The sequence below is a fragment of the Ursus arctos genome, unplaced genomic scaffold (assembly GCF_023065955.2).
Source record: "Ursus arctos isolate Adak ecotype North America unplaced genomic scaffold, UrsArc2.0 scaffold_9, whole genome shotgun sequence".
NCBI classification, from domain to species: Eukaryota; Metazoa; Chordata; class Mammalia; order Carnivora; family Ursidae; genus Ursus; species Ursus arctos.
In genome coordinates, this window is record NW_026623111.1 from 20092836 (window position 1) to 20164619 (window position 71784).

The following is a 71784-nucleotide window of genomic DNA, read 5'->3' on the forward strand; positions in this document are numbered from 1 at the left end:
ATTATCCTCCCAGCATTGTATCTTTGCTGAATCAGAGAACATTTTCCTTCCGCAATCCCTATTTATGTTGTATCACAATGGAAAATTATTGCTTGTTTTGGGAAGCTCTGTATTCCCTTATCTTACTGGTCACAAGAGATTGGGAACCTGATCTTCTCCGCTCCTAATGCCAAAGGGAAAGCTGTGACCAAGATGTGGCATGGGCGAGGACAGTGCGGCGACTATGTGGTATCATTTCACATGGAAAAACCCAGGCTTTGGAAATCACTGGTTGTATTTTACGTGAGGCAAGGGTCAAGACCACAGTCCAACGGGAGGGATGGGTTTCTTTTGCAGGCAATAAGCCAATTGGTCACTGGATAAATGGGTCAAGGGATCAGTGGATCAATGGGGTTTCTCTTACAGGCAATCGATACTCCCAGTTATTTTGGGTCAGAAAAAGGACAGGGTCTTAGTCTAGGCAGTGGGAAATTCTCCTCTCCCCTCGGGGGACAAAGGGCAGTTGGAGCTGTGTGACAGTGGGAGGAGATGACCGGGAAGTGCCATTCTGGGGGAGGTTCACGGTCACTGGCACCACTTCGGGAATAGGGGTGGTCATGGTCCCATGTCACCTGGAGTTCTGCCAGGGAAGTGGGGATACTGAGCTCAAGCAGTAGTTATAAAACCCCCTCTGTTTTGTGCTTCTGTCGCCCTAAAACTCAATAAAACCTTGAGGGAAGGATTTAGTAGTAGAAAGAATTTAGCAGAGATTTGTCCTCTCTTAGACTAGGGGTCTCAGCAATAAACACCAACAAAAAAGCTGAGGGGAGGGAACCAGAGAGTCCTTCCCGGAGGAGGCGTGCTGGGAAGGATGGTCAATCGGCTCATATTACTGAGCCAAATGTGTGTGGTTGTCTTGGCAGGTTGCCATGGACCTCACAATCCCTCTCATGGTTCTCAGAAGTGACGCTTCTCAGTGCCTCACAAGGATAATTTCAGGGTCCAGAAATTTTGACTCCCAACCCCCTCAGGTCCACTGTGGACTAGGTCCCCTTCCCCTCGTCAGGCAGGGCCATCTCCCTGGCTTGGCTTTCCCTGTGGCCACGCTGCATTCTCCCTCCTCACACCCTGACACACGCTCAGAAATGACAGGGTTCTTGTGGGTTCAGCCTGCCAGGCGCAAGGTTTGCCAAAGCCATCCTGGAGCCAAGCGGGTGGCCTCCAAGTGAGCAATGGGGGTTATTCCAGGCTGGAAGGTGAGGGCAGCCTCCCAGCTATTTCCTCCAACCTCAGAAGCGAGTCAGTGGCTGGCAGTTCACATGAGGTCCCTCTGACATCTCTAGTCAGGAATGCAGCTTGCTGGGGATTCTGAAGCAAAGAGGTCATTGACAAGAGAAGTCATTAGCAGGCAGGACGATCAGCAGGTACCCGGGGACCTCCATCTGCCTTAGCAAGTGATGGATCCGCCCTTGACCAGGTCTCCCTGAGCACCCAGGGCTCCTGTGAGGGTGTCCATCGGTCTTCTGGGACTCTTTGACCACCTGAGGCCTGGCAATGCAAGACTGTGGCAGCCCAGTCTTGTCTTTAAATCCACAAATCCTTGAATCTCACAAATGAGCGAGAGGAAAGGTGGCTGGAGGCAGATTCGTATTGCATTTTTGTTGACTCTGCCAACATTTACAGATTGCCAACATTCTTTGGTAAAGGGGTCCAAGGATGGAATAGGAAAGCGTTCAGGAGCTCTACTCGTGAACTCGAAGTACACTTGTTCCTGATGCAAGCTCCCCAGTCATGACCTTGGGTTCTGCTCCATACACATTACTATGTTCTCTAACATACATTATGTTCTGCTGTGGCCAGGCTGACCACTTCTGCTGGCTGCTATCCCCCAAACCAGGGCTGTTTTGGCTCAGTATGCAAGGGGCACTCTGCGTTCTAGAGCATGGACTGGCCGGAAATATATTCATCCCCCTGGGACTAGAGAGTACTAGAACAGTGCTTCTTAAACTTCAGTGTGCCTGAGAATTATCTGGGGCTCTCATTAAGATTCAGATTCTGATTCAGAAAGTTTGAGTGGATGTCAAGATTCTGCATTTTCAGGAAGCCCCCAAGTGATGCCGATGGAATTGGTTCCATGACTGTGCGTGGAGAAGGAAAGTGCCAGAAGGCTCAGCAGCTATTGCTATGGGGTCAGGACTTAGAATTTCCAGGAACAGAGGTCCAAATAGCACCCTCATTACAGTGCAATCTGACTCCCTGCTGGGGTCATTTAGCCCCCACTAGCAAGCCCCAACCTGCCTGAAGCATTGGTACCCAATCTCTTGAGAGATACACAAGGCCAGTGCTTGGATGGGGTCTTTGGGGTCATTATTTCTCCTCTACTCATCCTGCTTTCAGTGTAAGATTCTCCCCCTGCATCCCCCCAGCTTGCAGGGCTGACTCATCTCTGCTTCACCCACCTCCTGGAGTGGCTGTCCATTCCTGATGAACAGAGATCTCCTCTTGACTTCAAGACTCAGTGCAGTGTCACCTTTTCTGGGACCCAGCCAATAAGAGTAACTCTGCCTCTTCTAGGCTGCTGCTATGACCTGGAACATGTGAGCATGGCATTTGTCACCTTGTGATTGTGATTATGCACTTTTGTAACTGTCACTCCCGCAGTCCTTGAGGGCAGGAAGAATAATGCAGTGTCTGGCCATGCTGCGTATTTATTTGTTCAATAAGTTGTGCTGATCTTCCTGGTCCCTCTTCCTCAAGAGGCCCCTCTTTCACTTCCTTGGAGACATTTCTAGGTTAAAAAGCTCCAATTTCTCCAACCTCCGTGGGACCTGCTTAGGGGAGTTGAAGACACTGATTTTCAGGCTTAGCCATGCATTCGAATTAAGAGGGAGTTTTAAGAATATTCACTCTCACCCTCAGAGATTCTGACTTATTTGGTCCAACACAGGCATCAGGATTTTTAAAAACTCCTCGATGATTCTCATGTGCAGACAAGATTGAAAACCACGAGGAATCAGGAATTTTAGACTAACACCCAGCCTTTCAGCCTCTTGTCAGCACTGCGATGAGGCCTGTTCCAATTGTGGATCCCCAGAGCTGGTGAGTGGCACTCACCCTGGGCTTGAAACTAAGCTCTTTTGGAGGAAAGGAGGCCATAGGACTACACGGGTAAGGGACTAGAGGCTGGCGTAAAACCAAACCCAAGCGATTTTCTCCATCTCTCTGAGCCTTGGTTTCCTAACCAACAAAATGCGATAAAGGTTTATTCGTCAGTTTCTACTGGGTAATAAACCACTCCAAAATTTAGTGGCTGAAAGAACAAACATTTCATCTTTCTTGCAATTCTGGGTGATGGCTGGGCAGTTCTTCTGGTCTGAACTGGCTTTGGTGGGGCTGGATGGCTTAGGATGGCCTCCCCCAGGGGTCTGGCAGTTGGCTTGATGTCAGCTAGAGGAAGAGAGGGGGCCTGGCTGGTGTCCGCCTCTCCCATCAACCAGCAAGTTAGCCTAGGCTGGTTTGCATGGTGACCGTCATGGGGTTCTGGGAACTACAAGGGACTGGGCCAGGATGCTCTTTGCATGGGTCTGTTTGCTAATGTCCCATTGTTCAAAGTTAGTCGAGGCCAGTCCAGAGTCAGTGTGGGGGACAGATTACCAAAGGACATGTCTCTGCTTTCTATAACTAGGTATAATTCAAAACTAAACTAAAAATAAAAGCCCCATTGATATTCCATCTCCAGGGACTAGGCGACCTGCTTGGGCTTCTCCTTTGTACTCATGCGGCCGCTGATAACGATGCTGACGGTCACAATGTACACCGAGCTCCAGGGGCTGAGTCACCGACAGCAGTTTATCTGATTCTCAGGCCATCATTTTTGTTGCAGATGTTTCCCTGGAAGTTAGGTCATTAATTCATCTGAGTGAAGATTTTAAAACAAGTGAAAATGGCCCCTTCCCTCCAGGAGCTCTGTCATCCACTGGGACAGCACGAGGTCAATCCGAACTTCGGAGTTATGTCTACACGTGTTTATTCTGCGTCCACCTGCACATAGAAATCCTTCCCCTTCAGGGCCCCCGATCAGACACATGTGTGTGAGCGATGGAGGTGCGACTGGAAGCTTGGTAGGGGAAACCAAGGCGCACATGGTACCCGTCGCAGTCAACAGCGTCAAGAACCCGTCTGGATGTTTCTGTTCTTCACACGTTGTCCTCTGGTGCTCACCTCCAGAAACATCTTATTCCCCCACTTCCTGGGAGCAGTGCCCAGCCCCACCAGCTCCCCTTCTCTTCCCAGATTCTCTTCCACAAGTGCCTCTCTTTTCTCTTTGTCATGCAAGCAACACAGCTCTCTCTTGGCTCCCCTGCATCTAAATAGCTCTTTTTCTATTTTCAAAATGAGACCCACTCAGTAAACAAGTCAGGGTAGGACCGTCTTGTGCTACTTGATCATGTACCTCTAGATCTCGTCCCTTACCTCATCCCAAGGACTTACCGAATTATTTATTCCGGCGTTCTCTCAAAAAGACTCTTGAGTAAAAATAATCTCCAACTTCTTACAGCTATTTTTAATATTGAGCATTTTGAATTTTGTGAAAGGGCAGCAGAAAGGAGTGATACTTTCCAATGGAAGCATGAAGGAAGGCTTCCTGGAGGGAGTGGCATTTGAACCAAGCCCCGGTGGAACTCCTTTGAGAAGGATAGCTATTAATTTCAAAACTAACGGCTTAAAAATGTGTTCACCTTTCTAATCAGTTAGCTCAGTTCCTCAAGGCTGCTGTTCCATCCCTGCACACATGCCATCCCCCACCCGATCTGATAGTCATGCCACTCTTTTTTTTTTTTTTGAGAGAGAGAGAGAAGGAGGGAGAGCACAAGTGGGAGTGGGGAGGGGCAGAGGGAGAGAGAGAATCTCAAACAGGTTCCACACTCAGTGCAGAGCCTGACGTGTGGCTTGATCTCACGACCCTGAGATCATGAGCTAAACCAAAATCCAGAGTCAGATGCTTAATCGACTGAGCGACCCAGGCAGGCACTCCCTGACACTCACTCTTAACTGGAAAATTGGAATAAAGGAGTTAACATGAGTTCTTTTTCTGGTTAGTTATTAGGAGAGACAAGAAGCCAAGTTCCCACCTATTCATGGCATATAGAACAAGAAAAAAAAATTGGCCCTACAGTTTCAATTGTTCCCCAGATGTTGTTGGTGTATCATTGGTTTTTGTTTGGCAAGTATTTGTTGTTATTGTTTTTTACATGCTTTGGATCTAGACTAATCCTGGCACTTAGATGTCCCCCTAGCCTCACAGAACAGGATGCCTGGAATTGATCATCAAAATAAGCCAAAGAGTGCAAAGAAATTCCTCGGTAATTACTACCTGATTTTGTTCTTTGTGTCAAATATGAGTTAGTGAGAGAATTCATTCATCTCTTACCACACTACAAGGGACAGAGGCAATCTTTCTCACAGGATTCAGGGCTAAAGTGGGTTGTCTTCTGAACTTCCCTGCAGCATTTAACCGAAACTAAATTTGCCTGGAGAAAAAAAATCTTCCTTTTGAGAGATCAGTCCCAGAAATTTAAAAAAAAAAAAAAAAGTGTGTAGTAGTCTACTTGGAAGATGCAAAGATTTTAATTTCAGGTGGCATTTTGAGAGGTGTGTGTGCACGCACTTGTGATGCAAGATACGACAACCCAACTAACAGAGGCTTAAGTGAAACAAGGATTTTAGTTGTTCATATAACAGAAAAGTCCAGGGTGGTCAGTCTTCAGTCATGGCTGGATCCAGGTGCTCAGATGATGTCATATGAGTTCTTATTCCTCTCTAATACTCAGCTCTGCTCTTCTTGTCATACAAGCTCTCTCCATCAGGAGCTTCAGACTTAATTCTGTTAGCTTGACAACGTTGGAGAAATAAGACAAGGGGTGTCCACTGCAGTGGAATGCCTACTTAATGGTGAAATAAGTAGAAGAGGGATAAAGAAAGATAGGTGGTAGGGTTTTAGCTGAGAGCAATGGGTAGACCTAGATCAAGTGAATTTGGGTTGGCAGGCCTGATTTTCAAACCAGTTGCATTGACTATTGGTAACAATAATAATATCTCAAGACCCATAACATTCCTTTCTTAATTTCATCTGAGTATGCAGTAATTGCTGATGTTCACAAATGCCTGTGTCAACCAGGGCTGCTGGTCAACCACGGGCAGCCTGGTAAGCAGGCAGCTGTCCATCAAGACTGGAAGAAAGAAGTTTGAAAGCCAAGAGAGAAGTCAGGAACTTGGCCCGTGTGGTGCACGGGGACGGGAGGAGGGAAGGGGAGAAACCTCGGCAATTTGTTTTTAATATTTTGCTTGTTCTGGATACCATGAAAGCTGCGTACATTGGCTTCTGACTAATGAAAACAGAGGGGAAGCCAGGCTGGAAACCTGGCCGTGTTTCCGTGCACAATTAGGTTTGTTTGTTTAGGTCTCTTTTTATTTGTTTTCAGATGACTCAGATAGGAGTACTGCAGGCATTTCAAAGCGAAGTGTTCTTATGTGTATTTTCGGTCTAGGGCTTCACCAAGTGCAGAAAGCCTTGGCTCCCTGAGGTTATTTTCCTATCCAAGGGTTTTTCAAACTTTCAAGTGGAGCTGGAAGAATGCCGTTGTAAGCCAGGCTATTTTTCTTAGCAGACCCCAGTTTGGGGTTGCATGGGGGACAGCGATCACAAACATATAAACACAAAAGTCCCCAAACAAGGCACAAGGGCACCCATTGTGCTGACCTCTGGCACTATCTCCCCTTGATGGCTTTACCATCTGTGCACTCCAGTCCTCTCTGGAAACCTCTTCATGAGTCGGCCTCCTTCTCTCCAGACAACCAAGTCCAGAGATGGATTCTCTTTTCCATTTTCTCTGTATCTGTCTACAAACTGTTGAACTCTGAAGACTCTCCTCTTGCATTGTCATGGTTTCGAGTCTAAAGCCTCCTGTGAAATGCAGAGATTTACAATCTGGGAACCTGCCAAGCCCCTGGCTGAGTGCCTTTGCCTAAGGGGAGTGACTCCCATGGGGACTGTTTGCTCCTGGTCAGTTGACCCCAAGTCCAGGAAAGGCCTTGGCAGGGGCCCTGGGAGGGGCTGGCCAGTAATCTCCTTCCTAGACGAGGAAGACGCAAATCAGGTAATGGTGAGGCTTAAGTCCAGTAGCCCTGCCTCTGAAGGATGAGGCAGAGAACAGGGACACTCGAAGTGGTCCTGTTTTAAAATACTAAGACTTTATGTAGGCGGCAGGAGCAGGTTTCCTGAGTTCCCTGGAATCTGGGTCCCAGCCTGAGACTCCCACAGTCTCCCCTGCTCTGCTGCTCAGGTTATATGAAAGACATTGGCCAACATGCTGGCCGGAGAATTACTTTCATACTTGAGTCACTCCAATGAAACTTCTGTTAACCAAGATTTTGTTTTTCAATGCTCCTCTCCCTCTGAATGGAGCTATGAACTGCCCCACTTTTAAGACTTTCCTCTTCCAGCATTTCAAGTTGGAAACTTCCTGAAGCTCAGAGCAGAAAGATTCATTCTATCGAAATGTACACATTTCAGGAATTTCTTTTCCAAACCACTGTCTTCCAGAGCTATGCCCTGGGTCCAACAACACTCCACCCAGTCTGCTGCCCCTGCTATGGCTGCACTGCTAGACTGTGACAGGTGGCAATGCTGTGTCCTCGCCGACCCCGAGACAAGCACAGGATGAAAGCAGTTTCATCAGGACATGAACCCAGGAAGCGCATGAGGCAGAGGTGGAGTGACTCTGGGCATCTGGAGCTCAGTCCTGCTCAGGACCCTCGGAGAGACTGTGTGGGACATGCCTCAGACTGCCCCACAGGTAAGGAAGCTGTTGCTGGTTAGTAGAGTTTCCTCCTGGTGTGGAAACTCCCTGACGCTCCCAAACTCACGCCTGCAGCCAGAGAACGTCCTCAGCCTGAGAGAGACGTGGAGCCCTAGGTCAGTGCGGAACTCTCTGGAGGCCACTTCCGGGGTACGTTGAGGGGATCTGGAAGGGGCACCAACGTGGTGTCAACAGCATTTACTGTACCCTAAGATGACAAAAGGAAGGGCACAGTCATCCAAAAGAGACTGCATTGTTTTCACTCCACTGAGTTGACTCAGGGAAGCGGACCAGCATTAACACAGATTAGCAGCAGTTGAGATGACAAGAGCTGAAAAGAAAAGGTTTTGTTTCCATTCTCAGTTTACCTATGTATTTAGTGAATATTAACAGACTGCCTACTTGCTTCAGGTTCGGTGCTAACGGCTGGGGTATTGCAAGGAGGGAACCAGGCTCTGTCTCTGGATGGAGACAAGGGAAGAGTTCAAGGCAAGGGACTGTGACAGCATGGTCTTAGCAGGAGGGGCGCCTCATCTCGGCTGACAGCGTGTAGTGTCTCTTCCTTAAGAAGGAAGGGGAAGCGTGTTCCAGTGAAAAGGAACAGAATATGGGAATGCCTAGGGGCACCGGTGCAGATGTACAGACTCAGGGCTGTTTTCTAGTAGGTGGTGAGAGGGAGTGGCACCCGATTAAGTCAGATGCCAACAAACACCAGGTCACAAAGGACCTTGTCAGCCACAACACAGTGTTTATATACCAGAGCAGCGAGGAACGGCTTCTTTTCTTATTATTATTACTATTATTTAATTAACACTTACTTATTTATTTCATTGTTTCTTGAATCCCACCTCTTCCTTCTGGATTTCATTTTCTTCTTCCCGAAAAATATCTTTCGGTAGCTTCTCACTGATGTTTGTGAGTGACGAACTTTCTCAGTCAAGGACAGACCCACTTTTCGTGGGGCCTGAAGCTTATGCAACTTTGGTTCCTTTTGGGGAAAAAAACAATGCAAACTATGAATACAAAATTAAGACTGAAAGTAAACGTTGACTACAAGAAAAGAAATGTCAACAAATTTTAGCAAGTTGACAAGTAAAAACAAACATTACCTATAAAATCCAGAAAAATAATATTAAAAAAAATAATTCACTGTAATTTTTTCCAACTTCTCCTAATGTTGATGGCATTGGCATGACCGTGGGGATTTGACAAGAAGGAAAAAGACTTGGCCTACATTTAGTATGGGTTTCATGGGATATATTAGACGGTTTGCAGTCATTTCCATGTATAGTTCAGTTATTGCTGGGTGTACAAATTCTGGAATGGCTTCCAGCAATACTCCTACCCTCCACATGCTGCCTTGCCTGGCACACAGCAAAAAATCCTACAATGCTCAATACCAAAAATATGTGGATGGTAGAGAAACAAGGTTTAAGATGTATAGAGCCATCTACAATTTTCTAGTCCACAGGAAATTCTTCTGATATCAGAAATGTAAAATTATAAGTGGAGGATTCACTCTTACTCAAAGGCTAGTCAAAATGGGAGTTTTCTTTCATCAACAATACATTTGAGAATGCAGTGCATATAATTACGAACACACTAAGTATTTACAGCTCGTTTGTGAGAGAAGTCTCATAGAGGTCTTTCCAAGGTTGACAATAATCTTAAACATTTATGTACCATTACCAAAAAAAGAGTGATAAAGTGGAAAGAAAAAATTGTAATGATCAGTAACAGAAAATAGCTTTGATTAACCATGGCAGAGAAAAAAAAAAACCTCCGTTATCGTTGTCTTCAGTCTACAGAAAATGATTTTACAAAATCATCACATGAAGAGGTGATTAAAGAATATGTGGCTAAAAATGGAATAAGTCTAAATGCAATATGGTATCCTGGATTGGATCCTGGAGAAGAGAAAAGACGTAAGTGGAAAACTGGTGAAATCGGTGGATAAATTGGTGGATAGAATCCCATGATGGTTGATAATTGCACAAGTTCAAGGATGCTCGGATGCCACTGAAATGGGTGTTTGAATACTTGGATTTCCAAAGGCAAAAGCGAAAGCCAGAGCTGAAAAGCAGATATTGGCCAAATATGGAGGCCAAACTTTAACTTTGTTGCATCCCTTGAGAAAGTCCAGCCCCCTACCATTAAGGCCCATTCAAGGTCTAACAACCACTCCCAGGGCTGCGTGGCCTCATCTCCTGTGCTAAGTACTCTCATTGTCAGTGTCGTCTTCATTTTTGACACAAAGGGGCATTTGTCCTTCTTTCTTGCAAAGTCAGTTATGTACTTAAATTTCTAAGCACTTATACTGTGAGAGTTTCCAAGTTTATTAGCTCATCAAGTTGTTGGGCTGCTTTTCAGCAGGAGAGTGGGATGGTGAACTTGATGATTTAGGAAGGAATTCTGGCTTCAGCGTGGAGAATGGATTTAAGGTGTGGGGTAAAATAAAGACAGAACAAAGACAGATCCGACGGAATTCAATTGCAGAGATGACCCAGGGCAACCTGAATGAGAGGAATCATAGTGGAGAGGGAGAGAAGTGGAGGGACTGAGACATTTCAGAGGTAAGAAAGCAGAATCTGGTAATGGAGTAGCTTTGGTGGCAGAAGGAGAGGGAGGGGTCTAAGATGTGCCCAGTGTGGGGTGGGGACAGCTGGGTGGAGAGTGCTGCCATTTCTTGTAGGAGGAAACAGAAGAGCGGAAGGAGAAGCAGCCCCATGAGGGAAGATGAGGAGTTCAGTGTCGGACATGCTGAGTGTTAGATACCTGTGTGGCACCCAAGTGGACGTAACCAAGTCTCAGTGTGGCATACACGTTGGGAGAGAGATCTGATCCACCTGAACTTGTGGATTTGGGACTCGCGGTGAACACTAACTCCATGCAAATTACCTGGTTCAGAGCAAGACTGTGTGAGGGTGAGCTGTACTAATGACCAGTGTAGAAGAGGGCACAGGAGCCAATCACATAAACCGAGGCAAAGTGCATCTCCGCTGAGCTGATGAAGAGAAATATCTGAGGTATGGAAGCCTGTAGCGGGGGCACTGGACACAGTCAGGAGAGTCAGGGAGGGCTTCCCTGAGGAAGTGGCGCTTGAACAGAAATCTGAAGAATAATTAGAAGGAATCAGGCAACAAGGGGAAGGAAGAACATTCCAGGCTGAAGAACAGCATGCGCAAAGCTCTGTGGAGAAGGGATTGTGGGCACATGTAAGAAGCTAAGCTGTTATTATGGCTGAAGAAGACCAGGGGAGTCTGTGCCTTAGGAAAGACATGTCATCTCTCTGAGAGAACAGACTCAACAATTTGCAAGGTCCTCCTTTTAAGTCTCAAATTCTAGAGTTCTGTGATCCTTGTAACTTCTCGTTTTGGTAAAAAAAATTCTACAGAAAAGTTGCAATAGAAAAATGAACTCCCATAAATCTTCACTAAGACTCACCAATTCTTAAAACTGTGCCATATTTTCTTTATCATCTATCTCCCTACTTACCTATTAACCAATACTCTCTCTATACACATATAATATCTGTATCTAAATATAATACATATTGTTATTATTATTGCAGAACAATTTAAGAGTAAGTTACTGCCATCATGAACTTCACCCTTAAATATTTCAGCATGTATCTCCTAAGAATAAGAACATTCTCTTGTGTGACTATGTCCAGTGATGGAATTCGGGATGGGGTCTGTGATCCAGAATTCTATGATCTCTTTAAATATGGACGGGATTCAATAGCAACTTATACTGAACCCCTTCTGCGTGCCAGGTGCCATTCTCTGCATGGAGTATTCAAACTGATATGAGAGACAAGTCGATAAACAGATATTTACATGGAGATTTGGAAAGGGCAATGGCAGACATAGAGCAGGAGTATCAGGGGGATGCAGAGGAAGGAAATCTGGGCAGAGACTAGCTGTCTATCCCATCTATACCCTTCCTCTTCTTTTTCCCTAAGAGGACCTCTGTGCCATTAGGGTTTCCAATGTAGCCAACTCAAAAACTACATTCTCCAATTTATCTGTAGAGAGACCAAAGGTATATAATAGAAGTCACTGGATGCAACTTCTGGAAGAGCTTATTAAGGCAGCGAAGCTAGCTGGAAGGCACACACTTTGGCCCTTGACCTTTCCTTTTTCCTGCTGTTAGGATGTCATTGTAATTGCTAGAGCTGCAGCAGCCATATTGCAGCCATGAGGAGACATTAAAGATGGAAGCCAGTGTTAAGAATCGTGGAGCAAAAAGACAAAAGGATCTTGGATCACTGGCAATAAAAACGAGCCACCATGCCAACTCTGAGTTGTATACTCCAAAATCTTTGAGAGGGAGGAATTAATGATCTCATTTAAGTCACCATTAATTAGTGTTTTTGTTACATGTAGTTGAAGCTAGTCCCAACTGATAAATCACTTGATTCTGCCTTGGGGATCTAGGGGAAACTGCACACGTAATATGAAAAATAAGTAAAAAAACAGCATGGGTAAAAAGGTAGGAGGAGGCTCCAGAGCGTAAAATTTAGCTTAAGAGCAGCAGAGGCCACTGAAAGGATTTGAGGAGTGTGCCAGGACTAAATTTTAGTTTTAGGACGCAACAGAGAGGACGTCGTCTTGTTGATAGCTACACTGTGGGGAGGGGAAGACCAAAGTCAGCAAAACTAGTAGGAGAGATGATGTGACAACCTATGTGAGGAATGACCCCATCCTGGAATAACACTGCACAACAAAAGTAAATGCAAGGGCTCTACTGTCAGCAAGACCTCGGGCCCATTTGGGCTTTGCCACTTATTACCTAGATGACCCTGAGCAAATGACTTCTCAACGCCTCAGTCCCTTCTTATTTCCACCAGACCATTAAGAGAATTAAATGAAGCCATGCATGCACAATGCTTAGAGCTTAGAGCAGTCCCTGGTACATAATAGGCACCCACTAAATTGTTGTTGAGCCCATGGCAGTGAGAAAAGGATTCTAGGCAGTAAGGTAGAATAAGACAAAATTGACAGAATGCACAACAGGTTGGATGGTAGGAGGGGTGAGTAAGAGACAGAAAGGAGTTAAAACTGTCTCCTAGATTTCTGTGGAAGAACCACTTCTGGGAGCATAGAGTTTTGGACCTGCAGGGTTGGTGGTACCTCTCCCCATCTGTATGGAGACAACCAGGGCTCACCTGCATGGAGAGATAGGGAGCCGGGTTAAGGATCTGAGCTGAAGACAGACTGGTGAGCAGCTGGAGCCCTAGGGGGCTGTGCGGGTGGGTGCGGGAGTTGGGGGAAGGAGGCCATGGGCAAGGGTGGTGGTGAGGGGATCACAGCTCTCAGGTGAGTGTGTAGAATGAAAAGATGAGAAAGCCAAGCAGGAGCCCAGCCGCTGGTGCTGGTGGACAAAAAGTAGCCAGCAAGGAAACTGAGGTCTGAGAATTGGGCATTGGGTTGTGGGGAAGGAGGTCACTGGAGACCCCGGGATGAACTGAAGGTCATCAGGGACATCGGAAGTCATGGTGCCCATAGGGCCTGAGGCAGAGTGTGCTCAGTGGAGACCTGAAGGAGAAAGGGATCGGGGAGGTTTGTGTGAAGGAGAGGAGGGAGTCATGCAGTCGTGGGAGCTAATGAGAAGAAACTGGAAGGAAAGTAAGATGCTAGAAAGAGATTTGGGAAGAGAAGTGGGGGCTCCGTGTCCAGGAGAGGATCCAGAATTGGGCCAGGGCCTTTGCCACGTACCCACAGCGGGGAAAGCGGCCCACAGTGGAGCTGGGAAGCCAGAGTGCCGGGTGGGGCTAGGCTGAAAAGCAGTGGGGGCCATCTCCAGTCTGTGTGTCCGTGGACCGAGGACGGCCGGAGACCGAGCACAATAATGACTCATTTCTTGGGCACTCACCCCTGTGCCAGGACGGAGCCGGGCCTTTGCAAGTCCCTCTGTGCGGTCCTACTTCACCAGTGAGCACCTGAGGCCCAGGGAGCTTAGGGACCAGCAGGAACCGGTAGGGCCGGGGGCCTTAACCCCCGTCTGAGCCCACGGAGGCCCCCTCGATCTCCACGCTCCACGGCCGGCCGGGCAAGACGGCCAAACCGCTGGGAAGACGCGCGGATGCGGCCCAGCGACGGAGGAGGGCCGCGAGCGGACTCAAGGCGGCTGCAGACCGGACACCTGCGAGGGGGATCGGCCCCGAGGCGCCCGCCTCCCCGACCCCACTGCGCCCGAAGCCGCTCCCAGAGCCAGAGGGGCCTGCGGAGCGTGCCCAGGAGGGGGCAGCAGCGCCTCGCGGAAAGCCGCCGCCTCGGCTCCTGGGCCTGGGGCTCAAAGGAGGGCCCGGCTGCTTCCCTGAAAGGTGGTCTCGTCCCTGCCCAGCCCCGAGCGCCCCTCCTGGGCGTCACAGCCTTGGGAACAGCCTCCCCAACCCTGTGCCTCAATCTCAGTAAATGAGAGCCATGGTGGTTCTCCTTCTCCCTGTCCCCCTCTTTCTCCCGCCCTCCTCTGTTCCTAGACTCTCAGACTGGAGATGGCCCCCACTATTTTTCAGCCCAGCCCCCCAGCCATTCTGTCTCCGCAACACCACTTTTGGCCATTTTCTCCACTCTGGGCACGTGGCAAAGGCCCTGGCCTGGGTCTAGGTCCTCTCCTGGACACCAAGCCCTTAGTTCTCTTCCTATGTCTCTTTTTAGCATCTGTCTTTCCTTCCAGTTGCTTCTCATTAGTTCCCGCTACTGAGAAACTCTCTCCTCTCCCCACCCCTGGCCAGCGCACTGCAGGCTGGCTCCCACCTTGCAGAGCAGAGACCCTTCTTCTTGCTCAGCTGCTCTCCACAAGGCCTCCCCACACCGCAAGGACGGGAGTGGGGTGGCCTTCAGCTTCTGCGCCCTGTGGCAGCAGCCCCAGGGAGCCTTCTTCACAGGCTCCCTGGCGCCCCTCCCCAGGGCCCTAGGAGTCCAGGGCAGGCCTGGAGCTGGTGTCCCCAGAGCTCAGCGTGGCCGGCTGCTCGAACGGAACTCACCACATATCGGATGTGAAGGGAAAATGGAGTATCATTATTTTGCTTAGAACTAATCTGGTCTTTCTCCTCTGAACCCCACCCAGTAGTTAGTGGGATGGGGAAGAAAAGCTAAATGTCCAATCCAGTTAAATTTTAACTGATGTTTTAAACCCTGCAGATAATACTCAGTCTTTAGGAAAAAATACTCAGTGTCTCCGATAGTTACCCCCTCTGTCCCCCACCCTAGGGGCGTGGGATTATGGAGTGAGGAAGCTCCCTCCTCTCACCGCACCAGAGGCAGTCAATTCTTTGGTCCCACCAAGGCCCGTGGATGTGTGCTGTGCACTGGTCTTTGGGGAGAGCTCCTTTTTTTTTTTTTTTTTTTTGGCCGGGTCATACTTGGCCTGCTGGACTCCAGGACTGAAAAAGTGGCTTGTTCCTCCAGCCCAGGCAATGCTCCTGGTGACAGTTTGGTGCCTCGGCCTCAGCGGGGCAGGAGCCCTAAGCTCTTTCCATTGGTTTTTCAGTCTGTTAGCTGGGAGGTCCGCTCCTTAGACTGGGAGTCCCTAGGTGGCTGGGAGGTCACCTTGTATCATGACAGCAGGCCATTTGGTGGGCCCATTGTCTCCCACCGTAGCATCTGCACCCCATGGGACTGAGGGTGTGCCCAGGGAAGCTGAACTCCAGGCCTCCCCCAGGCAGACCACATGGAACTCCTTTTCTGGGGCTGTGCCCTGGGTTCTAATGGGGTGGCTTGTGAAGGGGCTTCCACCCAGAGTCCTGAGGGTAATACCACGAGCACCCTCCCCTCTGCAGGCCCAGAGATGGGAACAGCAGGGCAATTCCTCTGATTGCTTGGCTATTCACACTGTCCACTTCCTCCTCTTTTTAAAAGATTGTCAGGTACAGAAAAAGGGTGGGCTTTTCCTTTACTTCTATTTCCTCCTTTGTGACTCTTGTTAAGCCCTTAAGGACTGGCTTTGGTCTCTTACTGTGCCAACGGAAGGACTCTGAGCTCTAGGCTTACTCTTGATACACTGAGGGAGGAAGAAGAATTTGGAAAATCCCTTCTCAAGATAAGGGTCTGGCTCCTAAAGGCTAGAACTTTCTGCATAATCCTGTTTTGAATGACCCAAACTAAACATTACCTTGTTCTCTCTCTCTCTCTCTCTCCTCCCTGTCTCTCTCTCTTTCTCGGAATTCCTTCCGAAATCAACACGACTCTGCACACACAGATTTCCTGCACACACACCCCCATCCCCTGCACAGTCGTGCCTCCTCCATGGCTATCTAGGGTAGACCCGGAGAGTGGGAAACAGATGCGAGAAGCCTATGAGTTTTAAAGCAAGATCCCCCTCCTTCTCTCTTGCAGCCTGAAGAACTCTGTTCTAATCAGGTCCAAAGTACTGAGCTTTTCTTTTTCTCTTATTGTTTGTAAATCCCCAGGTCTCTGTCCCTTTAGCCCCCTTCCGTAGATGGGCTTATTGGCATCATTCTCTACTGAGATGCCAGGTGAAGATGTTTTTGTTTCCTACCTGCTCTCATCACCCCAAAGCATGCCCCAGTCCCCCCTGCAGCCCCTCCTCCATCCTGCACCTTCGGGCAGGGTCCACACCGTGGGCAGGTTTGCATGGAACCAACCATTCCTCTGAGACCCAGGACGCGCCTTCATACCTCTATGCCGACACACGCGCTGTTCCCTGGCCTGGGCTTTCCCGTCATCCAACCTCTTTGTAAGGCTCATCTCAGTTTATCATCTGTGAGAGGCTTTCCTGCCTCTGCTCAGTCAATGTGAGTCCTCTCTCTTCTGAGGGCCTGAGCGGCTTTGAATTCCTCACGTCCTACCCTGGATTTATAACTATGCTCGTATTTCTCTCCCAATGACACTGAAGTCTCTCGGAAGGCGGGCACTGTGTATCACTTGGCTACAGTTTCTTCCATGAGGCTATGAGTGAAACTGACTAGGAGGCTTTGATATTAGTGGGTAAGTGGAATATGATTATCAACAGGAGTAGCCCCAGACCACATTTGAAAGTCGGCTCAAAGCACATCAGCTCACACAAATGACTTTGTGTCTTCGGCCTCAGTTTCTTTATTTGTTAAACAATGGAGTGGGTTTCCATGATGTCTTAGATCATCTCCACCTCTGACAGTCTGTAATTCTACCCATATTGTCTTGTGACAGGTGTGTGCTTGTGCAGACATGTGTGTATGTGTGTGTGTGTGTGTGAGAGAGAGAGAGAGAGAGAGAGAGGTGGGCAGGGATCACTAACTGGGGAGACCAGGTGGAGTGGAGGAATGGCAAAGGCTTTAAATGAGGACAAACCTGGGTCTAAATCCAGGTTCAGGCTCTCACCTGTTGGGTGACCTTGGTCAGGCTACGTTCTCTGAGTTAAATGGAAAATGAGTATATTTACTGAGTGCCTTCTGAGTGCGCGCACTGCGTTGGTAGGTGGGGCTATGGAGTAAATTCGGCATGTCCTCTCTGTGTAGGAGGCCAGAGTCTGTTAAAAGGGGACAAATCTGCAGACGAATAAGTGTAATCAGGCGTAGAATTTCTCCACAAGAGAATGTCCAGGACACAGTGGGACCACAAAGGAAGGAGAGGGAGATCAACAGATTCCAAGGATGATTTAGCTGGGAGTGGGCCAAGGAAAGGTTCCCTAATGACATGAGAGCAGAAAAGAGCGCTCCTGGAACTTTCGGGGAGAGGGAGAGAAGCAAGCGGTGCCTGGTCCATGACTGCCATCATGAACCTTCTTTGACCCAGACTGGCGAGGCCTAGGAATCTTGGATCCTGAAGGCATTTCCCAAGAGGTGGTCACCGCTGACATTTAGACCACTGGCCTGGGCCCCGAACCTGTTGGTCTTCCTCCAAGTCCTAGTCCCTTTCCTTGTGGCCAATGAGTCATCGCCAGTCCCTGAGGTGGCCTCGGGGGCTTCTGTTTCTCCTCAGTGACCTCTGCCCACCTTATCTTCTTCCAGGGAAAAGCAGTGCTTGAGAAAACGTGACAAGTTCCATAAGAAGTGACCCCTCCTCCATCCCTCCCCCCACCCCCCGGACTGGATCCAGGGGAGATGCTGTCTGCACGGAATCCATGAGGGTTTCTATCAAGGGATAGTCTGAAAAACAGCACAAGCCAGAGGAAGCTGTTCAAACGCCATCCATTTTGACACTTGGCAGAATTAGCAAAGCACCTCTTCCCTTGGAGAGTGGGAACGTTTCCAGAATCAGTCTGCCGGCAGAAAGGGAGGTCGAGCAAACAGGCATATTGTTTTCTCATAGCTGTCTCTCTTGTTAATGTTTGGTCGGCCAGCCGTGCATTTTTGCAGTGTTACATAGGCTTACGTTCAGCTTTCATCAGAGAACAATTAGGACGAGTGTGGGGAGAGGCCAAAGGGTCAGGGACAGCAGATGGGCCTCCACTTAAGCAGGTTAGAAGTTCATTGCTCCAGAGGAAGAAGATCCAGCTCTGGCTGGGGGCCTGAGGGGTTCGGTAGAAAGAGGCAGAATGGAAAGAAGGTGAGGGCCTCTCCTTTCTGAAATATCCCTTTGGGACACGTCTCTGTGTCTTAGGCAGTTGATTTAGTTTTCCATGAAGAAGCGTCGGCAGCCCTGGCAGCGTCAAGCAGCCAGAATACTAAAATAGCGGCATCGCTGCGTTTTCCAGCTGAGGGATTACTCCTTGGTGAGCCAGAGAGCTTTGGAACATCATTTGGAAGCAAAACCACATTTTTTTCCAAAAAAAATTTTTTTTAAGAAAACTTTGCATGCAGTGAAGTTAAGGCTTAACTCTTGAGGGGAAGCAATACACGGATGGCCATTGGTGGAGGGTGAGTTTGCCTTTGGTGAGCTGAGGTACCCATGAGGGCCAGAGGGTTCTGGAAGCGTTGCTTAACAGGAAGAAAGTGCTTGTATGTCGGTAAGAAAGAACCAAAGGTAGAATGGGGATTGCATGAGTTAGTCCTTGCTGCACGACATACCACCCCAACCTACAAACAACGCTGTTTTATGTACTCATGGTTCTGGGGGTCAGCAGTTTGGTCTGGGCTCAGTTGGGTGATTCTTCCGCTCATCTCACGTGGGGGCATCTGGCTGCAGTCATTTGGCAGCTCAAAATGGCGTTGGTAGTCTAAGATGGCCTTACTCACTTTTCTAGCAATCGATACTGGCTGTTAGCCGGGCCATGCATCTCCAGAGACCAGCCTCAGCTTCGTCACATGGTGGCTGGGTTCCAAAAGCAGCAAAGGAGAGGAAAAGCTCAATGCACAATCATTTTCCCAGTCTCTGCTTATGTTACATTTGCTGTCCCATTAACAAAAGTTAAGTTGCATGGCCAAGCTCCGAGTCAGTGTGGGAGGGGATGACACCAGGGTGTGGATGGAGGGAGGGAGGCCTGGCTCCGCTGGGAGCCATTACTGTAACTGTCTACCCACAATAAGGAAGTAAATCTGAAATGGAATCGAATGCCCTAACCTCAGTGTGATGCAGACCGTGCAAGTCAGTCCGCATGAGCTCAAGCTGAGGGAAGAAAGACCAGAGAATCATCTCATCGGGTTTTTGGAACAAGCCTGCTATTTCCTGGGGATGTTGGGGTAAGAGAGACTCTTGGATTAGTAAGACTTGAATAACTCAACTGAGTGTCCTTTTTAGCATCTCATAAAATTTTATAACATCCTCTTCCTCCATATATATATCTGAAATCTCCAAATAGATAGGACTTGAGATTCTTTTCCCTATGGGGAAGATGGTGGTGTAGCCATAGAGTCTAAAGAGGAAAATAGGCACTGTGTCATTTCCACAATAGAGGGAACTGGTTATACTGGTGATAGAGGAGGGGAGAATCAAACAGGGATAATGAGGCAACCCAGGGATGAGCAACCTCGGGGAGTCACTGCTACCTCAAAGCTGAAGAGGCAAAAGACAAGGCCAGGTTATGGAGCCCAGGGAGCAGGGTGACCTGGTACAAGCCAGAGCTATGATGGGCTTGTCCCGTGGAGCTGGAGGCACAGAGAAGATAGAGTCATTGCTAGAGATGCTACCCAGACACTGCCTTCTTCCTTCCACTCAACTGCTCCCCCCGCCTCCTGCTAATGCTTGGCCAGAAACCCACTGCTACAGGGGATCTTAGTTCGTTTGGTCTGCTATAAGAAAATACCATAGACCGAGGGGCTTAAACCACAAACGTTTACTTCTCACAGTTCTGGAGGCTGGGAAGTCCAAGCTCAAGGCGCAGCAGATTCAGTGTTTGGTGAGAGCCCCTGTCCTGGCTCACAGATGGTTGTCTTCTCACGGTGTCCTCATGTAGTGGAAGAGGTGAGAGAGCTCTCTGGGGTCTCTTTTACAAGGGCACTAGTCCCGTTCATGAGGGCCCTGTCCTCATAGGCTAATCACTTCCTAAAGGCCCACCTCCAGATATTATCACCTTGAAAGTTAGAATCCCAACATATACATTTGAGGGGGACACAAGCATTCAGTCCATAGTAAGGGGCTTCAGAAACACGGTTGACAAGGACAGCCCCCTGGAACACAGAGCAGAGCAGGAGAAAGACAAGGAATGTATCCAGAGTAAAGAGGCCCAGGACCAGCTCATGGAGTACATTCACACAGATAGCCGGCATCTTACCCTTATTAGTAAAGCAAGACTCCTGTTCCCGTCAACGTCCCATGGGAAATTTCTTCCATCCCTGGGGTATCTCAGGTGTGCTTAAGAAAAACTGCCCAGCCCTCCTCAGTGATGTCCAAAAGCCTTTGAGAAGGAGTAGACTCCTCCCTGAGAATGCTACCCTGCCTCTGCTGCTGCCATCTGCCACCCTGAGTCTCCAAACCCTCGGGTGTAGTGTGGTGTTGTACACTCCTGAGGCCTCCATGTGACGGCACCGCGCTAGCCCTCTCAGAAGTGGGATTTGTCCTGTGCACTCTGTGGTTCTCCTTATCACACAGCCCTTCATAAAAGTAACTCATTTGGTGTCTTCCTGCAGCCCCTCTTCCAACCCACATCTCTGACACCAGGTCAGGAAGCCACGTCTAAGTCTAACTCCCCCTTCGCCTGTCGGGAAACATCTGACCAAACAGTCCCCTCATTCTCCTTTGGCTCAGACACCTTTCAGCAAGCTCGCTGCTGGGTTCAAGCTGGGACCACACGCTCCCCACACACGTGCACCTGCAGGCACAAGCACGTGCTCATACCATTGCCACCACAATGCTGGAGGACTGCGGAGAATAATAGAATGACCCTTGATGAAGTACCTCCAGTGCGGCACATACTTTATGTTTAATTCCTTTATTTCTGATGACAATGACATTATTCTCATTTACAGGTTACTGAATGTACAGAGGTTTTGTTTCTGACACAGCAGGTAAGCGGTAAGGTCAAGATGTTAAGACAGGCCCATCTAACACCAAAATCCATGTCCTCCCCATACCATGTTGCCTCTCAATATGTATGAACGGCATTTTATTCTTGTCTTGACACGATTTCTTATTTTCCTAAGAAGATAACTTTTTTTTAAAAAAAGATTTTATTTATTTATTCAACAGAGATAGAGACAGCCAACGAGAGAGGGAACACAGGCAGGGGGAGTGGGAGAGGAAGAAGCAGGCTCATAGCGGAAGAGCCTCATGTGGGGCTCGATCCCAGAATGCCGGGATCATGCCCTGAGCCGAAGGCAGACGCTTAACCGCTGTGCCACCCAGGCGCCCCTCCTAAGAAGATAACTTGAACAAGTGGTTTTCCTCAAGGTTTCTAGTGCCTTTTCTAGTACTTTTGAGTACCAAAGAGTGTCATCTCCTGTTGAGTGGTCCCAAGACTGAGTTTAGGCAGTGCCTAAAAGTCATCATGACCAGTGTGCTGTTTCATGCTCCCATCTTGTTTTCCAGGGACTGCTATTGTTGTAAGATGGGAGTACTGACGAATGGCCCCCGGAGATGATAGAGGCTGGGGACCTAGAGGTGATGAGCAGTATAGTTGAGAACACAGACTTCGGCACTGGGCATTGCCTTGGGAAAGGAATTTTCCATGTGCACACAAAGCTGCGCTGTAGCTGCAAGTGTGGGTGATGCCAACCGCAGACTCACAGCCAAGGCAGGCCGACCCTGTAGAGTCTTAGCAGCAGTATGGATCTGGACAGTAGAGAGAAGCCAAGGAGGCAGGGAGACCAGTCATTGTAATGGTCCCTGTGAGAGGTGATGGGCAGTGACCTACCAGATCTGGGTCAATGTCCTGTGCCTGGAGGGCAGGTGTGAGCAGCACAGCTGCTGGAAATAAGAAATGCTTTTTTTCAGGGAATGAATGTGGTCCTGGATCTCCCACTCTAACCTCCTTCACACCTGACTGGGCTATCCCCTTTGCTCTCTGATAACCAGAGTGATCCTGAGCATTGGGACCTCCAGCTGCATTGTTCACCACTTGATCCCAGGTATCTGAACATGGCAGGTGCTCACTGAATGAACAAATCAAACAGATCAACTGAAAAATCCATTGTAAATTTCATCCACACAATGTCTTTATTCCCATTATCATGTTAGTATGGTGCGGGGTTGCAAACAGCAATTCAATTCATTTAAAAACATTTTTATAATACCAACAAAGCAATGTTACAGAACGATTAGAAATTGAAGGAGAAAAAATATTACCCATAATTGCTACTTTCAAAGCAACTATTACCATGCTGCATGTTGCCCTCACATCTTGCTCAAATGCTTCTATTTTACCCATTTGCATTTATATGTCCATTCCATTTTGTTTCTTCTTTTTTAACCACAGAACATTATACCTTCAGTGTTTCTGTGTTGCTGCTTAATCTACATAATTATTTTGTATCACGCCATTGCATAGTGTTAAGGTCAGGCCTTCACAGATTCTGTTCCTGCATCATCAGTGTCCCTCCTCCATGGGCTGTCTTACCAGTGTGTAGACGTGCAGGAGTTTCTTCCATCTTCTCAACAAAACTCTCTCTGTTCATACATCTCCTTCTGACCTCCACCCCTTGTCTCTCTTTCCTTTCACAGCAGAACTTTCCTCAAGTGTTGTCTATCTCCTAATCTTTTCTTTTCTTTCTTTCTTTTTTTTTTTTTTAAGTAGGCTCTATACCCAAGGTGAGGCTTGAACTCATGACCTCCCTCAAGATCAGGAGTTGCACTCTATTGGCTGAGCCAGCCGGGCACCCTTCCCATTCTTCTTGAACAATTTCCATTCAGGCTTTTGTCCCCATCACTCCACAAATTGCTCTTATCAAGTTGACAGTGACGATACTAAATCCAAAGGTCAGTTTTCAGAACCCACCTTGCTTGACCTGTCAACAGCATCCATCCCCATTCATCGTCATTCCCTCCTCCATCATGAATCCCTTTCTTCTCTTTAATTCGAAGAGAATTTGTCTTATATCCCTGACTGCTCCTTCTCGGTCTCCTCAAACTCCAGATGTTGGCATGCTCCTGAGTTGAATGCACAGAGCTTGTTTTCCCTCTGTCTGTACTCACTCCCTTCCATGCTCCTGAGATCTCTGTGCCCTGAGGACTCTTAGTTTTGCATCCACAACCTAGAACTTTCCTCTGAGCTGCAGACTTTTATCACCAACTGCCCATTTGTCATCACTGCTTGGATCACTAATAGCTTCACAAACTTCATGTGTCCAAAAATGAAACTCCTGACCCTCCTCTCTGACTTTCTTCTCCCGTGGTTTTCCACTTCTCAGTAAATGGAAAATTTGTTTTTCCAGTCGGTCAGACCAAAGATCTTGGCATAATCTTTGATTCTTCTCTTTCTTTTTCACCTTACGTCTGTCAACAAATCCATTGGCACTACTTAAAACTATATGTAAAATCCAATCGCTTCTGGTCCCCTCCACTGGTCAAACCCACCATTTATCATGTCTGAATTCCTTTAAGAACATCCCAACTTTATCTAGCTTGCTCCCTACAGTTTATTCTCAATGCAGTAGCCAGGTTGAGTTTCTGCTAACATAATTCATAGCATGTCATCCCTCTGCTCCAAATGTTCCAATAGCTTACTGTCTTAGTCCGTTTGGGCTGCTGTAACAAATATTAGTGACTGTGTGGCTTACAAACCCCAGAACTGTATTCCTCAAAGTTCTGAAAGCTGGGAGTTGAATATCAGGGGCTTGGCATAGTCAGAGGAGGACCCTCTTCTGGGTCACAAGCTTCTTGTTGTATCCTCATATGGTAGAAGAGGCGAGGGAGTCTCTGTGGAGACTCTATGGGTCTCCTTCCCCAGGACCCTAATCCCAGTCATGAGGTCTCTGCCCCCGTGGGCTAATCACCTCCCAAAGGCTCCACCTCCTAATATCATCACATTGGGCATCAGGATTTCAACATGTGATTCTGGGTGGGGTGGGACACAAACATTCAGACCATAGCACATACCATCACACACAGAATGAAAGGGAAGTCCTCGCCATAGCTTGCAAGACCTCCCTCATCTGACGCCCCACCTGGACCTTGTCCCCTGCTATCATCCCACCATTGCACGTCAACTGGTCTCCTTAGTGTCACTCCAAGGCCACGCTTCTACCACAGGATCTTTGTGCTTGTTGATTTCTGTATCTGGAACGTCCTTTCCAGAGATCTCTGACCTTCCCACTCTTTCTGGTATTTGTTCAAAAATGAGGCCCTCCCTGACTGCCCTAGTGAACGAGAACTGCGGCCCAGTCCTTCTTCTTTCTCTCGCTTGCCCATGTTTCTCCATATGATCTCCCGTGTCATTTACTTCTTCATCTTTTGTTGGGGGCCTCTCCCCACTAGACTGTAAGACCCCTGAAGGCAGATTTTAATTTTTTTGTGGTCCACGGCTATCTCCTCAATACCTAGAACCGAGTGTGACCCATAGTATTTGTTGAATGAATCGATCTGGGATTCAGCATCTGACAGTCAAACGTCTCGGTCGTGTGACATGAGAAAGTGGAGCGTGATGGCCAAGAGAGGGGCCGCCTCGGTGCCTGGACTGCGTGTTCGGTCACGTGGCAATCCAGCTGTTTGCAGCTGTCCACATGACACCACCGTGAGCGGCTTGAGGGGGAGGGCCGTGTTTCATCGTTCCTGCATTCTTGTGTCCAGCTTTATCAAGACATAACTGACACAGTTATAATGTTCAAAGTGCACATTGTGATGAGCTGATGGACACATGCCACTCCTCCCACGTACCGCCCAGCACAGGGCCTACAGCAGAGGAGTTGCTCAGTCAGTATTCTGTTAAGTTTGTTAAAAAGCCAGAAAAGAGCTCCTAACAGGAGTCTAGAAGTACCCATGACCCGCTTTATCTCTTTCCCAGTTTCGCCTTGGGAGCCAGCTGTATACTAAATTTATTCACTTATTTACTTAAGCAGTCAACAAATGCAGCTTTGCAAAATCACGTGATTGTTATTATTATAAACAGTGTTTTCCCAAAAGAAAGTGCAAAGCCCATTCCTCTAATGCTTCCCCTAGGGGGTTTTGTTCCAAACAGACACTTCAGTGCCCCCATGCAATCAGCGCAAATCCCAAATGCGCTCCGTCTGGCCAAGCGCAGGGCATTTTTAGCTCCCCCTTCCCTGCTCCAGAATGTTGGAGAGCATTTCCCTGCAGAGAGCCCTCCGCCACCCCTTCAGCGCAGTGACGGCTGCTCACCACACAGCAGATGTGTGGTCACACGCAATTAAGTGGGTGCAGGCCGTTAGTGGACAGACGGCATGAAGTATGCACAACTGAGCCAGCAAGCAAACAGTGGAAACCAGAGTGGGAAGATGGCTGTGCCCGCCCAGCCACTCGCAGAAGGCTGGACTCGCTTTCTGCCTTCATTTCCTGCCACTTCCCCGAAGCGGCGCCAACCGTCCTGCTGGTGCCACAATCCCTGCTTTATATCGGAGACGCCAAGAGATGGACTGAGAAGCGCAACCCCCGGGGAGGAGGGACGCTGCCCTTCGTGGTCACTGACGCCCTGCCACCTTTTCGGCTGCCGACACCTGCCTGTGGCCACTTTATGGGAAGGTCCGCAGTCGATCTTCAGGCCGATGCCTCCTATTGAGATTGAAAGCAGTCGATGCCATTAATTTAAGTCTCTGTCGAGAGAAAGAAATGTTTTCAGAGGAAAATGAACCTGCCATCTTTATACCAGCGCATTCTTCATCCCAGAGAGGCCTCTTCCAACCATGTTTTTGGTCTATGTCCATTCAGGCTTTTTTTTTTTTTTTCTGCATTATCATATTTTGCAGATGGTATGCGGTGGTAGTTAACATTGCATAAGTAAAAAGAATCAAACTGAAACACGAACCAACACGTGCGATCTCAAATGCACCATGCTAGCTCAGCGGTCCTCAGCCACGGGCCGTTCTGCCCCTCAAGGGACATCTGGCAATATCGAAGGACATTTTGGGTTGTGGCGTTGGGGAGGGAGTTGCCACTGAATGAAGATGCTGTCTAGTGGGTAGAGGCTGGGATGCTACGTGTACAGGGCGGCCCCCACAACAGAATCATCCAGCCCCAATGTCAAGAGTGCTAAGCTTGAGAAATCCCGTGCCAAGAGAAAGAAGCAGACTCCAAAGGCTACATGCTGTATAATTCCATTTATATGACATTCTGGAAAAGGCAAAACCATACAGAGAGAAAATGCAACCGTGGTTTCCAGAAGCTGGCTGAGGGGAGGGGATTGACTTCCAAAGGGCACAAGGGAATTTGGCAGGGATGGAATGTTCTCTATCTTGATTGTGGTGGTGGGTCACATATGTGTGTGTTTGTCAAAACACAAAGGAGTGTACACTAAAAAGGGTAAATTTGACCTGTGCACATTACACCTGAAACAAATGAACAGAATTGCTCTATTTGAACCAAAGTGGTTCTGGAGAAGATGGGGGGGGGGGGGAATGGTCCCTAAAAAAATGGGAGACAAGTTGAAGTGGTAAGAAAAGAAATGAAGAAAAACACAAAAAGACAGATTTTTGTTTGTTTTTCATAACTAAATTATTATTTCTTTTCAGCAAACGACACCTTATTGAAAGTTGCTTTATGGACCAAAATTTTTTTTTAAAAGATTTTATTTATTTATTTGACAGAGAGAGAGACAGCCAGCAAGAGAGGGAACACAAGCAGGGGGAGTGGGAGAGGAAGAAGCAGGCTCCCAGAGAGGAGCCTGACGTGGGGCTTGATCCCAAAACGCCGGGATCAAGCCCTGGGCAGAAGGCAGACGCTTAACGACTGAGCCACCCAGGCGCCCCATGGACCAAAACTTTTATAAAATGGCTTGATTGAGGTATTATTATCATTCAATGAACTGCACAAAGTTAGAATGTACGATTTGATAAATCTTGACTTATGTACATATCTCTTCCACAATTGTCACAATCATGATGAACTTGTCCCTCACCCTCGAAGATTTCCTGATGTCCCTTTAGCATCCTTCCCTCCCCAAAAAAGAATAACAGTGATGATCACATGGGTGGTTGTGAGAATTTAAATGAGATACAAGCATAGAGTCTTGTTACACACCTGGCTCGTTTTCTCTAGGGGGAAGAAGTCATTGTAGAGTGAAAAGCACCTTATAGCAGAACACCTGCATTCCATGCCTAGATTTGCTGCTTATTCTTGGTATTGGGGTGGAGTTGAAGATTAAAGAAGTGCCATGAGCCATGCAGATGTGCTCCATAAATGCCTTTTGAATGAATGAATGCATGAATGCATGCATGGATGCATACGCCGACCCTGTGTGTTTAAATATCTAGCTGTAGACACAAGAACACAGTAAAAGAAATGGAGACAAATAAAAGACATCATATAATCACATGCACTATATACAAGTGCATTTTAAACTTAAATATGTCTCAAATCAAATTTGTGTTCTTCCCCATAAAACAGCCTTCTTCCTGAAATCCTTCGGTCAGTGACTGGTCCCGCTGCCCTCTTTGTCCCAAATCAGAAGCCTCAGATATGCCCTCGTCCTCCTTCAGGCTCACACTCAGTGCCACAGGCGCTTACGTTTTTATTCACTCACCTTCATCATGGAGGCTTTCACCTGACCTTCATCTCCATGGCAGGTTCCAGCTCTCCTCTGATCTCACAGAGGCTCCTGCAGTGCCTCGGAAGTTAGCCTTTCACCTCTGGTCTTTTTTCTCTCATGACTAGGACTTTCTTAACGCTGTGGGACTTCCCTGCTTCCCAGCTCTGTGAACTTTGTTTCCCTGATGTGAAGCCCCATCTCGATGGTTACTTTCCATTACCTGGACTAGGCTTCCCATTAACCAGTCTCTCATCCCACCTGAAGCTTCAGCCATACCTACGTATCACCTTTCTCCAAATACACCACAATTATTCCTTTTCCCACATCTTTTTTTCTTGTCAGTTAGAAAAAAATGTGGTAAAATCTAGATAACATACAAATTACCATGTTAGCCTTTTTTTTGAGAGAGAGGGAGGGGAGAGGGGCAGAGGGAGAGAGAGAGAGAGAGAATCTTAAGCAGGCTCCACACCCAGCATGGAGCCTGACACAGGGCTCGATCTCACAACCCTGAGATCATGACATGAGCCGAAATGAAGAGTCAGATGCCTCACTGGCTGAGCCATCCAGACGCCCTGCATTTTAGCCACTTTTAAGAGTACAGTTCAGTGGTTTAAGCACATTCACACTGTTGTGCAACCTTCGCCACCATCCATCTCCAGAACTTTTCATCATCCCAAACTCGAACTCCGTCCCCATTAAACAGTAACACCCCATTCTCTCTCTCCCCCAGCCCCTGGTAACCACCATTCCACCGTCCGTCTCTGTAACTTGACTATTCTAGGTACCTCATATTTGTGGCATCATGCAATGTGTGTTTCTCTATGTCTGGTTTTTTTCATGTGGCGTAACGTCTGCAAGGTTCATCCATGTTGTAGCATGTGTCAGAATTTCCTTCCTTTTTAAGGTTAGTTAGTATTCCATCGTATACACACACCACCTTTTGTTTATCCCTTCATCTGTCAATGGACACTTGGGTAGTTTCCATCTTTTGGCCGCTGTGAATAACCCTGCTGTGAACATTGGCGGGCAAGGATCTGTTTGAATCCCTGCTTTCAGTTCTTTTTCTCCCCATATCTTTTTATATTACATGCTCCTTCGGGCTGGAGGATCAACCCAGAGGTATCTTTTACCCATCTTTCTGAAGAATTTCTACCCAACCATCCAGACTCACTTCAAAAGTTCCTCTCCAATAATCAAGGAGGGGTGCTCATGCCCTCCTCTGCACTCCCTCAGCCCCACATTCTATGCTCTCTTGGTCCTTCACTGAATCCTCATTATTTGTGTCATTGTCTTCCCACCTTACTAACATATAATTACCTTGTTCGCCCCTCTCCTGCATATATGATGTGTAGCCCACTGTTGGAGCTGCATAAATATTCCAGGACAAATATTCTAAGGACTGCCTCTGGGTTCTTCAAGCCCAGGCTCTGTCGGGACTCAAGGAATATTAGTCAATGTTGACTTTTATTGTCCATTTGTTCCAGGAAAAGATCCAAGTCCTTGGATCCAAGATGTGACCTTAGAAGTATGTTCTGGCTGCCACAGGGTCCTTATGTCCTTGGGGTCTCTGCAGAGGTGACTCACCATGGTTAAACATTTGAAAGACTACCCCTCTTGACTCTGTTACTCATCTACCTAGATGGCCCTAATGGGAAGGCTCAAGCCAGCTGAACTTTCCTTTACACTTTCAACCTGGTGCATACTTTTCTACTTGTGCCCAAGGCTGAGGACCTGGGGAGCAGAGTGAGTTTGAGAGTTGGAATGAACTCAGCTTCAGATTCAAAGAACACTTTCTCAGCTCTTTGAAGAGCTATTCTTCTACAGGCCAAGAATTGAGTAATTATAATAAAGCCATGGGAAACCTAAAAGGTGGGTCTTAGCTCCCCAGCCATCCTCCTTTCCCCCTTTTCCTGGCTCAGCTCCCTCCCTGTCAGTTCTATCTTTCCTTCCCAAATATCCTATCCTATACTTTTGGCCTTCTCCTTGCCTATGATGTTGACTCTCAGAAAGGAGAAAGCATCTCGCCTGCCTTGAATGATGGTATATCCCAGAGCTCACAATGCATGGCATTCGTATGTTCATCCATTCATTCACTCACGTAGCCTTTTGTCCACCACACTGGAGGAATCCAGGTATCTGTTCACATTCGAAAGGGGAATGTTAGGGTCATTCTTCTTCCCTTAACCAGGAAGCATATGCACCCATGTGTGCATATACTTTTGAAGAAAGTTCATTTACTTCCTAATAAAATTCAAGTGGTATAGTCTTGCCCACTTTGTTTTTTTTTTTTTTAAGATTTTATTTATTTATTTGACAGAGATAGAGACAGCCAGCAAGAGAGGGAACACAAGCAGGGGGAGTGGGAGAGGAAGAAGCAGGCTCATAGCGGAGGAGCCTGATGTGGGGCTCGATCCCATAACGCCAGGATCACGCCCTGAGCCGAAGGCAGACGCTTAACCGCTGTGCCACCCAGGCGCCCCGAGTCTTGCCCACTTTGAGTCTGGAGCGTGTTGAGGAGTTTTGAATGGGCTCCTTGGATAACTTAAGTCTTCCCGTGTCACGTTAACCTCTAAAACTTGGACTGTAGGGGAGGAAAAATCATTTTCTCTCTCTTTTTTCAGGTTCTCGGCTGAGACTCCTCCTGTAATAAAAGACAGGAGAAAAACAGAAGTTTAATAACATATATACCTCCTATATACACGGGAGATATTCAGGAAAACCGAGTCATTCCCTGAAATGGCCCAAGCCACCACCTTAAATAACATCTCCAGCTAAAGACAAAAGATGACGTGAGGGTGAAGGGAGAGCCAGTTGTGGGAGGTTATTAGGCAAAGCACAGTAAACAAAGGTATGGTTATTATGCAAAATTAAGTCCATGCTGTCCCCATTGATAAGTTTCTAGAGATTGGTCATCCTTCTCTTCCTGGTTCAGAGAAAGAGACACTGTTCCAAATGGAGATTTGTACAATGTGCTTAGGGGTGCCAACCACCTTACATCCAAGAATCCACATATAACTTTGACTCTCCCAAAACTTCACTACTAAAAGTCTAGTGCTGACCTTACCAATAACATAGCTAGTTGATTAGCACATATTTTATATGTTATATGTATTATACACTGTATTCTTACAATAAATAAGCTAGAGAGATGAAAATGTTATTAAGAAAATCATAAGGCAGAAAATATACATTTATAGTACTATACTTTATTCATCAAAAAAATCCTCATCTAAATAGGACCTGTGTAGTTCAAATTCGTGTTGTTCAACGGTCAGCAGCAAATGTTTCTTTCAAAAGATAACTTCTACTCAATTTTTAGAGCTGCTCCCATTTCTGCTCTTTCTTAAAAATAATCAGCCTGAAATAATCCTTATGCCAAAGGTGCATATTCTGGGGTAGAAAACGTGGCTCTCTTTTAGAACTAATCCCACAGCTACCCTTCGGCCAGCAAAGAGTACCAGAACAGCTCTTCCTGGGATCCTTTCTCAAATCCTTGCTATCCCCTGAACTTTTAGTTTCCTCCTCCTGCCCTTCCCACTCCACTCCACAACAGGCCTCTCCCTAGCAGTCATTGCCTCCTTCACCAGTCCAACTGCCCAATGGGGGACAGAAGGGACCTGGGGCCTTGCAGGTTGAGGAAGAGGAATCCAAAACTAAGATGGCCATCTGTTCTGATATTGGAATGTCTCAAAAAAAATATTTCAGGTATGACTCCAGGTATAAAAGTGAACAAGCTAGCAGAGTTTCAGCACCTAGCATGGCACAGAGGGCCTTCTGAGTTACATTACAATATTTACTTCCTTTACTTTTAGGGGGCAACAACACCAGAAAGTCAGGATGGGGGAGGGGAAGAGAAGCAAGAGGAGAAGAAAAGCCCATCCCCTCCACAACGAAGACAAAGTAGAGAGAGCTGGTCCCATAGGCATGACTGCACCAATCGTGAGGCCCTGAATTAAGTTGGTGGCTCTTGGCTTCACACCTACATGATTAAGTGGCTGGATGAGAAAACTAGAGCAGGTGTTAGGAAAATATAATGACCATTTTGGGATGGCACCATTTATTCTTACCTGTCTCCAATTTGGACAGGCACATCTGCTCTTGTTCCCTCTGGTCTGTTTTCTGCATTATGGTCTGAGTGATTGCCTTGAGAACAAACTGCCCAGATCCGATCAGGGCCTTCTTGGTCCTCTTAACTGTAGTCCAAAGTCCTTGGTGTGACCTCCTGTACCTCACATGCATCACCCTGCCTGCTCTCCAGCCTAATTGTTTAGAGTCTGTCTTTCCTGATAGATGGTAAATTCCACAAGGGAGTCCATCTATCTTGTTCTTGACTTCAGCTGCAATGCCTGTCACAAAGTTGGTTCTGGAGAGAGTTGAGGAGAGAGACCGCAAGAATGCGTATCATCCAACTGAAGATTCTAGCACATAGTTACAGCTATGAGTTTGGGACACCATTAGGATAAAGAAGATGGATTTTTTAAAAATGGAAGTAAATAGGGATCCCTGGGTGGCTCAGATGGTTGGGCATCTGCCTTTGGCTCAGGTCATGATCTCCAGGTCCTGGGATCAAGCCCCACATCAGGCTTCCAGCTCAGTGGGGAGCTTCTCCCTCTCCCTCTGTCTCCCATGCTCTCTCTCTCTGTATCTCTCTGTCTCGAATGAACAAATAAAATCTTTTTAAAAATGGAAGTAAATGAATTTGTATATAATGAGAAGACACGGTGGCTGGAGACAAATCCTTGGGGAACGATGACATTTTACATGGCCGCATGAGTGAGGAAGGATAAGCAACCCTGTGGCTGTTCAGGGAACCAGCAGAAAGCTTAAGGCAATAGAAGGGATTGTCAAATGCTAGCAAGAGACGCCATATGAGAAGGAGTGGTGAGAGACCATGTTTACAGGCAATACAGGGGGTAGAAGAACATGTTAAATGACACCAAGAGGAGATGGTCTGGCCACTGTGGAGCAAGGGACACTCTACAAGGCAATCAGGATTTCTTAAAAAAAAAAAAAAAAGAATCAATATCATTTTTTAAAAAGTGTTAGGGAAATTCTAGATCAAGAAACTAAAAAGACTGAACCACAGCAATGTGTCGGATTGAATCCTGGTTTGGGAGAAAACAAAAATAAAGTTAGCTGTGTGGATGTCTGGAGGAAGAGCTTCCCAAGGAGAGGGCACAGTGAGTGCAGAGGCCCCAGAGGGAGGTTCTGCCTGGCCTTTTCAAGGAATGGCAAGGAGCCCCCTGAGACTAGAGGGGGTGAGAAAGTTTCAAGGAGGGTAGAATGTGTACGGTCATTGTAAAGACCTTGGACTCGACTCGGTCTTCAACATGCTAAGGTTGCAATGTCTATTTGACATCCACGTGGTGATGTTGAGTAGGCTGTTGGGTACACAAGTCTGAAACTCAGGGGAGAAGCTAAGGAGATAAAAATGTGGGGATCAGCAGCACATGCAGTAATTGGAAAGCCATGAGACTGAATGAAATCACCAAGGAAATGAGTATAAAGAAGAGGTCCAAGCAGTGCACACTGGGGTGCTCTGAGGTAAGAGGTCAGGAGGAAAGGAGGGACCAGCCACGGCAGTTCTGAGGGACTGGCCAGCACAGAGAAGAGGACCCCGAGAAAGTGGCGGAGTGAAGCTGAGGGAGAGCAGTGTCTCCGGGAGGAGGTGTTGGCCCCCTACTACTGGTGGGCCAAGGATGAGGCCTGAGACCGAATTTATTCACATGGAGGGACCTCTGACCCTGACCTCAGCAGGACTGTTCTGGTGGAGTGAGGTGGGCAGAAGCCTGAGCAGGCGGAGTGCAGGAAAGATCAGGAGGAAAATAACCGGACACCGGAGTCCAAGCAACTGAAACAGGAGCTGAGAGATGGGTTCACAGCCAAAGGGGACGTGAGGTCAAGAGAAGTTTTGGCTTTTGGGTTTTTTTTCTTGTCTTTGTTTTAAGATTGGAGAAAAGATAGCGAGTTCATACGCTGATGGGACCCAGTGAGCAAATGAGTGAGTGAGTGACCCAGTGCAGTTACAGGGGTGAGCTGGGGCTCTCCCCCATACAGGAGAGGTCTGGGCAGCTTTATAAACAGAGTCTTAGGAGATGGGTGACACCCCAGGGAGCAGAAACCACAGAGAGGCTGGGGTGCTGGCTCCCAGCCGGCCTCCCTGCCTCCAGTGGCTGTGTCCTACCCTCCTGTTGACACCAGAATCTGGCTTTCCCCACAGCCACTTTGCCTGGAGCCCAATTAAGGCAAAGATACAAATTCGCCCAAGCCACGGCCCCATGAAGTCTGGCCTCAGGGCTGCAGCCCATTTGGAAAAGGTTTTAATTTCATTTGTGTGTTTTTTCAATTTGATTATTAAGTGTTGTTTGCACATGGATGGGGGAAAGGCCTGTTTTTATTCGCTGAGCCCCCTTCCTCCCTGGCCTGCGTGCCTCCCTGGTGAGTAATGGGGAGGCTGCTTTTCTGGAACACAAGGGAAAACTTCCAGCAAATTGCAAAAGCATGTTCCTTCCTTGAAAAATCCTTTCACACTTGTTTTTTACTCTGTTCGTAAAGTTCATGAAAAGCCTCCATAAAAGTACTTTAAAAGGCCATAACTTTCTTTGTTCTCCATATCAGACTTTCTTTTTCTCTCTTAAGGGGGTATGTAATTTAAAGGGATAATAAACGAAACATAAGGCCAGTGGTGGGCGTGGTGTGATGAAGGCAATGAGGCAAACTGTAGAAATGTCAGGGGTTTGCAGGTTGGAGGTGCAGGGAGGAGGAAATTCCATCTGCATTTTCGGGAGATGACAACCGAGCACTTCCCCATGGCCTCTTAGATTTGTTTCTGAAGTTATTAACCTTGAACACAGGACTGGGGCAGCAGGGCAGACAGAAAGAGCAATATAATAAAGGCGCAGGAAGAGCCACACATCCTTTCAGCCTCCTGAAATTTAAGGGGTGTGGGAGATGGGAAAATAGGAAACCATATTGTCCGTTGTCAAGAATTTGTGAAGAAGGTTCTGGTCTGAAAGCTAGAGTGGGATGTTATCTCGGGAGAGGGACACAGACAGTTCTTAAGGGGGATGGAGCCATATGAGGAGTTCCCTCTGCACAGAGAGGTATCGTTCTGGTTTGGGTTGTTGTCAGACTAGGAAGCCTTCCGCCTGGGCCGGGGGAGGAAGCAACTGAGGGACTGGCGCTCCCAATGCTTGGTGCAGAGGCCAGCCTGGGGAGGCACAGCGGGGAGCTCGATGGCAGTGCTTGGGACTGGGACCTGTGCCTTAGCCAGTTACCCATCTAATCCCTGTGATTGGGATCTGCCTGTCCCCTGTCCCTGAGTCCATCTAGGGCTGCGTGTCTGACCTGTCTGTCATTAACCTTTCCGGCTCAAAAGCTGGCAAAGTAACAAGGTCCTCCCATTTCCACCCATTTCCCTCTCTAAAGCACCTGCTTCCCTCTTCACCTTGGGGGAACCAGCAGTGCCCCATCCCCTTCCTTAGGGTCTGGGCTGGACCCAAGGGCCCCATGCCTTCTGCTGCTGAGGAAGCGGCCCAGTGGGCCTGCCTGCAGGCCTGGCCACTGCCCACCTCTTCCGCTCCCCGGCTTGGCGAGTTGCCTCCTCTCTGTTCCGCCTTCTCCTCGCCCCCCTCTCTCTCTTCCTCTTTCTGCCCCTCTGAACTTCAGATTCCCCCTCTCCTTCCCACTCCCTTTGGCAGAGGGCCATGGAGTAATCAGGAGTTGGTCTTGGTGGCCTCAAGCCCTGGACTGTTTCTTGCTAAGCTATGGTTTCCCTAAAGGCCCCTGACTACGCTCCACACTTGGGGCTTTCCCCCTAGCACCCCCACACCTGGGAACACCCTCTTGGGCACTCAGGGGAAGGTGGGACAGTAACCATGTCTTTCTTTGTGCCAGCCCCAGGGATGACCCCAGCCCAGACATTCTGCTTCCTCCAACACCTGATATTCTAGGTTTATCTTCATTTTGCAAATGGAGAACCTGAGGCTCGTAGAGACAAATTCACCTGCTCTCTGCAGCTTCTGCTGCCATAATTGTACGTAGCTGAGGAAGCCCTCGCTAAGTGCATCTAATTTCATCTTCTTCTTAGGCAAGACCTGGTCAACAAGCTTGCATCAGGGTTATTAACCTTCGGTTCTCTGAAGGCTCACCCTCCTTCTGCAGCCTCTCACTGAGACCCCCAAATTAGCAGAAGCTTCATGCATGCTGTGGCTCTTCCCCTATCCCCGTCTCCACCAGAACCATTGAGAGGGAGCAAGACTGTGTTTTGACACAGCTCCCAGCTCCTCAGGATTGTCCCACCAGCCACTTGAATGCACAATGCGTTCATATGTGCTTGCAATGGAATTGTTTCCGCCTTGCAAGCCCAGGACCATCAGCCCCTTTGCAGTGCATCTGCTCCCTCAATTAACTTGGGATTTGGGGAACCTAATAAAGAAGTTTTATTAAATGCAAAGAAGATCATCACTTTCAAATGTCCCAGTGGAGAAGTCTGCGCCAGATCCCTGTGATTATTCATCTGAACCAACCGGTCCTTTACAGGGAGGTCAGTGAGAGCAGTTTGCTCAGGCAGCCAAGAGGAGCTGTCCCCCCACCGCCTCCCCTTGGCCCTGGGAAGGCTCTTTTTAGGACACGCTGGTTTATACGCATGCTGATAACTGTTTCATATCTGGGCTGAGGGGCTTGATGGAGCGATTGCCCCACATCCAGCACACGCGGCACAGCATGGTTAGGAGGGAGTGTTTATGGGGCGCACCGCTAATGACTCCCATTTATGGAACATGTGTGGAGCAGCTGAGTGGGGCCGGCTAAGACAGGACATCAATAAGGCCTGGGTTTTGCAGCCCGGGTGCACGCACAGGCTTCCCCAAGCAGCTGCAACGATGGTTCTGGTACAAGCTTCTGGGGGAATCCGAGGCTCCCTAGAATTCAAGCCTTTCCGTGCTAACAATGTCCTGGCAAAGATGGCTTTGCTAGGCAAGCTGTCGGCCAGACTGATGGAATGAGGTCAATAATGAGAATTATTGCTATTATAAGAATAAAATCTAACACTTATCATTCGCTCATCTCATGCCAGACATTGCGGAAAGCATGCACATATACATATTTTTTCTTTCATTTAATCTTCAAACCAGCCCGTGACGTTGGTACTATTGATTGTTTGTTTGTTTAATCTTCATTGTGCAGAGGAAGGAACAGGCAGAGAGAGATGAAGTTTCTTGCCCAAGGCCACAGAACTGCGGTTTCAAGCCTGGTGGTCTAATTCCAGGGCCCAGTGATGTAGGTGTGGAAATGTAAATTCTAGAAGTTCACTCACATCCTTTTGCATCATGGTTATGGCAAGATGACATAGCAGTTAAATACATGCATTTTGGTACTAGAAAGACCTAGATGTGAGCTTCAGTGGGCCACTTACAAGTTACATGAGCTCCTGGAGCCGGTAGTAACACGTACCAGCCAGCCTCAGCCCAGTGCCCCCCACAGCATAGGCCCTTGGTGAATGTGTGACCATGCACCCCCACCCACACCCCCTGAGGTCGGTGAAACCGTGAACCCCGGGGTAACTCCCTCGAGGCAGGAGCATGACCTGAAGCCCGGCTTCTGCAGTTCTGCAGCTGTGCACCCCTCGAGCAGTCACACGAGCCTGAGCTCAGCCTCCTCGCAGTAGAGTGGGACAATAACACTGATCACAACAGAACCGATAACAACAGGGCATCAAGAACCACACGGAGTGGGTGTGAGGCACCCCTTTTGCATCTTCCAAGACGCGTGGAAATGCTGCCTGTTGTCTTTGGGAACCCCGATTGGATCGCTCCCTTTTGAACACAGCCGCCCTGCCCACTGCACGTGGTATGAGCAGTGAAGGAAGCAGAAACCCGACCTTCAAAGTCCTTATACGCTCCAGGGGGAAGATGGGACCAACACAAATAAAGCATTCATTAAAAACCAAAATGACATGTCCGTATACACACATCCTTGTAGATAATCACTTACAGCCGCTCAGACTGGGGCTGGGGCTGCAAGATTTTGCTGGAGAGCTTGAGAAGACATCTGGGAAGGTTTCTGGAAGGAGAGGGATTTAGGGCAGAGGAAAGAGGGTTCCCCCCTGGAGTGGGAGCTCGAGTTCATTTTTTTTCTCATCTTGTATCCCCTGCAGCCCACAAACAGTAGGTGCTTAATGCATGCTTGCTGCATGAGAACAGGAAGTGGAGAGCGGGGGTTCCTAGCAGGGGAAGTGAACAGTGCGGTGGTGACTCAGAAGTGGGGCAGGCACTGCACTAAATGCTGAAGGCATGAGTTTATCTTTCTTTAGCTTTTTCTGCCAGGGTTTGGCCCCTGCTAAGCCCAGAGAGAGAGAGAGAGAGAGAGAGAGGGAGGCAGCCGTCAGTGTGCAGCATTGTTATAGCCCACCTTCCTGTGCACCGGACACACACGATCCTTGCGGGACATCGGATCCTAGCACAAGGCAGCCAAAAACTGCTCACCTTCCCGGACACTTTTGGTTGCCTCCCCCAGACCTGTTTCTTCCTTCTTCTTTGCTTACGGCACCCCAGCTTGGCTCAAGATCACTTCCTCAGGGAAGGTTACTATGTAGTACGTCAGCAGAGCCAGCCCAAGGTTTGTTTCCCAGAATTTCCCTTTCTGTCTGTTTCCAGTGGGGCCATGAGAGATGCCTTTGCCTGAGATTTGAGGCCACAGGTCAAGCTCAGAAGATTGGGGTGGGACCACCAAGCTCATCTCATTACCAGGGCACGGCCACGCCTACTACTGCTTCACCTTTGTCCGGATCCTCCTTTGTCTCCTCCAGTGCCTTGGGGATCTCAGATCTCGGTGACAACAGGCACTTGCTTCTCCTGCAGGATATCGAGGTTGGGCACCCTCAGAACGGACCCAGGTTCCAGCCCATCCCCATCCAGCTTGTCCTTGCTCTCCCTCACTTCACATCCATCTTCCCTTCCCCACTTCCTGCCCTATGGGCTTTGAAGCCACAGCATCAGATGCAAAGCCAGCAGGCCTACAGAGAGGGTTTAACCAGCTTTCACATTGCAGAAGGTAAAATCCCTGCTACAAGTCTGATGGCATATTTTTATGCAGAACAACTTTCTGGTGGTTCTGCAACTCTGATTGAATCCTTGCTGATGATATAGGTAGCCATAGATACCATAACCCCAGCTCAGGAGTGAATTCTGGCTGGTCTGAGCCAATCGTGGTGTTCCCGGTCCCCTTGCTGGGAATGGGTGTAGGTACAGGCATGACCTGGGTCTAGCTAGTTATGGAAACTCTATTAGGGGGTTTCTGGCAAAGGCACCCTTGATCTGAGAAAGAGACACAAAAGATCTTCTATTACATGTTGTATCTGGATAACAGAACTGGAGCGGAGGCAGCTGCTACAGCCGTGTAAGCGTGTCGTGTGAAGAAACAAGCGGAGGACCAAGTTAGAAAGAAAACATGGAAAGAACCTGTATCCTTGAAGATATAGATGGGCTGAAGAATTAACCTTCCTCGAAACTGCCTACCCCTGGAGTTCCAGTTGTGTGAGAGAATGTGTTGTCATCTTTTAAGCCATTCGAGTCAGGGTTTCCTGTTTCTTGAAGCCAAAAGCATCCTAGTCCAATTCCCACCCCAAAAAAAAGCCTCAGATATTCTTCTTGCAATGGATCCCAACATTTCCATCCACTAGGAGTTTTTCCAAAACAGAAGTGGTCAGCTTGGTGTGAACCTGGTATCTGGCCTCCTCTTGCTTGGTCTTCTCATCGGAGAGAACAGAAGATGAACACCCCAGCAACCAAAAGAGGATTTCAAAGTAAACAGTAGAGTTTGAGATTACCAAAATGGTTTCCAGATTATAACCCAAAGAAAAGTGGGATAAGGCTGTAATTACGGTAATCATGACAATCAGGCCTATCAATAGGATGCAAGTAACAGGAAGTCCATTTCAGATTAGCTAGGCCATCGTGCCTGCTCTTTATCCCTCAGCTCCCAGATCACCCTTTGGCTCTGTGGCGCTGGAATGGTACTCTGCAAGCCATACTTCACAGACGGTCGTTCCCAGCTGGGTTTCTGTGAGGTTCTGCCAGTAAGAGGCACTAGAGGGAGATTTGGAGGCAGGAGAAGGGGAGAAGGACTTCATTTCTGATTTTCAGTTCCTGACAGTATCTCTCCAGCAGGCGTAGACAGTGGGCTCACTTCCCAGCTCCTTTTGGCACTCTCCAAGCCCCCTCACCATGCCCCTGGAGAGGGACTAGACCATCAACCATGGTCCCTTGGGAGATGGGGTGCCAGCTGCAAAAGTTTGCTCAGCCACCGGGCCATGTGCTCTGGGCCATCAGAGCAACCACCTTGGGGGTGTGAGCTCCTATCAAATCTTGCCTCCTGTCCCCTGAGTGGTCTGAGAGCTTCAAGGGTCTGAATACAAGCCAGGCAGCTTCCCCCCAGGAGCCCAGCACAATTGCATGAGACCCACTCTCTCCAAGGTCATAAGCTCTGGCAACCACCCTCTCTCTCTTTTTCTGCTGGCTCGGGACTTATTAATCTTTGGGTTACCTCAGCATTCTCCTCTTGATCTCTTACTTGTGTAACAAATTCTTTTATTAAGTCCCTGTGTTTTGAAATATCTCGTGTGGTTTCTCTTTTTCTGACTAGACCCCCACCAATTGAGAAAATTTACTGGATCACGTAACCCAAAAGTCCAGATTGAGAACAGTCTTCAGGAACAATTTATTCCAGAGGGTCTGAATCTTATGAGGACCCCATTCAGTTTTCTCACATTTTCTCAGCACTGATCTCTTCTGTATGTGGATTGTTTTCAGAATGGCTACCTTCCAGGTAGCAAAAATGGCTGCAGCAATTTCATTCCTCACACCCATAAACCATGCTGTCTCCAAGGAAGGGAGAGAATACCTTGACCCCCAATTTCTAAATATGAGCCCGAACTTCACATTGTTTGCACTGACTTTGGCCAGTTGCCCAACACTGAGCCAATCACTGTGGCCCAGGCCCAGACCCATTGATAGGCGTAAGCTAGATCACACATTCCCTGCAGGCTGGCTTTAGCATGGAGCCCACAGATGGAAATCAGGGCCTCCTGGGAAGTGATAGACTGAGGCCAGGGAGACGAACAATTGTTCCCTGCCCTTCATCTCAGGTTGTCCAGGGTAGCCCCAATTTCATATTTCTGTTGTTGTTATTGTTGTTGTTGTTTTTAATACAATACCTTTTAAAATATATAGCCAAATATATGGTGATGACTTTTTAGCTACAACCCCCAAAAGGACATTCCATGAACTTCATTAAACTTAAAAACTTCTGCTCTATGAAAGATATTATTGAGAGATTAAGAAGACAAGCCACAGACAAGGAGAAAAAATTTACAAAAGACACAGCTGAGAAAAACAGCTATCCAAAATTTACAAAGAACACTTAGAACTCAACAATAAGAAAACAAACAATCCAAATTAAAAATGGACTAACGACCCTAACAAACATCTCATTAAAGAAGATACACAGATGGGAATCAAGCATAGGGAAAGACGTCCCACATCATATATTCTCAGGGAAATGCAAATTGAAATATCAATGAATACCACTACGTGCCTGTTAGAATGGCCCAAATTCAGAATGCTAACACCACCAAATGCTGTCAAAGATGTAGAGCGACAAGAACTCCTGTTCATTGCTGGAGGAAATGCAAAATGGGGCTGCCATTTTGGAAAATAATTTGGCAGTTTCTTATAAAACTAAACATTCTCTTACCATACAATCCAGCAACTATGTTCTTTGATATTGACTCAGAGGAACTGAAAACTTGCACACAAGTCTTCTAGCAGCTTTATTAATAGTTGCCGAAACTTAGAAACAACCAAGGTATCCTCCGGTACGTAAATGGATAAACTGGGGCACATCCAGACAATGGCATATTATTTAACACTAAAAAGAAGTGTTATCAGGCCATGAAAAGGCATGGAAGAAGCTTTAATACATAGTACTAAGTGGAGAAGCCAATCTGAAAAGGTTACAGACTCAATGATTCCAACTGTATGTATTCTGGAAAAGACAAAACTATGGAGAAGGGTAGCAATATCAATGGTTGCCAGGGATGGGAGGGGAGGGATAAAGAGGCAGGTCACAGAGGATTTTTAGGGCAGTGAAAATACTGTAAATTATAATTATGAAGACATGTCTTAACACATTGGTCTAAACCCATAGAATGTACAACAGCAAGAGTGAAACTTAAGGTAAACTATGGGCTTGGGGGTGATTATGTGTCAATGTAAGTTTATCATTGTAACAAATGTCCCACTCTGGGTGGTGGGGGGGATGTTGATAATGGGGCAGGCTGTGTATGTGTGGGGGCAGGGGCATATGGAAAAGTTCTTTCCTCTCAAATTTGTCGTGAACCTAAAACTGCTCTGAAATAATAGTCTTTAAAATAAACAAAATATGGGGCGCCTGGGTGGCACAGTCGTTAAGTGTCTGCCTTCGGCTCAGGGCGTGATCCCGGCGTTATGGGATCGAGCCCCACATCAGGCTCCTCCGCTAGGAGCCTGCTTCTTCCTCTTCCACTCCCCCTGCTTGTGTTCCCTCTCTCGCTGGCTGTCTCTGTCAAATAAATAAATAAAATCTTTTAAAAAAATAAAGATAAATAAAAATAAAATAAAAAATAAAATAAAACAAACAAAATAGAATATATATAGATTCATACATCTGTCTATATATATATACACACAAACATATATAGACTTTCACATCCATCTATCTATATATTTATTCCTTCTTCAAATATCTTCGCAAATGAGAAATAACCCTTTGGTCAACCCTGTGTCCTAATTTAGGATTCAGAAGTGATGTTCCTTGGAGCTGTGAGGGAAAACACAGACCGATGAGTTACAAGCCCCAGAGAAGTTGTCTCCGTTCCTTTGTGGTTGGAGACGTGATAAGGAAGATGTTGATCGACCACAATTTCCGGGAAATACTTTTTTATTTTTAACTTACACTGATTCATGTTCACCGGAAACATAACCTGAGAGAGCTCACTTCTCCCATCTAGCAGCAACAAGCTCATTCCCCGGCACTCAAGGGTCTGCAAGATCGTAGAGAAGCCATTGTCTTCCAGCATCAACTTACAATGCCACTGAAAGTCATTTAGACCCTCCGGTCCTCCTTAGGAGCCAAGTTGTTCTGTGCAATAAGACCGTATTATTTTCTTTTACTACTTTCCCCTTCTTTACTTTTTTTTGCTGATGAGAGAATCGAGGCCCAGAGAGATTAATTGGTTTGCCCAGGGTCATACAGCAGGGTCAAGACTCTAAGCGAGAACACGGAGTCCCGTCCTAGGGCACATCCCAATGCAAGGCCATCTTGTTTCCCAGATGTTTCTTGTTTCTCTGGAGACTCCCAGGAGCTTCGGTACCCTGTCAAGGGCAGCATCCGAGCATCCTGAAATGTATTTTATCTCCTTATTATCTTCCACCTGCACTAACTCGGCCAGGGAATAACGTCATCTAACCCTCACAGGGCCTCTACTGTTCACCAGGCAGTTTCCTAAGCCTTTTATAATTATCACTGTTTTAAAACAAAACAAAACAAAAAACAATTATTAATGTATTTCATCTTCAAACAGCCCTGTGAGGTAGATGCTATCATCATCGGCATCCACAGTGTACAGATGGGGAAACTGAGGCACAGTGAGGTTAAGCCGCTGTCCCAAAATTGCTCGGCCAGTAAAAGTGAGCCCTGGGATTCAAACCCAGGCAGCGGGCGGTGCTCCTGGAATGCTACATTGCTTTTGAGACGTAAGAGGAAGAAAAGCAGACTTGTCAGAGGAAGGATAAAGTGAGCTAAAAGAAGGATGGAGGCAAGCAAGGGAGAGGGGCACAGGAGAGGGGAGCGGGAGAGAAAGCCTCCAGGGGATTCCTGTTTTTATCACTCTGCAAGCCCATTTTTCACCCAAAAGTCACCCTCCACTATCTTCACTCCCTCTTAGTCAAAGTTCTAGACTAATTCCGGCCACTCCCAGGATACCATGAAGGGCCATGTCACCAGGAAAGCCACAAAGGCAGCTGACGATGTTAAGAAAAATCCATTACCAAGGGTGGACCCTTCAGGCTCTAAACGATCATCAGCTGGCACGTGTAGCAGCCGAGCTGAGCAAGAGTCGTCCTACCGCAGGGAATCTGCGCATGCGCTGCCCTTGTGCAGAGGCGTCTACAAGGGACACAGAGCTGGAGGATCCCACCCGCAGAGTCAGCGCTGTGGGCCGCCAGCAGATCCATCTCATCTGCGATGACTCAAATGCAAGACGCTCTCTCGTCCCTTTCCCTGGTCCAAACAAGCTCAAGGAGGATGCCGAAACTCAGAATGCTCCCTGTACATTCTGTTCCATCCCCTTGGTTGAGCTCCTCCCGAGTGCCTCGTGCTGCTGTGGGGAATCCAACCTCTAAAATGCACCCGTGTCCCTGCAGACCAGCCCCACTAGTTATAACACAAGTGAGAAGAGCTGAATAGAACAGGGGGCCCGAGGCTTTTTTATCTTGCTTCTCTGTCACTTAGAAATTTTGAGCACACACACCAGCTCCACTACCGCACACCCTCCTGGCGGTCCATCCTGTTCCCTGGATGGACCCCTGACCTGGTAAACGGGCCCCCCCAGGCCCCCTGCCGCGCTAGGCCGGGGTGGGGGGTGTCTTATGGAAGGAGCCTGGGTCTTTAGCAAGGCTTCTAGGGTCCTGGAGTAGTGACGGCCACTGACTCCAGGGTGTCACCCGAAGCCCTACTCAGGGCGGATGCCAGGGCGGGCTCACCCGCGGGGCCCCAATCTTGGGTCTGGTGGAGACCAGGCATGTGTCCCCACTGGCCTCTGCTTTTCTCCTTTCTTTCCTTCCTGCCTCTGGGCAGGAGAGTGTGGAGCTCATGCCTGTTCAGCCACACATTTATCCTACTCGGTCCAGTTGGGCCCAAGCCCTGCTACCGGGAAGCATGTGCCCGGCCTCCATACACACTCGCAGGCCAGTCGGGGAGCCTGAGGGGGCCTCTCCCGCCTCCCACGTGCTGGACCCCCCACTCATTGTGCAGGGTTGTGGCCCGAGTACCAGTCCCTTTCCAAGCCTTCCGGGCAGCCCCCTTGCTGTTCTTGAAACAGCTCCCTTCAAGACACGATCAGCCTTCAAAAGAAAATAATAGACCATTTTAAGCAACAATTGAATTCTTGGGCCAGGAAAGTAAGGCATAAAAAAACCAAAGCAGCACATTTGTTCAAGAGCCTGGTGAATATTGATAGTTATTTTCCAAACATGAAACAAATAGAGAAAGAAAAAAAAATCACAACAATTTTTAAAATGTTGCTGGGAAAGACAGGTTGAGATACTGGTGCTCATAAATTGGTATCGGGTTTCTCTCCACTTTGAACACACTTTGCTCAGAGCTCATCACTCTGGATTCTGTAGTTTCCTCCAGCCTGAGTCTTGAAGAGAAAGTCTGCCCTCTCAGTTCTGGGTGTTTTCTTCCATGGAAGCTTCTGAGGGACAGACAGAGCAGAGGGTGGAGAGAAACAAGACCTCCAGTCCTTTCCTGCCCCTTCACTCACTGGGCGTGTGCCTTGGCTGGGGCTGGGTTCCCTCAGAGGGTGACCTTGAGACAAAGTGTGAGAGCACATCGCTCCTCGCTCCTTGGAGCAGGGATAGCAGGAAATGCCGGGGGAGGGGGGGAGATGGGAGGAGGGGAAGGGAAGGATGCCACCCCAGGATACCTGCTTCGAGGAGCTGGTTATCACAGAAGGCAATGAGGATGAACCCCAGCCGGGGACTGTGTAGCCCTATGTCACAGGGACCGTGCAGAGGGTGAGGCCCCCAGGGCCCTTCGCCATCAGGCAGCTTCCAGGGGCACAACTCCTCACACTCTGGCCTGCCCACAGCCCGGGCTGAGACACTGCGGGCCAGAGAGAGCCCTCAGGACGGGGCCCCTGGTGTTGACAGTAGGAAGCCGGCAGGATGGTAAGCGCCCGAGGCAGAAGGGGGGGGGGCGTGGCCGTTCCCGCTACAACCATCCCGGACAGTCAGAGGAGTAATGAAAACTGGAATGCTACTTCAGGGGGTGGCTGGAAACCTCAGCAAGATGACAGGCGTGAAACCACGGTGTCCATTTAAAAGCATCATACAAACGTTCCATTTGATGCAAACGGTGACCCAGAAGCCCGTTGACTTGGCCCACATCCCTCGTAGGGACCTCTGATCAGAGACTGCATCCTGCAGAGATCTGAAGCCTTTACTTGGTAACTTTCCAAGGTGCCTGGAAGTGACATGTCCTCCTCCGTTTGGTGGATTTTCGCTCCGAGTGAGAGATGAAATCCTGCTTGGGATTTCTTCTCACCCCCCCTGCCCCAGATCTCTCGGCTTTCAGCAAAGAAACGGGGGTGACTTGGATTGCTAACTTTTTTTTTTTTGAAAAGTAACTAATTTTAATTGAGGATTGACTGTTACAGCTGGTAAATTAACATGGCTCTCTCTTTAAATCTACATTCTTTTTTTTTAATGTTTTTTTTTAATTATATTATGTTAGTCACCATACAGTATATCCCCGGTTTCCGATGTAAAGTTCGATGATTCATTAGTTGCGTATAACACCCAGTGCACCATGCAATATGTGCCCTCCTTACTACCCATCACCGGTCTATCCCATTCCCCCACCCCCCTCCCCACTGAGGCCCTCAGTTTGTTTCTCAGAGTCCATAGTCTCTCATGCTTCATTGCTAACATTTTTGAATTCAACTTTTTGAGTAGTTTTTTTATTTGCATGGGGCAAAATTCTGAAGAGCAGATTGAGTTATACCGTGAAACCATCCCTGGCCCTCTGTACCTTTAGAGCGTGTGTGTGTGTGTGTGTGTGTGTGTGTGTGTGTGTTGTGTATTTCTATCTATTTACGTTGATGTAAACTGAATTCCTATTTTCCCTCTTTTCTTGAAACAAAAGATATCAAACAACACACACTGTTCTTCACCTGGCTTTGTCATTGACTGAGGCATCCGTGAGCAGTACGTAGAGAGCTCTCTTTTTTTAAACAGCTCTGTAATAATCCCATACAACTTTTTTGTGCAGAAAGCAATAATTCACAGCAGTCAACGAGCCTGTTATGTGCTAGCACCATGCATGGGCTTTATGCTCGTGATCTAACTTAACCCTTACAGCCCCAGCACAGAGCCAGGGGCTGCAGGTACCATCACCGTGTTGCTGTAAGGAACCGAGGCTTACTGAGAGATCGAGTACCTGGCCCAAGGTTACACAGCAGCTAAGTAGCAGATCAGCCCTGGAGGGGAGCCTGGGCTTGGCAGATGGCAAGTGTGTCCCTTGCCCACTGAACCACCCGGCCTCTCAAGGCGAGACTGGGGACGGCCATGAAGGCAGTAAGCCGCGCAAAGTAAGATCGATACCGAATTGGGTATTTCTTTGGCGACATACTGTCGTGCATTAATATGATCTGTTTTATTTGGGTGAGTGTTTCTATATAATTTCCTGAATTTTTGCCTGTAAGGATCGGAGGCAGGAGGCATGATGAAGGGCTGGGAGATAGTGCCTTTCTAAAGGACAGGCCCAAGAAGCTGTGGGTGCTGTTGGTGGGGTGCAGTGGAGCAGCTGTCCTGAGTGAGCTGAGCACTAGGGAGCTGCTGGGAGGGGGGACCCTGGAGGCTGGGGCTGTGGGGAGGACAGGGACAGGCCTGGGGCTCCGGGCCAGGGGTGGGGTTAAGGGAAGAAGCTAGAGAGTGGATGGGGGGAGCTGGAACCAAGAACAGTGTGGAAGGAGGGAGGGTATCTGGAATCATCTGATCCAGGCCACATTTTTCAGGTAGGGAAACACCCAGAGCAAGGTGATGGCTCTGCCATTGCCAAGTTCACAGCGAGTGGAGATGAATGAGAGGCCAGGTCTCCTGACTTCTAATCCAGTGCCCCTTCTGCTACCACTTTGAAGAAAGAGGGTGTGTGAATGTGTGCACGCGTGCATGCGTCTGTGTGTGTGTGTATTTCTACAGCCGTGGGCACTGGAGAAACATATCTGTGCTCAAAGCTCTGTGTGGAAACACACAGCACAGGCTGAAGAATGGAGAGTAAGAGGCACTCAGGCAAGGAAGAAAAGGGGGGAAAGAAAGAAAGAAAACTCAGAGATCCTTCCCATGTGCATTCAAGTTCCAGAGATTTCCAATCTGGAATTTTGCCCTCTTCCATTCCATGACAATGTTTGACAATATTACTGGTATCCGTTGGGAGGGGGGTTGTCTATTATCACGACTACAGCAACTGCAGATTTTAGAGTTCTCAGCCTCTCTGGCAGCTTCACAGACGCTCCAGTCACTCATGGCCTCAGTCATTCCACATGGGCAGGGACATGTCGCCATTGCCTGCCAAGCACCCACTTGCCCCTTTTCAGGTAAAGTGATACCAATTGATATGGACTGAAAGTGGAGGGAGCTTCCCTAAAGACCTTTTGCTAGAATTTGGAGGGGGAACAGTTCTTGCCTCTGTAGTTGCATAGCATCAGAAGGTAAGCCTGGAGATGAGGAGGCCTCTCTGTTAAAAGAGGATCTAAGGATGAAAATAGAACACAGAGAGTGATTCCAGTTCATACCTTCTGAGCACCTGGATCCAACTGTGCCTGAAGCAAGAACACTTGGACCTTTACATCATAAGAGGCGTTAAATTATCTTTCATGTGTGTATGATATCCATTAGTGATTCAGAATCAGGGTACCTTGGATCTGCCCCTTACTAGTTATATAGCCTGGGCCAAGACACTTAACCTCTCCGGGCCTCAATATTCTCATCTATGAAATGGTACAATAATAGCATCTATCTCACACGGTTGATATGAGGATTAAGTGAGTTAACACATGAGAGGCTTTAAACAGTGCCTAGCCTTTAGTTAGTATATTGGTGGCTATTTTCAAAAATTATTTGTATCAGTCAGTAGATCATACTAATAAACATGCCCAGAGTCTTAGTGGCTTAAAACCACAAAATTTTCTACGTTGCACATACTACACGTCCACTGGGGATCAGCAAACACCAGGCTTATCACAGTTACTCGGGAATTTACGCCGACAGAGTAGCTGCCGTCTCTCGTGTTGCTGGTCACTGTGACTGAGGAAAACAGAACATAGAAAGGGGTACACTGGCTTTCACGCAGGAAGGGTACACCTCACTTCCACTCACATTTCATTGGTCAAATCAAGCCACGCGGACACATCTAGCTTCCAAAATGAGAGAAGAGCAGGGGCGCCTGGGTGGTGCAGTCAGTTACGTGTGTGACTCTTCGTTTCAGCTCGGGTCATGATCTCAGGGTCGTGAGATCAAGCCCCACCTCAGGCTCCATGCTCAGTGCAGAGTCTGCTTAAGACCCTCGTTCCCTCTCCCTCCGCCCCCTCCCCGTTCGTGCTCCCTCTCCCTCCCTCTCTCTCTTTTTCTCTCTCTCTTGCATGTGCGCGTGCGCGTGTGCTAATAAATAAATAAATAAATAAATCTTAAAAAACAAAACAAAAAAAAAACCCAAGTGAAGTCCTTCCTGCCATGTTCCCAGAAGGGATAGCCTTCCTGACCACCCCGTTCCTACTATTACATTGTCATAACCCCCAATCTATGAAATTCTATTCACACCTCAACGTCCCACCAAATACTATGTCATAAAGCCTTTCCTAATCACTCAATACAAGATGAGCTTTTCTTTCTTTGAAACCTCAAAGCCCTTACTTTCTGGAGTGCGTTCACTTTATGAATCTGAATCATCTGTTACGTGTTATTACCTAAGTCTTTTGTGATCTCTTTAGATGGAGTTGAGTCTTTTTCTATTTTCAGCATCTGGCAAACACTCTGAATAATAAAGTCACCTAATTAATATATGTGTGACTGAGTAGCTACTTCTGTGAGATTAAGTGTCCAGGCATGATAAAAGCCTTTGTTTTATGTTCATCACCCATAACTGATATTCTCTGAGCACTTGGTCAGCATGTGCTGTGCATAAAATATCTTCTTTGCATTAGTTATCTCTTTGAATTCTACTGTTAATTTCCTTCACCCCACAGATAAGAAACCGAAATTCAGAGAGGTCAAGGAACTGGCTAAAAGCCACACAGGTAATAGGTGGCAGATTGGATGAGGACTCAGGTTTGTCTAAATTCAGAGCTCACACTCCTCATCTCGGTGATGCAGTTATAATAGGGACAGAGACAGGCTTGCAATCAGAAGACAGAGTTTCAAGTGCAGGCTCTATCACTCACCTTGACACAACACTGAACAAAACTGGCAGAGACTGGCAAGCTGCTCATTCTCTTTTCCTCCAGGCAAAGAGTTAGGCCAGTGCTTCTCAGATATCAGTGTTTTACCTGGGAGACCAGCAGAATGCACACACACACACACACACACACACACACACACACACACCCCACATAATGTAATGTAAGGAATTCTATGGTAGAATATGCCCTCAGTAGAGAGAAGAAGACAGGAAACTAGCAGAGCTGGGGATGGAAATAAGGAAAAAATATCCCAGAAAAGCTTACCCTGGATCTGAGTCTTGAGATGAGGAGGAATTGGCTGGGTAAAGAAAAGAAAGTGAAGAAAGAGCGTTCATTTCATGTGGTGGGTTCACCACATGCCAAGTTAAGGAAGAGAGAGGGTCCACAGGGACATTTGGGGGATTGCCAGTGGCTAAATAGCCTGAAGGTGGAATGAGGGACCCCTGACAAGAGCCAGGGCTGGGATGAAGAGGAGAGAGATCCAAGAGGCATGGGCATTATGTGCGAGGATGAAGGCAACCACCCAGGAATCTCAAAGTGAGTGAGTGACAGTGTCAACATGATCTCCAGAAATTTCCCTCCAGCTGCTGTTGGAGAGACCATATCAGAGGGGCCAGAGTTAAGGGCTGCTGAGGTTATGTTAGATGAGGAGGATTCCGGGTCCCAGCAAGCCTCACTGCCAGGGACCCCATAGCAGACAGTTGTCCCTAGGATTTAGATTATGTACCCAGGGCATTTCCAGAGTCACAGAGCCACAGGGTTGCAGATGGCCCTGAGGACACAAAGCAAGCACCTTGGAGAAGGCCCTCAGCACGTGAAGTAGAAGAGGAGGCCAAAAATTGAAGGGGAGTTTCCCGAGGCAGCCCCACCCTGACATCACTTCCCCCTCCCTCCCCAATCAGTCTTAGTGATTTCTTTACCAAGCCACCGGCTCTCAACATTTTTTCCTGAGGAGACACACAAGGCACTTGACCTTCACTGGCCACACCCATGTCCTTGATATTCCCAGGGTTCTACACATCTCCTGGAGCCACCAATACCCGCAATTGAGAGCCACATATACAGAGGAAGAACCACGAACTCACTCTAATTTACAAAAGAAGTAAATCACACAGAACCCTTCCTGCCTTCCCCACTGCTAGCAGAGATTACAAGCTTGGAGGTCGGACAATCTCAGGTTCTGATGCCCTCACTTATAGGCTGTGTGACCCTGGGTGGGTTACTTAGCCTCTTGGAGCCTTAGCTTTGCTCATCTGCGGAATGGATATGATAATAGAACTCCTACCACGAATGGGTTTTGTTGTTAGGACTGGATTCTATTACAGTACATGGTAAATAATAGATGATAACTACCTTATCATTAACACTTTCTTATTCTTTTAGCAATGTGCTTCACGGTTGATGGGAACACACAGTGTCTGATGACTCTATGCAGCAAATCCGTGTAGGGAAAGGAAAACCATTTCATATACATGACTCCTAATTGACTTACCTTTATCCTTGAAAGTCATCACACTGTTTCTTTGAAAACGTACTGGAACTCACAATTTGATCTAATTCACCAGCCTTCCCCTCTGCTCCTAATCAGCAAAACTCTTAGGAACTAGTTGTTCATAGCTTCTATGCCAAAACTCAGCTTTAATTTCTTATTGTAGACCTGCCATCCTCAAGATCTGCTGGGTGAAAACCACATCCGTGGTGGATCAGAAGGAACTAGAAATGGCATCTTGGACATCGCCAAGGGGGGATTCAGTCCTGAAACAATCTTTCAGCAGCCCACACGCCTGGGCTCCATGTGGCCTGTAGTCTCGGCCTTTCCAAGAACTTGTTTCTCTTCACTACCCAGGGGGTGCAGAAATAACTTGATTAGGGCCCCTTCTAACAGTCTCCCCATCTGAAAAATGGGAATGCTGCCCACTCATCCCTCAAAGGATTTAATTAGTTCAGTTGTTGGCAGTTCCCCCAAAGATGAAAAGAACAAGAGATTCCACTGCCTGAGCCAAGCCAGCGTCACCGAGCCAATAGCCTTCCAGCTCATCCCACAGAGTCCAGCACGTTCTCTCTACAACAGAGAAATCCCCCTAAAACGCAATCTGGCCTATCACTCCCCAGGTCAGGAACTCTCAATAGCTTCCCTTGGCTCTGGGAACAGGATCCTTACCAGCCCAGAAGACCCATGTGCCTGGTTCTTGCCAGTCCTGCAACCACACTGGGCTCGCTCTGTGCCCATTCACACCAGTCCCCATGCAGTCCTTGGAATGTATGGATTCCCCATCCACCATCATATCATGTGTGCTGACATCTTTGCTGGAAGAGCATGTCCTCCGTACCCTGTCCCACGTCTACTCACCTTCATTTCCCACTTCTAGTATCCCTTCCTTCTGGGGGGGGGCATCTTTGACCCCCAAATAGCTGCTGTGATCTCAAGGCTCCTTATTTTTGTCCCCTGGAGGCTTTGTCACTGCTTTCCCAAGTGGAACATCAGCTCCATGAGGGCAAGGACTGTGTTTTGTTTCCTCCCTTTTCCCAGCACCTAGGGCCCCCCATGCCTGAATGGTATCTAGCAGAAAAACAATAAACGTTCTTTAAAAATAGCATTCTTGGGGCACCTGGGTGGCGCAGTCGTTAAGCGTCTGCCTTCAGCTCAGGGCGTGATCTTGGTGTTCTGGGATCGAGCCCCGCATCGGGCTCCTCCACTGGGAGCCTGCTTCTTCCTCTCCCACTCCCCCTGCTTGTGTTCCCTCTCTCTCTGGCTGTCTCTCTCTCTGTCAAATAAATAAATAAAATCTTTAAAAAATATAGCATTCTTGTGTTAATGTTGGAGATCTCAGATGAAGAGCTCTGTTTTTACCAAGAGAAAAAGAGTAGGAGAGTTCGTTATTCCATTGATTTGATCGTGGTAGATTGAATTATTCCAAAGACAAATGCAGATCTTATTCCTTTAAAACATGATGCTCTTACTAAGAGAGTTACCACTCCTAATCGTAATGTTCCCTTCAGGGCCCTCAAACTCAGTCTTCCTAAGGAGCCGCTGTGTAGCATTTCTTCACCCACGCAGTCTCAGGTCTCTGGTGGCAATTATGTCACAAAGAGGATCTTGGCTGAAATCAGATAGAATGGAGACTACCAGGGGAAAAGAAAGGATTTTTCTCTCTCACGTGATTACCATACGCAACAGTCTTGGGTCTGAGAGTGGGGGTGTTTGAAGGGAGATGGAAGAGATGCCCTAAAACGCACTACCCAAAATTTTACCAAGCCATGCTAAGTTAAGAAATGTTAAGTACAAAATGTAATTGGCTCACGTTAAGTCTAGAAACTTTTAGGGCAATTTGACTTTGTCACGACATCCAAGCACATGATCAATGGGGCCTGTGTCAATGAACAGGGCGGTAGGGACCAGTTTGGATGCTGTTAAGCTCAGGGGGTGAGTCACATACACTAGGACCACAAGTTCTTCGTCAATGTTTGGAAATGTTAAAAAAACTTGTTCTTCACCAGATAGTTTGAAAAACATGTTATAAAAGATGATATTGCTGTAGTCATGTTGTAAGGAAAAGCCAAGCTTTCAAGAAATAGAAACTAAGAGGGGCACCTGGGTGGCTCAGTTGGTTGGGTGTCTGCCTTCGGCTCGGCTCGTGATCCTGGGGTCCTGGGATCGAGTCCCACATCCAGCACAGTGGGGAGTCTGCTTCTCCCTCTCCCCACACTGGTGCTTGTTCTCTCTCTCTCTCTCTCTCTCCCCCTCTCTCTCAAATAAATAAATAAAATCTTTTAAAAAAATAGAAACTAAGAAACATCTAAAGGCCGAAGAGCAAAGGCAAGCAAGGGAATGGTAGGTGTCAGTTGCAGTGAAGCAGGAAAAATTCCCCGGAGATGAATCTTGAGTTGGGTCTTAAAAGAAAGCTTTGGTGAACAGTGAGAGACAAGGAGTAGGTGGGCATTTCTGGAAAGATGTAGGGCTAAGCTAAGGCATAGAGCGCCCACCCCCACCACCATCTTTTCCTGCCTCCACCAGCCCTTCCAGCTGGAGGCCTTACAGCTAAGCCTTTCACACTCCAAATCCTCTCAGCCAGTCTCCAGATTTACACCTTCTCTCTTCTTCCCGTGTCTAATGTTCCTTTCAGACTGCACTCTGAAAGCTGATCTGCGTGGCCCGACGTCCCTTGAGATCTGGGGCAACATTGCAGGGTTCTGCCCAATGTCCTGGACTTGCCTACTTTGCCAATCCCTGCTTATGCCCCAGACAGATCAAAATAGTTCGCATTTATTGAAGGCCTACTCCATGCCAGCCACTGCACTTTATCACCCCAATAACCTAAAAGATAACTTCTACAGTGAGTGTGGTCCAGTCTCCTGCCCATCTCCACTAAATCCCAACGGCTGCAAAGCCCTACTTCTTTGACTATAGGAAGTGCAATATTTAGTGGGTTGCCCTCCCTATATATTGCTGGGAAAACTTGGCTGCTTAGTTGTGCCCATGGATCCATCTTGGTTGTCTCCTTACTTGAAGCTCACAGAACTAGGATTTTTGGCCTCAGGTCCTCACTGTTCCATGGAAGAGCCACTCCAAGCTGTCAGTCCAACCTCTATCTCCATTGGAGTTGAAAATACCTGCACCTCAATGCCAGAGATCTTGTCACCCTGAAATAAATAAGAGAATGCTCCTTTTGCATTCCACTCAATTGGAGTGGGGGTTAGGAGGTCCCACAAGCTGCTCAAGCTCTAGGGCTAAGGCGTTTATATCAAAGTTTTTTAATTGCTGGGTGGGGCCAAATTCTAATATCAGCCACAATACATTACTGGGGCCACACCTCTTCTCCAACACTCAGGCCTGGTTGCTGGGCCCATCTTTCCACACGAGACCACTTCCCTTAGTGTGAGTTCTTTCCCAGCCCTTGTTGATGCTCTGTACAAACTGAACTTGGTATCTATCTGAGACAGAGGTCCTGAATATACAAAAGGGTGTTGCCTATCACCACTGGTTGAAATGGCTGAGGTCCAGATCCTGCCCCATCAAGATACCCTGTTTATATCTGATGCTCAAAGAAGCTTCTTGGGATCTTGTACAGGCTCCCACATGGAAGGGCAAGATCTGAACCCATGTCTGCAGGACTCTTTCCAGTGCACAGCCTTGTCTTTTCTTCTCTTAGCCAATAATTTTGGTAAATGGAGACCTTCTTACTCAAGGGGCTGTTAGCTAAATGAGGCTTTCCTGGACCAGCTCAGGATTCTGGAAATATTTTGGGCAAGTGTTCATGATGTTGCTGCTGCTGCTGCTGCTGATGATTTCATACTTGGATTATTCAGGCCACTTATTTTTTCTTTTTTCCTAGTATCTCTTTCCTCACAAGCACTTTATTTACCCAAAAGAAGGTAAAATCAAGAGTGGCCCATTTTTATATGGTTCTGGAAAATGCTTGAGGGAGGTAGGAGGAAAGGTTGAAACTACCGGCAACATGGTTTTATAGAAAGAGCGTGGGTTTCAGAATCAGACAGGCCTGGGTTCAAATCTGGGTTTGTTACTTACTATTTGAGTAAATGTTCAGAAGTTCAAGGCCCTCATCTGTAAGACAGTGATAAGATCATCCAACTCACAGGGTTAAATAAGAAAACCTATTTAAAACCATCAGTCTTAAAGATAGGCTCCATAAATCTTAGTTTTTCTTGCCTTGAATGACCCTTTCTGGATTATATGAGAATTTTAGCTATCTATATTTTTCTGTTCCTTCTTCTTATGGACAACCCTAAAGTTGGCTCAAAAGTAGGCCTTGTTTCCATGGAGACGTTCTTAAGGTAAACAAATTTGAAAAGGGGAAGCACAGACACCCGTCCCCTACGCCCACTCACAACCAATGCACAGCCTCAGCAGAAATGTTTCCAAAGAAATGTTTCACAGAGCTTTCGGGGAAGGCATCAAGTGCTCTTTCAAAGTCTTTACATGATTTTTCATTGTAGGGCTCTTGAAATGAACAATAATTTGAAACAGATAATAATGAACTTCACACAGCAATGGATCAGAAGTGGAATTATTGAGTTCACCAATGTCTAATATAATTAGGCTGACACACCGTTGAATCCAAATGCACTTCTCTCTCTCTCTCTCTCCTGTATGTTCACATTTATTTGAAGAAGAACTTTTAATGGGCAGAATATTACAAGATTCCTGGGCCCCACATGGTTGTGGCTCTAATCCAAGTAATTAACTTTCTTTTGAAATTCTGATTTTTCTTTCCTTTCTTATCCTTCCCTTTCCTTCCCTTCCCTTCCCTTCCCTTCCCTTCCCTTCCCTTCCCTTCCCTTCCCTTCCCTTCCCTTCCCCTTCCTTTCCTTTCTTTTCTTTTTCTTTCCTTCTCTTTCTTTCGTTCTTTCTTCCTTGGCATTATTATTTTGTACATTTCAAAGGGGAATTGCTTCCTTGAGTGTGCATGGAAATATAAGCACATAAATCACACACCAAACCTACTTAACAAGAAGGAATAATCCCACTGCCATTTCCCACTAAACAATGCCTTCTTCAGAAAAATGCTGCAGGTACTTTAGAAGACCAAAAGCATCCAATCAAATGACTTTTAAAAATTTCACAAAATAATTTTTCTGTCTTAAATAGCTCATTAAACACAGCAACAATTAAATAATAGATATTTCTTAGTTAGTTCTAACTTTAGATCTCCGTTCCATCATGGCAGAAATCAGACTAGCTTTACAGAGATGTAAACATTTATTTGAAAATCCTAATAACAGAGTAGTTTCCTCTACTTTCTGTCTAGCACAAAGGCCAACTTTAAAGTGTGCAAATCAACTCATGTCTTACCCAAGACATCTGTCCTCAAGATGTGACACCTCAAATGATACAGCAGAAACATAAGTCACCAGGGGCGCCTGGGTGGCGCACTTGTTAAGCGTCTGCCTTCGGTTGAGGGCGTGATCCCGGCGTTCTGGAATCAAGCCCCACATCAGGCTTCTCCTCTAGGATCCTGCTTCTTCCTCTCCCACTCCCCCTGCTTGTGTTCCCTCTCTCGCTGGCTGTCTCTCTCTGTCAAATAAATAAATAAAATCTTAAAAAAAAAAAAAAAAGAAAGAAACATAAGTCACCAAAGACAACAACTCATAAAATTAAGGCTAACAATGGCAGACCGTTTTGTTGTTGCAATCCACCACAAAAAAAGAAAGAGAAAGGGCATCTAATAAAGCCTTTATTAGTTGCTTTATTAGTCACTAGTACATGTCGTGAATTTTCCAAAGGCTCTTACAAAAGAATTGACTTGGCCCATGTTGCAAAACCACAGGCAGAAGATCCTGTGCTACCGAGGACGTACACCATGGTAGGGAGAAAGATCAGCAGAACAATTTTCCCCAAATCAGATTGTCTAGATGTCCCTGAGTGGACAAGTCAAAGCAAACACTCTCAAGGGGGACTCTGAGTCTTAGCTAGTGGGATATAAAGAGTTACAGTCACTAGAGGAAGAAGGCCCAGCCAGGTCACTGATGATTAACACCACTAGTTCCATCCATCAACATCAGATCCAAAGCAGAAAATGAAGAGGGAGCTAAGGGAGTCCTTCCCTTTGTCAGGTGAACAAAATTATTTGATGAGATGCGAGGAGGGTTCAGCAGCCACAAAACCATAGACTTGCTGAACATTGGAGCTGGAAAAGTTGTAGAAGAGAAACTGCAGCTAAGGGTGATGAAATGACTCGTCCAAGGTCACAGAGGAACCACTGCCCCCCTTCACCACTTGTGACTTGAATGGAAATAGTCTTTTTCTGACACAAAAAGAAAAAAAAATAAAAGAGTGAGTACACTATGTGTCAGCAAAAGTTATGCCACACGCAGCTAGATCATTGCCCAACAAAGGAAATGTGGATTCACAGAACTAGCTTCCTACTTCAAACACTATTTTTCCTGTAATTGGGTATGGTTAGGGGCAAACTCTGGTCAGACACTGCAAAGATAAAGGGAAGCTCTGTGTTCTTAGATGCATCAACTGTAGGCCCAGTTAAGACATCTCAACCATTCATTGATCCAGAGTTGCTTGAGGCAGGCCCAACATGGGTTTGGCGTTTTGGAAAATACAGAGAAAGCATGACGGGATTTTTCCCTCAAGAAAAATGTGGATGACTATAGGACATCATCAGAGATCAAGTGCAAAAATTGAATATTGAGGAAGCTCCCAGCAGGAGTTCAGGAATGGGGGAAATCATAGGGTACTGGACAAGTAGTTAAGGATGGCTTGATGGACCTGATATCCATGGGACCTTGAAGGCTGGGTGGGGTAGAGGAATAGGTGTAGAGGAAGAGACAAGTTGCGGGTTCCTAAGACAAAGTGGGAAAAAAGTTTCTGAGGTAAAAATTGACATGGCTCCAGAGAATATGGTGAAGAGACCCAACTAGGTGGCCTACAAGTTGGACTTAAGGACACAATGATAAACAACACTGAATCCATAGGGAAAGCATGTTGAATGACTCACTAAATCATCTGCTGAAGCAACACAAAACAAAGCACCAGAGGCTGGACCAATTTCCTTGTGTCACGGTGTGTTAAGAAAAAAATCGAATCTGCAATTTCTAGGTGTACATAGGCCAGAATCATCAAAAAGTTATATCCTTCATATCATGCGTAATATCTTAACCTCTGTACAAAATACAAAGTTAGTCTGAGCCATAGGAGGGATCGTTGACCCTTCGCACCACCACTCCCCAAGAGGAAATTGACCAGATAGTCTTAGAAGCCATTTTTAGGTCCACAGGATAATGACTCAACAAAATAAGGTATTGTCAAAACTACTAAAGATCTGAAGAGCCTTATCCAAATGCCTTTATATGCCCTTGAACATTCCTTCTGTTTGGCCTTAAAGACGTTCTTAAATTTATCAACTCCTCCCAGCGGAAGACCTCCCCAAGGCCTTCCAATTATCACCTCCAATTTCTGGGGTGGGAAGGTAAACTGAGATGCAGAGGAATTATGGAGTCATCTAAATGGGAGACCATTTCAATGTTAGAACATGGCACACCCAGACGCCTGCTGTACACAAAGGCTATTTTTAAGTCTGATTTTGCACTTGGATTTACAATGAAGTTTGAAGCAGAAAGAGCAGAATTCCAGATTCAAGAAAAATTACAGCTGGAAAAATAATTTTAAAATAATAATAAAAAAAAAAAGCAAGAAAGCCTTCCAAGAAGTTACTCAATCTGGGAATTTAAGGAAGATGGAGGTTTGTGTCCAAGAGGAAACTGCTTTGGGGACATAGAGGAATGGAAACTCTTGCCTTCAGTCTATTTTTGTAGCTCTCTCTCCAGGCATACAAACATCTGAGGAGAGAGAAGGCATTCCTCTTCACTGCTTCCAATAAGGCACACGCGAGCAGAGACCTCTGGTCGCACTGAGCACAAGCCACATGTGAAAGCTCCAGGCGCCGAGAGGCTCTGTGAGGAAGGATATGCATCTGCCCCTGACCCTTGGCCCCAAACAAACATACACCCTCCCCGTCTATCTCCTTATGCCTCCAGTATATGCACAGCACGGAGCTCCAGGTCACTCAGGAGTTGTGTGTGTTGAGGGTGGGAGTGGGGATTTGATGGGCAGAAATTCTCTTCCTCCTTCCTTCTTGCCTTGTCTTAAGGAGGAGGGAGCTTTGGATTCATGTTGAATAGCTGCTCAGTGTAGTTATTTGCTGTCCGGAGGCTGTAGAGGTTCACTGTGGTCTGGCAAACATGTGGGATCGATGCTGCCACCCCTTACTCACCTTCTTGTGGCAGATGTCACCCATCAAGCAGAGCAGTCTTCTGCTTTGAGCAAAGACTCAACTTCAGAACCCTTCTCAACCCAAGAGTCCAGGCTGTCATCACCAATTACAGCTGGCAAGTGGTTTGTAACTTATTTGCCAGCCCCAGGGTAGAGAGAAAGAAAGAGAAAAGGAAAGAAGGAAGAAAGACGAGAGCAGCACTTACTCAGCACTAACTATGTACCAAGGATGGGCATAGCAGGGAGGGTAGGAGTCAGCCCTGATGCAGAAGGGTATTTTATCATTGGCGTTGCACAGTTGTACTAAAAAAACAGACTCCATTGGCTTTATGTTGTGCTTCCATTCTCCACAGACAATGCACTGGTATTGTCTGCAACGTGGCTGGACTGTTCATCCTCCACCGAGAACTGCTGGTGGCATTTCCACACAGCCCGCCTCTGAGAACTACCTGGTGAGGGAAGAAGGAATTGGAGTCAGAAGGGCCAAGCGTTTATCCCTGCTCTACCTTTAGTTGTGAGCAAACTGCATTTCAGTTTCCTCATTTGTAAAATGGAGACAACAAAGCTCCCTTTCTTAGAGTGTTGTAATGAGGGGTTAGCACTTATGCAACTGTGAAATGGCTCGGAGCCTAGTGTGTCGGAGGAATTACTTAAATGTCAGGTTTCTTTCTTAAGTTACCAACTAAACTGGACTGCCCTTACTGGAGTTTTAAGATTATTACAGTAATAATGGATGCAATTCATTATATACCAAATATGACTTCAGATTTAGAAAAAAAAAATGGAGGGTTCCTGGTTAAATTTGAATTTCAGACAAAAATACAGAATCTTCAGTATGAATCTTTCCCAAATATTACAGGAGACATACTGATACTAAAAACTTATTCATTTTTTTTAAATCTGAAGTTTAAATTTAACTTGCTGTCCAGTACTTTATCTGGCAATGCTAGCACCAAATCTGGAGGTGTGAAATGGATAAAAGAATGACTCTTTAGAGAAAAAAATGTCACAGTGAAAGGAATGTTTCTCAAAATGGATGATTTTGCAAGCTTTCTTTCAGCCACTACCCACAGTAAGAAATACATTTTGTATCACCATTCAAACACACATATGAATGCAAATTAACGGAAATAAACATCTCACAAAACCTTTGTGTGAACAGTGCAGTCTGACAGTTTCTATCTTCTTCATTCTCCCATTTTTTAATTTCAATTTTAAAAAAATTCCTGGTCTTGTCTCTCACTTAATTGATTTCCTGAACCCCCTAATGCAGAGGTCAGCAAACTATAGCCCAAGGGCCAAATCTAACCAGCCAACTGTTTTGTGCGTGTATGGCCTATGAGCTAAGAATGGTTATGTTTTGAAATGACTGAGAAAAATCCAAGGGAGAATTGTATTTCATGGCATGTGAAAATTTCATGAAATAAAATTTCGGTGTCCATAAATAAAGTTTTATTGGCACCCAGGCACACTCATTCACGTATGCGTTGTCCATGAATGTTTTCATACTATAATACCAGAGTTGAGTAGTAGTGAGTTGAGAGTTACATATTAAGTATGACCCACAGAGTCTGAAGTACTTACTATTTGTGCCTCTACTGAAAAAATTTGCTTACCCCTGCCCCAAGGTCCTAATGGGTTGTCACCCATAGTTTGAAAAGCTCTGCTATGAATGGTTTTTCTCTGAAAGCATCTATTTCTATTCGTGTGAGTGGGCAGCTTTTTTCTAAGAATTTCTGGTCAACCTTATTCTTCTCGGTTCCTCATAAGATAAACCCAGATGAACAGACTCTGGCCAGAAAATTTATTTTGGGCTGCCCTTAGAGTATGGGTTAGATTCAGTCAAGGCCCAGACTTAGCAAGAGTCGCTTGATGGCTCCCAGAGAAGGGAAGGATTATGAAGAACATGGAGAATAAAACATCAAGTTCTTGACCTTGAGCCATTGAGGCTCTTGACTCTTATTACAGGAGACTCTTGACTCTTGACTCTTGTTACAGAATTTAGAAATTGCAGAGCAAACGTTCGTGATTTGCAAGAGCTAGGTGTAACTGACTCTAAAGTGAATCTAAACGGAATTTAAACCCAAGGAAGCGAGACATAAGATCTACTACACACAAGAGAACAGAAAGAGAAGTGAGCGTGGTTAGTCTGGCTAGAGAAAGAGGAGAGGGGGTAAGAGAGCCTACAGGCTGACTGATCCCTGAGGGGTCGTGTACCTTGCCTTCTCCTACACTTTATGACTTTCAGAGTCGGTAATAAATCCTCAAGACAGATTTAGGGGGCACCAGGACTTGAAAGAATTTGTGCTTTGCTCTCTGGAAGATACCTGGAGCTAGAGGGGACCCCACAGATAAATATATGCAGCCAGCAAACTACCACCCAAGGGCCAAATTCAGCATGCTACCTAGTTTTGTAGATAAAGTTCCATTGGAACTGAGCTATGCCCATTTGTCCACGAATTGTCTATGGCTTCTAGTGCTACAATGGCAGAGTTGAGGATTTGCCTAACATATTTCCTATCTGGCCCTTTACAGGACATAGTTTGCAAACTCCTGTTCCATATGCTAGGAATAGCAGCCTCAGTAGGGCATGAGGGCAAAGCAGGCAGATGAGGCCTGAGAAAGCCCTCAGATTTTCCCATGACCAGAAATTTATAGGACAGCATCTTCTCTTGCTCTGCATCCTCCCCCATATGGACACAAAATGGCTAAGAGAAGACCAGAAGAGCTGAGCAGGGCTTGAAGTTGAGATGAAGAGGATACATCAGAGATGGAAGGCTCCCTAACAATTGAGACCTGGTCAGGACGTCAAATATGGCCATTGGGTGCCAGTACGGATAGATGCCAATGGCTAAAGACCAGGCCTACATCAGATTTAAGATGCCTGTGGACCAGACCACCCCCATCCCTTCCTCACCCACCCCAGCACCCCATTTCCTACAATCATTCCTAAACAATCGTAAGCCTCCAGGATCTTAGCTGCAACCCCACGAAGAAGGGAAGGGAATGAAAGTTGGCTTAAGTAACTGGAACGAGAAATGACTGCAAAAACACCAAAGTGGGTGATTTTACTCTGGAAGTCACTCTGTATTAAGTTTCCTGCCACTAGCAGAATGTGGGCTTAAACTAGAAATTAAGTTATAGAAAAATGAAGAAAGTTACATTCCATGTTCACAATAGGAAGAACAGGAAACTGACTTTGCCGCTACCGGAAATTGGAACTTCATTCACAGCAATTCAGAAGACCACAGCAATTGAAGTCTCGATGGCTCATGACTTAGTGACTCCATACTGAATTCTTTTTCTGTCTGCTCCTCCCTAGAGTAAAACAATTTAAACCAGTCTGAATCTCCCATCTTCCCCCATTCTACCAACTTCAGAGAGAAATCCTGGGAGAGCTTTAAGTTCTCACCAGTAGGTGGCGCTAACATGGAGAGTGCCATACTCCTTATCAGATGATGAATTAGCCAGACACTAATTAGAGCTCCCTTCATGGACTCTTTCCTCTACTGCACACTCCCTCCGGTCTAATTGAACCTTGTTATTAAGTAGGCCCTGAGTGGTTTTACCTCCAGGCTAACTCTGCCTCTCCTGAGTCGTATAATGGAAAGAATTCCAGAGTTAGGAAACATGGGACATGGATTTGGGCTGTCCTACTAATTAGGTGAACTGGCCAAGTCAGTTAATATCTCTGAGTCTTGGGATCTTCATCTTTAAAATCCATGAGTTGGAATTGTTGACTTTTTGTTTTCCAGGTTTAAAAAGCGATTCAATAACCACAATGAGATCATACTTTTCACCCATCAAATTAATAAATTTTGAGAAAAACTTAAGATTTCCAGAGAAAGGCACTTGGACATAGTGCTGTGGAGAATGTACACTGGTACAGACCTTCTGGGGGGCAATCAGGTAATATATAGTCAAAGCCAAAGAAAGGTAAATATCCTTTGTCCCCCAACTCCCCATGTAGGAATTAAAGAAATAAGTACAGACATGTGCAAAGACATAGCTAAAAAGATACTCAACAAAGCAGAACATTCCAGCTTCTCTGGAGACTCAGTGTATCTTTGTTAACTAGTTTCGGAACCTTCCTGTAATTCTTAGAACTACATTACAATGCTTGTATAAGGCAACAAAGCAAACCATTGTTTAATCATATAAAGAGAGAAACAAGTAGAGCCTAGGAATTCTTGAATATTTCTTGAATGCCAGGCGCCATGCTAAACAGTTTTCTTAAATTCTGCCATTAAATATTCTTACAATAACCTAAGCAAGAGGTATTATTACTCTTATTTTACAGATAGAGACTGTGAGTTCAGACGAGTGAACTTCCTGTCCAAAGTCATACAACACTGGAACACAATGGAAGAAGAATGCATCTTCTGCTTTGTAAAGACCCAGTTTGCTGTGGGCTGGAAGAAAACTCTCCCTATAGTGGAGGTAAGGGGAGGGATATTCAGTATGTGGACATTAATCCTGACTAAGAATTGCATCCAGGCTCTTCAGAACCATTAAGTTAGAATCGTGATTTCAAAGCTTTGGCCAATTGTTTGTGCTGCTAAAAATGGAAAGTAAAATTGGTCTGTGAGAGGCAAGACCTTCTTGTAGGGAAATAGCACTTAACTGGACTTCTAACTGTAGAAAAAAGGGAAATCGCATCCTGGAATGGGAAAGCCTAGACAGAAGGAGACCCTCAAGTTCTGTGTATATCAAAGTCAAAGGTGGGGAGTTGTTCTGATGTTAGGATTTGGGGCTCTGTTTGGTGGGATGGAGGGAAGAGGCTGTTGGGGTCCAGCACTGGGGGAGGAAAGAGATGGTCAAAGCGAAATTCTATGCAGAGGTGAGCAAAGAGCAGGGCCGTACTCAGCAATATGTTGGAACCCGAAGATCAAGGAAGACCAGCAGGGAGTAGGTGGGATGCCATATGGCCCAAGGCCTTGGGGTGTGGTTATGGCCGGCACTGAACTTCCATTTCTCGTCTCTGCACTACAATTCCTTCAGATTTTCACTCAAGCCAGAAAGCCTTGTGTTAGCACTGCCTTAGGGGTGATGAAAGGCACTGAGTCCATTTGGGCGGTCAGGAACACCATTCAGATGGAGAATGACATGTGACCACCAAAATTATGTCTACACTCTCCAAAGAGCCCTAGGTTTCTTGAAGTTTTATGGGTTGGAAGCCGGAGTTATTGTATTTGCATATTTTAAAAGAAGGATGACTGTGGAAGGCTGTAATAAACTCAGGGACGCATGCGTTGGATGCAATGATTGTGTTTCAGGGAGCGAGACTCAGGCTGGTCCGCAGGGCAGCTGAAACCGTGCAGTTGGACGCCTCTTAACAGGGCTCACCTGCTGTGGGGCCTCTGCCTGACCACAAGCCACTTGGCTGCCAGCGGCAGGCTGGTGATTACAGCATTAGATCATGTTTATAATGGGAAAAAGGCTTCTCTCCTCCGGCTGACTAATCAGCTTGCCATTTTTATTGCATGATCAGTATCAAGAGACAGCGATTCTGAACTCTGTCAGCATCCTGGGTGTACGCTGGCATGACAGAAAGAACAGTTATATTAGCAAAGAGAACAGGTGGAGGGATTAGCAAACTTGCTAAGAGGGTCAGGACAGCTTGGTCCCCGGAGGCAACAGGAAAAGGCTGCCGGCTCCCATTAGAAGAAAAACAGCTATCACAGAACTCCCATCCGCCAGGTCCTCAACAGACACTCTGCATTTGTCTCTTTCTTATTTTAATGTCAAAAGTATGTCAAGCTCATTATCAATCTGTATTGGTTCCCTAGGGCCCACAACGAATCACCACCAAGTCGGTGGCTTAAAACAGCAGAAAATTATCCTCTCCTCTTCTGGAGGCCAGAAGTTCAAAATCAAGGTGTCGGAAGGGCCGTGCTCCCTCTGGAGCCTCTGGGAGGGGGGATTCTTCCTTTTCCAGGTCCTGGGGATTCCAAGGAAATCGTTGGCATTCCTTCGCTTGTAACGACATTATTCTGGTCGCTGTCTTCATCCAGCATGACCTTCTGCTCTTTTCCCTCTGAGTGTCTCATATAAGGATACTTGTCATTGTCCTTGGGGCCCCTGCACAATCCAGGATGATCTCATCTCAAGATCCTTCACTTAATTACATCTGCAATGACCCTTTTCCAAATAAGGTCACGTTCAAAGGTCCTAAGGATTAGGATGCAGACATACCTTTTGAGGGGCCACCATTCAACCCACTGTAGTAACTAATGAATGAATTTAAAGATGGATACAAGGAAGGGATAAAGTTTTGGAAAACCTCGTCCGTGTAGTTTTCCCTTTCGTTAATCTCGGCTTTCATTCTGTAGCACGTGCTCATTTTTTTCTTGCCTCAGCAAATACTATGAAGCAGAAGAAAAGGAGGATAAAGGGTAAAAGGATAAAAAGACAGAAAGGGAAGAGAGAGCCCTCCCACTCCCAGGAAAGGTCAAGAAGGGGAGAGAGGAGGAGGAAGAGTTTCCATCTGGGTAACCCCCTTTCAGGTAGAAACCTAGGTAGGGAGGAAGTGAGGGGAATCAGAAAACCCAGACCAGCTGGGAACTCCAAGTGCAAGGAGCTTGCTGCTCGCCCATCAAGGTACAGCTCAAGACCACTGGAAATCCCTTGGACAGGTGCTGCCTGAGGGTAGTTTAAAGACGGCTGATCGTGGGGCACCCGGGTAACTGGGTCCGTTAAGCATCCAACTCTGGGTTTCGGCTCAAGTCATGAGCTCATGGGTCCTGAGATCGAGTCCCGCCTCTGGCTCTGCACTCAGCAGGGAGTCCGCTTGAGATTCTCTCCCTCTGCTCCTCCCCCCACTTGCGGGCTTTCACTAGCTCTCAAATAAATAAATAAATAAATAAAAATAAAGAAGGCTGAAAGAAAGGTACACATGCACAGATGGAGGAGCCACCCCAGGTCCCGTGGCCTGTTGGACTGGAGTTTCTGTGTGACTTCCAGGAGGGGACATGGAAGCACTGATAGACCAGGAGAAAACCAGACAAAAGAGACAAGGCTTCTTGGTACAGGGATCTCAATATGGCGTGAAGACAGGGGCCCATGGACTTCTGCAGCAGGCGTCCCCAAATCAAGAAATGAGAATATCGAGCTACAACCCAACAGGGATTTGCGCCAGATGCCTGCAGATGCAATAGGACCAGGAAAGATCACTTTCTGTCCCATCCCTCCTGGAAGTCATCGGGGAGGAAGCCAGGGCAGACAGAGCTCCTGAGAGGAGAGGAAAAGACCAGTAATAAGTTTAAACTCATTGTCAACATATGAGACAGTCGGCTGGGAAGCAAAGTGGCATGAAAAAGCAGTGGGTGATAGAGATGACAGACGTGGCATTAGTGTGGATATGTGGCATCGGGGAGTAGGACACACACCTGCTATGGATGCCTTCTTTTCTCAAGTTTATCACCTTCCCTTGAGGTAACAAACTTCTCCGGTTGGCTGTGTGGCATCCCACCCCTTTCCCCATGCTCACATTATCATACACACATACAGGTGGATATGCTCATTTTTTAATTTTTTTAAGTTTACTTTTTTTTAATAATCTCTACACCCAATGTGGGGCTCAAACTCACAACCCCAAGATCAAGCGTCACATGCTCCTCCCACTGAGCCAAACGGATACCCATAAATGTGTTCATTTTTTTTTAAGATTTTATTATTTATTTGACAGACAGAGAGAGAGACAGCCAGTGAGAGAGGGAACACAAGCAGGGGGAGTGGGAGAGGAAGAGGCAGACTCCCCTCGGAGCAGGGAGCCCGATGCAGGGCTCCATCCCAGGACCCTGGGATCACGCCCTGAGCAGAAGACAGACGCTAACGACTGAGCCACCCAGGCACCCCCGATGTGTTCATTTTTTTAAACAACAGGAGTAGATTATGCTCAGCTACTTTTCTTACTTGACATCATAGCGAATGTGTCTGTGGGTGTCTAGTGAATGTGCGTGTATAGCGTGTGTGTGTGTGTGTGTGTGTGTGTGTGTGTGTGCTTCTTTTAATTCCACAGCGTGCAATATTCATGAATCTTACCCCACAATTTGCTGTGTATCAATACCACCTTCATGGTCACCCTCACCCTTTTTTTGACCATCCTAAGCAATGTTTCGATAGACACACTCGTTTTCTCATCTAATCCTCACAAGGTCCCCTCTGCGGGGAAGGTCCTTTCTGAGACTCATGGCAAAGCGACAGGCCTGGGCATGCCCTGACAGTCCATGCCCTTTCTTCTGCACCACAGTGAAATGCCCAGAAATATCACACCCTATGACTGTCCACAGTGTGGAAATCCCACCTTCGGGGATGGATATTAGTTTCCTAGCGTTGCTAACAAATTAGCACAAACTGGGCGGCTTAAGAGAGTGCAAGTTTATCCTCTCCCAGTTCTGGAAGCCAGAAATCCAAACTCAAGGTGTCAACAGGGCCACACTTCCCCTAGAGGCTCTCAGGAAGGGCCTTTTCTTGTCTCCTCCCAGCTTCTGCTAGTTGCCAGCAACCCTTGGCCACCTTTGGCTCGTAGATGCCTCACTCGGTCTCCACCTCCATCATCACACTGTGTTCTCCCGCTGTAGCTCTGTGTCCAAACTTTCCTCTTTGGAGGTGAACACAGTCCTCGCATTAGAACCTGCACTGATCCAGTATGACCTCATCCTTTACTTGATTCCATCTGCACAGACCCTTTTGCAAGGGTCACATACACAAGTTCTGGGTGGACGTGAATTTTGAGGGGACACCATTCGACCCAGCACAAGGGGGATGTTCTTTTGAGTCCAAATTTGATTTCTTGAATATTTGCATTCAAGTTCTAAAGTGCAAATGGCTTGTTTGTCAAGAGCTAATGTGTCCAGGGTCATGTGAATGTGGGACGATGGGGTCAGCACGTTGCTGGGGCTGGAATGTTGACAGATACCTCGGGATCAATCCAGACTCTTGACTCCCTCCCCACTGGGTTCACACCAGTCACCAATCAATGTGTTTGGGTCCCCTATCCTCACTGTCTCTTCTTCAAATGTTGGGTGACTGAATTCCTCACCTGAGCAGCAGGAACACCCTCTGGGAGGAACGTCTTCACCTCTGGTCTCACCCTCCTCCGATCCAACCTCTGACCTTCAACGCCAGTGATCTTTCTGAGTTAAAATTAAGATCATGCAAAGCCTGTTCATTGCCTTCAGGGCACAGTCCAAGGCTGCTGGCTGGCATACAGGCTCTATGAGACCAGCAGATTGCTTCCCAGCTAACCTCAGCTCTTACCCTACCCCCAGAACTTTGTGTTCTGTACTCCATGCCATTCCCAGAACCAGCCTGCCCTCCCACACCTCCTAGGCTTTCCGTAATCTGTGCCCTGTCTAAAAACTCCTTCCTTCTCTCCTTCACATGGTGTAGTGGGTTGAATGGTGAACCCCAGAAAGAGATGTCCATGTGCTAACTTCCAGAATGTAAGAATGTGACTTATTTGGAAAAAGAGTGTTTGTGGCTGTAATCAACTTTGAGTTCTCAAGAGGAGATCATTCTGGATTACCTGGGAGCGCCTAAATCCAATGACAGGAGTCCTTATAAGAGAAAGGCAGAGGGAGATTTGACACAGAGACACACAGAAGGGAAGGCCATGTGACGACAGAGGCAGAGAATGGATGATGTGGCCTCAAGCCAGAGAATGCCTGGAGCCATCAGAACCTGGAAGAAGCGAGGAAGGATTCTGCCCTAGAGACCTCAGAGGGAATGTGGCCCTGTCAACACCTTAATTTTGGACTTCTCACCTCTAGACCTCTGAGGGAATACATTTCTCTTCTTTTAAGCCACCCAGTTTGTGGTAATTTGTTAAGGTGGCCCCAGGAAATGAATATTCAAGGGCTCCCCCATGGTTATGGAAGGCTCTGGCTGCTGCTGATGTCATAAGGCCACCTAGCTGAGAGGGCGAGTAGGGACTACATCTAGCTGACAGCCTGCAAAGCTGTGTGCTCTGCATGAAACTGCCTCTTTCCAGAAGGGGTGCTTTTCTCCTATTCACACAAAGGCACCTGCTAGGCCAGCAGCAGCCCTAATTCCTGCGTGTTGTTCGGGGTTTTCTTCCTAGGTTGTTCCTCCAGCAAGCCTTCCCTGACCCACACACTCTCCCTCAGACTAGTCTGGACAATTGCCCTGCTCCAATAGCACTTAATCATACATGTATCCCACTGTAAAACAATCGTCTGTTCCCATTTCTGTCCCCTCCTCTGCATCTTGGAAGCAAGGACTATTCTTATCCTTCCCTTTCCCCTACACCTAGCACTTAGTAGGGGTTTGAAAGAGGCCTACTGAATGAATGAGCAGGAGCACACAATGGGGCTTTAGCAAGCTTGGGGCAACGAGAAGGGATAGTCCGCAGGGGCAGAGATGGGACGCTATTCCCAAAGCGGGCTGGATTCGGCCTATTTTATGCACATCACAATTTTGCCTAAACTAGCCATCAAAGAAAACCAAAAAATAGACTTAAATAGAGAGCATCAACAGGACATTAATGTTTTACAGATGCCATATCTGATCTTGTGTCTTTATCTTTTCCCTAATTGAGGCATCAGTGCCTAAGGATGTTTCCATTTGGGCCAAGCACGTGTTCCACACATCCAATGGGATGCAGGGCACTGCATTCCATGCAGATACACACATGAGCTCATACGAGTCCCAGGGTGCTCATCTGGTCCAGATTTGAAGGAAACTATGTAGCTGGATGGAGAAAAACACATCATGTATCAACTTAATACCAAACAGATTTTATGACATACTGAAACTGCTTTTGATAATCTACTAATATATCAGAAGAACTAATGAACTAAAAAAGTACCAGCTAATCATTGTATCTTTGAGGTCTGGACAATGTTTGTGTGGGTTGCAGGGATGACAGAAAGGCAAAAAGATGCAGGGAGCTTTAGAGAAATTTATCCAAAAGGACTCCTGAGAGGCAATATGTCTGTTGTAGCAAGAGGTATATTTTGCCAATTTATGAGCATAGGCAATTTTTTTTTCTGGCGGTAAGTCAGGTTGGACTTTTCCAGAGATAAAGAAGGACAATGGCCTGGCCATTCTCATCCCTGCTGGGCATGGGCACCATGGATGCTACTGAGGGAGGCATCAACTCTTGGTTATCTCGTTTGGGAATATCTCAACCCATTGTTGAGATCGAGGTGAAGAGCCTCCCCCCTCCAACTATCACTTCACATAAAATAAAAAATTGGGAAAATGGAATTAAAATGATAAATTAGCTAAGAACTTTTGGCTGCTACCGAAAATCACTTGTGGTTGGCATAAGAAAAAAGGCCAATGTAAAGAAGGATATTTGCAAGATTAATCCAATTTAATGGGGAGTTAATGCATCTTGGGAAAGGTAAGGATTGAGACAGGTCAAGATCTTAGCAGCAGGAGCTGCCATTCATGAGACAACTTCAAGTTCTGAGTAGCAATTCTGAGAGGACAGAAACTGGTTGACCCAGTTTGGATTGGATTGGGTTAGGATGGAATACTCAACTAAGGGCAGGGGGACGTGATCCTTACGCAGGGTGATCTCTACAAGCAAGCGAATGCTTGTTTTAGGGCCGACCATTAATACCTACTAACACGTTGGGAGGGTTTTAGGGCACATGGGAATTGAATATAAGGTTTTTGTTTGCTCGCTTTCTTTAGTACAGGATTTTCAGCTTGGTGTCAGGGAGAATGTGGTACTGTCCCCTGGGATGGGGGATGGCCTTTGGAAATCTGTAGAATTCTGTTGGACTGTCTCAATATCTGGGGAAGGGCAGGAAGGAGAGGTGGGCACTACTGGCCCTCAGAAAGCAGGAACCCAGGGAGCTCACCTTTTTGCAATGTCCCCACTGAGAAACACTGCATTGAAGTAATTCCATTCCATTCCTGGCTGAATCTGTATATAACTCGCTTCTTCCATGGGATAAGCGGAAGGGAAATTACTGTTTGTATTTGCTTTTGTTTGAATA

The 71784-nt window shown here is 46.9% G+C and overlaps 2 long non-coding RNA genes across 3 annotated transcripts; both read right to left on the reverse strand.

Annotated features, from left to right (window-relative positions):
• Positions 1 to 5590: 5590 nt before the first annotated feature.
• On the reverse strand, positions 5591 to 16628 carry LOC113266764 (uncharacterized). Of its 2 annotated transcripts, none has more exons than XR_003320498.4 (3): positions 16483 to 16628; positions 8657 to 8826; positions 5591 to 8046 (listed from the first exon to the last, which is right to left on the reverse strand). It is a non-coding gene; the product is annotated as an uncharacterized LOC113266764 (long non-coding RNA). The 2 variants fall into 2 exon arrangements; XR_007187846.2 differs by lacking the exon at positions 16483 to 16628 and adding an exon at positions 13716 to 14306.
• Positions 16629 to 30122: 13494 nt separating this feature from the next.
• On the reverse strand, positions 30123 to 57052 carry LOC130543268 (uncharacterized). The gene is made up of 4 exons (XR_008958487.1): positions 56879 to 57052; positions 55595 to 55630; positions 54572 to 54708; positions 30123 to 30435 (listed from the first exon to the last, which is right to left on the reverse strand). It is a non-coding gene; the product is annotated as an uncharacterized LOC130543268 (long non-coding RNA).
• Positions 57053 to 71784: the final 14732 nt, after the last annotated feature.